The 69,362-nt window shown below is 44.2% G+C and overlaps 2 protein-coding genes across 7 annotated transcripts; one reads left to right on the top strand and one right to left on the bottom strand.

The window, feature by feature from the left end:
* Positions 1-9,778: 9,778 nt before the first annotated feature.
* Positions 9,779-12,713, top strand: LOC146672576 (uncharacterized). The gene is made up of 2 exons (XM_085400883.1): positions 9,779-10,806; positions 12,173-12,713. Exons 1-2 carry the CDS (start codon positions 9,992-9,994, stop codon positions 12,711-12,713), a joined length of 1,356 nt encoding a protein of 451 aa, XP_085257009.1. The 5' UTR covers positions 9,779-9,991.
* Positions 12,714-22,834: 10,121 nt separating this feature from the next.
* LOC146672575 (uncharacterized) lies at positions 22,835-57,197 on the bottom strand. Of its 6 annotated transcripts, none has more exons than XM_085401281.1 (5): positions 56,345-57,098; positions 42,264-42,369; positions 24,863-26,215; positions 24,267-24,537; positions 22,835-22,971 (listed from the first exon to the last, which is right to left on the bottom strand). In XM_085401281.1, the coding sequence occupies exons 2-5, from the start codon at positions 42,279-42,281 to the stop codon at positions 22,916-22,918; spliced, it is 1,698 nt and encodes a 565-aa protein (XP_085257407.1). In that variant the 5' UTR covers positions 42,282-42,369; positions 56,345-57,098; the 3' UTR covers positions 22,835-22,915. The 6 variants fall into 6 exon arrangements, with proteins under 6 accessions (XP_085257407.1, XP_085257404.1, XP_085257403.1 ...); XM_085401278.1 differs by lacking the exon at positions 22,835-22,971 and adding an exon at positions 38,218-38,281 and having other exon boundaries at positions 23,284-24,537; positions 56,345-57,092; XM_085401277.1 differs by lacking the exons at positions 22,835-22,971; positions 56,345-57,098 and adding an exon at positions 57,114-57,197 and having other exon boundaries at positions 23,284-24,537.
* Between the last annotated feature and the right edge of the window lie 12,165 nt (positions 57,198-69,362).

Raw genomic sequence — 69,362 nt, 5'->3', positions numbered from 1 at the left:
CATCATTGTTGTTCAGCTTCAGAGGTTTGCAGGAATGAACTGATGACCAGAAACAGCTGCAAAGTCCAAGAAAATACCAGCTGGAGTTCAGCTGCATTTGAAGAAGTCAAAGAAAAGTAAGGATGGCAAAGGGCGACGTTTTCTTCCAAAGAGCTGCAAACATGGTCGACGCCTCATTAGAAGAATCATCTGGACATTTGTGAGGAACTCTAACCAAGAAAGCAACGTCACACAGATCCAACAGACAGTTTCCATGACTGCAAGTGTTGAGTGGAAAAATGCTACATTGCATTATTGCATCCTCTCACCACAGGAGGCGCTGTTGGCACCACTGATTGCTGATCAGCTGTTCTCTGATGATCTGATTGATACTGTGAATAACGGGACTCACTGAACTCTGTGACACAGTGAAGATTACAGAGTTTAACTTCACCCTTTAAGACTGACCACAGAACCAAGTCCGCCAGAGCTTTTGTTATATTTTTACATGCTGTGGAGCCATTTGTGGGAGCATTTCAAGTTGCTATACATCAATACAACTGTTATAGCCCTAATTTTAATAATATGTATGCATTAAGTCCATAGTAACTACATAAACTGCAAAAAAAACCTCTGCTCATCCATCTCTGTGTGTATCAGGATACATTTGGTTCATAATACACAGAAAAATCAGAGTTATTACCTGTAATAAATGTGAAAGATTCCTGCAGTGATAACCAGGCAGGACTGAAACACATCCAAGCTGTCACCACGGTAACAGCACCGCCCATCCACAGGTGAGGGGAGGAGCAAAAAGAGGGACTTTGACCATTTTATACTAAAAACACTCAACTAATGTTTCTAATATGAAACAAATAAGCCCACATTAATGTGAGCGTTTATTAAATAATAATAATGATGATTTCCTCCTGATCTCATTTCCACAGCAGAGAAAACTGTGGTGTATATTGAGGTGGAGGGTGTGGTCTGTGGCTCAGGTGTAGAGTGAGGGTGGGGTGCACCACAGCAGCATGCTGGGACTGCTGAGGGTGGAGGAGGGAGTGATGATGACATCAGAGCTGCAGCACAGAGACCAGTGAACACACAGTCTGTTCATCTTTGCATAGATACAATATACAGCACAATATTGAATGACAGACACGCTGTGGGAGCTTCCACAGATACACTGACGTCAGCATCCAGAGTCCTCCTGCTGCTCCCCCCTCAGAGCCCCGTGATCAGCACCAACACATTCAGTTAGATGACAGAGTCCAGCTGCAGCTAGAATCAGCTCCCCTCTGTGAACAACAGCACAGCGTCAGTGTTTCACACTCAGTGAAAGGAGGAAACAGCAGAAGAACACCATGTGTGCTACGTTTCCCAGGACACACTACAAACTGCACAAATACAGAGCAGCACGTGGAAGGACCTGGAGCTGCATTTACAGAGCTGCAGACAGCGTGATGTCCTGTATGGACAGGTGGAAGGAACCAAGTCCTCAGCTGGAACACTCGTGTTTGTCCACAGACAGGAAACACAGCAGGAAACTTCCTCACAGAAGTGCAGCTCATGGATAACACACTTCCTGTCAGTCAGAATGAGGCTGCAGCCAAACACAGAAAGGTGTTTTTGTCCAGATGAGCCCAGAGAAGAAACACGAGTGTTCACAGACATCAGAAGCTCAGAGAGGTGAAACATGAGGTTGGAGTCCTCGTCAGCATCCAGAAGAGCTGCTGTGAAACCCTGAGTACTCATGACAGACTCTGATGGCACAAACACATCATGATTCAAACAGAAAGACAAACATGGAGCTTGTGGACAAAAGATATTTTGTTTTGTATGCTTAGGGTGACAGTTTATAATCAGAACTAGTATTGATCAATCATTCAGCATTGTCGAATCTGTTGACAGAATAACCTTTTAATTAGATCTATGTTAATCTGAGTAAAATATTAATGTACACATACTCTCATCACTTTAATCAGTCTCTGTATCATTCTTTTTATCTGCTTAAGCTGTTGCACTACATCAGTGTGTTCACTCCACTCGATTAGGTGGGTCCTGTTGGACCTTGGCCTTCTACATTCAGTTTTGCACGTAGTTAGGCCTACACCAACATGCACGGAGAGTCATGTAACACACGCACGTTCACAAACACACTTATTAACACAGGGAGGTCGTCTTAGGACATCCTCTCTATAAGGACACACAATCTCACAAAATGCACATCATATCACACACTTGTTTTTCTCTAAAATATCATCTGATGTCTATATAAGGGGAACTTTTGGAATTGTGGGGAACTTGTTATCATTTTCAGTAAAGTCTAACTGTGTGACGTCATCATGGTAATATAATAGGATGAAGAGCCTCCGCCCGGCGGAGATTGTTGTTGCAAGTTGTCTTCCCACACTTCTGCGCAAAGTGTGTAATAAAGATCACTATTTTTGACACCATACCTGGACTCAGCCTTGCTTTTCTTCTCTTACCCAAATCGAACGAACCTTAACAATTTTTGGTGCCGAAAACGCAGTTGGGGAGGAGAGGAGCTTGCGGCTGCTTCTTGGAGGTGACAAAGCGACGAAGGCCAGCAGCTTATCTGAGTGACGCCAGGCGAAGTAAAAAGGTGAGTAGTGCCACCTGTTTATCCAAAGGCGCTAAAATTGGAAGTAAAGCTAAAAATAATATTCACTCAGTATGGGCTTCTGGTGTTTGTCCATAGTGATTTTTTGGGATAATTAGTGTTAAAACTTTGGGGAATATTGGACTGAGTAAATGTATTGGTGTTTATTTTGGGAGTGAACTTTTGAGTTAAGAGGTTATGTGTTTAAGTCAATACGGTTTAAAGGGTTTAAAGTAATGTTGAGTTGATTGGGTGCCAGCCAATCAACCGGTAGTGTAGGGTATTTGGTTTTATTGATCAGCAGAAACGCGGTTTCGGGCGTCAGGTAATTAATAGTTGAGGGTGGAGGCCTCACTTTGATGCTTATAATACCTTGAGTAAACTTTCTTAGGATGGGGGCGTGGCCCCTAAGGGCGCAGTTTCTCAGCACGTGGCGGTGACTCCTGATTGTGGACGCATAATCAGGCTTAAAGCCAGGGTGGTCCCCTGGGGATTTCGGGCACCCCTTAACCCTTTACAGCCGATCGGAGCGGGCACGCTCTGTTTTGCGTAACTATTTTTAAATCCCGGTAGCTCTGCAACCACGTGAGCTAGCGCAATAATTTTTTTTGCATATGAAACCGGAGGAGTTGTACTTACATCTGATGCCATCAGCTTGTCCTAGGTCACGGTTTCCTTCCACATAAAGCTTTGCAAAAACTGCATAAAAAGCGCTTGCAGGAACAAAAACATAATATTCCAGAAACACGCTGTGCCGATCCAATCAGCTGTTCATAACACTTCCTATGTTGGAATAGACGTCAGCGCGAACTTTTGCATTTCCGCCATTACCTGCCCGAAACCGGAAGTGACGTCATTTTCGCGGAAATGTAGTCTTTTTTATGATCAGGGCCTCAGTGCATATACTGGTCTTTTTAAAAGTTATCTTTGACTTTATGACTTTCTGTGTCGTTTCTGGGATGCTTAGGACTCATATTGCACTGCTGGAAATAGTTTATTTTGATGCATATGCTGCTTTTTTGCAAATTTGCAGTATAATATTTATTTTCGTTTTTCCTGCAGTGTATAAAAATTGGTGTATTTCAAAAATAAAACTATGAAGACACTCAAAATAAATTTCCTGTGGTGGGAAACTATTTTGTGCAACTTTTTTGTATTTACAGTTTTGAGGGATAAGCCTCTTAAATTTCTCTAACTACAAATATATGTTAAAAAAGCAAAAACGATTTTCAATTTTTTTGTAGTTTATTGACCGTTTTTGCAATTTATGTAATTACTATGCACTTAATGAATACATATTATTAAAATCTGGGCTATAATGGTTGTATTGATGTATAGCAACTTGAAATGCTCCCAAAAATGGCTCCACAGCAGGTAAAAATATAATATAAGCTCTGGCGGACTTGGTTCTATGGTAGGTCTTAAAGGGTTAAAAACCAAAGTGAACAAGGGGTTCACTTTCCTTACTGCGCTATTTTGATTGACAGGGTCAGGGACCCGGCTGTAACCTTAACGTTGGGGACTTGTGAACTTTAAGTAAAGCCAAAAGTGTGACCTGGGATAGTTCACACGGCTGGTGGAGATCCTTGTTTTTGCCTGACGGGAAGCAGTTTTAAATTAATTAGGACTTAGGAATCTGACCGTTTTCAAGGCGGCGTCCTTGAAACGTTAATTGATCAGCAAGGGCGCGGCTCTGGGCTGAAAGATGCTTTTAAATCAGTCTAAAGTTTAGGAACACCAGCAGAGAAATAGAGAAGATAAGTTGTTCTGGCATATGGTGTTTTTCTTATGTCTATACGGGCCCGTGTGTAAATAGAATATAAATTACCTGTGCGTGTGAATATAAGTGTAATTACTTATATAGACTGCATTAACTGTCTGTGTGCTTCCAGAGTGAGAACAGGAAAAACTCCTTTCTTTTCTCTCTAGCAGAGGAGCAGTGTGGTTATATTTTTAAAAAAAAGAGAAGTCGCGGGCACGCGCTCCTCTGTGGAGAGAAAAAAAGGTGGGGGCCGAGCCGAGCGCTCAGGCTGTGTGTGTGTGTATTTCTTCTTAGGAGAAGGAGGGGCGGTGTGTGTGTGGCAGCTGGCTGTGTTTCGTCTCCCTATTTCTCCATTTCTATGTTTCTTAGTTTGGTTTGGGTTAGGTGAAGGTGTGTTTCAGAAGTGTGGTTAAAAGATTTTAGTATCTTAAAGAAATTAAACCTTGTAATCTTGTGAGTGTGTGTTCCCTAAAGTGAGTATGATTGGATAGGATTTAATGTGTAATGATCTCTCGTGAAAAACTCCTGTAAAATAGGAGGACAGCTAAGGATATTGACGAAAATTGAGTATTTTGTGTGATTGCTGGGAGATTTTCTGGTTGGGTTATATTTCCTCCTCGGCCTGGAACCCAGAGATCTGTGCTTTATTTTGATGTTGCCTATATAAAGTCCTATAAAGAGCGGTTGATTCTCTCTCTATAAGGAGAGAAACGGCGTGCATGGTAGATTGAGTGGATTAGTTTTGTGTGTAAAAACTTTGTAGTGGTTAAGGAGTGAATGTGAGATTGAATTTTCGCTGGCTTTGCGTGCTTAAAACTGTTGCAGTAGAGGTTTGTGAAGTTTCTCTTGTAAAGGAGGATTAGAGTGTGTGTGTGTGTTTGTGGGCGGTTTCTTTCTCTCTCTCTCTCTCTCAGGCTGGAGCCTAGCGGAAGTTAGGTTTGACCAGCTTGTGGGATTCTGACTGCTGAAAGGGGAAGTACAGTGAGGCAACCCCAAAAGGAGGAGCCTAGGAGCGGCCATTTTGGTAAGGTAAGTGAGGTCTAAAAGCAAAATGGCTGAAGAGGAAAAGGCGACCCCTGGTGGGGGAAAGAGATACAAGCCACTGAAGGAGCAAATACAGCAATTGAAGAAAGCAATTAAAATTACTGCTGAAGGAACTTCAAAGGAGATTGCCCGCCAGTGTCAAGATCTGGAAAAAGAAGTAAAAGAATTATGTGAAAATCAACAGAAGACGTTGGAGGACAGAACTCCTCTTCATTCTATCTTCCAAGTTGAAGGTGAGAACTGTGAGAAGAGGATTAAAGAGCTTGAAGAGGAACATGTGGGACGTTTGCAGGGGAGAAAATTAAAGGCTGAAAAGAAGCTCATGATTGAAAAACAAAGTAAGTATTGCAAGCTTATGATTGGGGGGGACTGTGGAGAAGGCAAACGAACTCAACAACTTCTTCAACAGGTTTGACCAGCCCACAACCCCCCCACCCTCACCCTCACCTTCACTACAGAGTCCTCTCCCCACTCTCCTGCCTCCCTCGCTTCCCCCCCTTCCTGACACCATGACACCCCCCTCCTCCAATCCCTCTCTCAGCAGCAAGACATCTCCCCCCCTCCCCTCCTCCCAAACATCTCCCAGTGTCACAGTGGATCAGGTCAGGAGGCAACTGAGGAAGCTTCGCCCCAGAAAGGCAGCAGGCCCAGACAAGGTGTGTCCTAGGATGCTAAAGGCGTGTGCTGCTGAACTTGGGGAGCCGCTACAACGAGTCTTCAACCTCAGTCTGCGACTGGGGAGAGTGCCCGCCCTATGGAAGACATCCTGCATCGTCCCGGTCCCCAAAAAGAACCGGCCCAATGAGCTGAATGACTTCCGACCGGTGGCACTGACGTCACATCTTATGAAGACTCTAGAGCGGCTCTTCCTCAACCTCCTCCGACCACAGGTACAACATGCCCAGGACCCACTACAGTTTGCATACAAGGCGGGTGTCGGAGTGGAGGATGCCATCCTGTACCTCCTACACAGAGCCCACTCACACCTGGATGGGGGAAAAGGCACGGTCAGGATCCTGTTTCTTGACTTTTCCAGTGCCTTTAATACCATCCGGCCCTGTATGCTTCAGGAAAAACTGAACAGGATGGAGGTGGACCCCTGCCTGGTGGCTTGGATCTCCGACTACCTCACCGACAGACCACAGTACGTCAGGCTGAAGGACATCACGTCTGACACTGTGGTCAGCAGCACAGGAGCACCACAGGGAACTGTGCTGTCCCCTCTTCTCTTCACCCTGTACACCTCTGACTTCTGCTACAACTCTGAATTATGCCATATTCAGAAGTTTGCAGATGACACAGCCATCATGGGGTGTATCTGGGATGATCAGGAAGAGGAGTACAGAAGTCTGGTGAGGAACTTTGTCGCATGGAGTCACACAAACCACCTGCAACTCAACACCTCAAAGACTAAGGAACTGGTTGTGGACTTCGGGAGGTTCAGATAGAGGGGGAGGAGGTGGAGGTGGTCAACAAGTACAAGTACCTCGGGCTGTGGGTGGACAATAAACTGGACTGGTCATGCAACACAGAGCACCTGTATAAAAAAGCCCAAAGCCGACTGTACTTCCTCAGGAGGCTGAGGTCTTTTAACATCTGCAGGAAGCTCCTGAGGATGTTTTACCAGTCGGTGGTTGCTGGAGTACTTTTCTATGCTGTGGTGTGCTGGGGGAGCAGCACAGCAAAGAGGGACTCATGCAGGCTGGAGAAACTGATCAGGAAGGCTAGCTCTGTGGTCGGCATGAAGCTGGACACTCTGGTGACAGTGGCAGAGAAAAGGACATTAAAGAAACTGATGGACATTATGAACAATGCTGGGCATCCTCTGCACACGGCCATAAACAATCAGAAGAGTCTGTTCAGTGACAGGTTGCTTCTCCCCAAGACAAGAACTAACAGACTTAAAAACTCCTTTGTCCCACACGCCATCAAACTGTTTAACTCCTCTCTGGAGGGGAGAGGGAGGGGAAACAGGAGGACAAAGGAGGGGGGAACAACTAAGCTGTAGTGCCTCTTCACCTCACTGTACAATACCTTGTGCAATACTTTTTGTAAATAGTCAACAGTGCAATAGACTCAATACTTGAAATGTGCAATTCACTTGTATTTTTATTTTTTATTCCTATTTATTCTATTTATCCCCTTTGTATATTTTATTTATATTTGTCTCTGTATTTATATATGTGTGTGTGTGTGTGTGTGTGTGTGTGTGTGTGTGTGTGTGTGTGTGTGTGTGTGTGTGTGTATATATATATATATATATATATATATATAACAATTCTGTAACTGTAACTTCGGTCGTTGCTGTGCTTTTTGGAAGTCGAATTTCCCAGAGGAACCCACCTGAGGGATTAATAAAGTTCTATCTTATCTTATCTTATCTTATCTTATCTTATCTTATCTTATCTTATCTTATCTTATCTTATCTTATCTTATCTTATCTGTCTCCCAAGGCGTTTCTCACTGGATGCAAGAGGAAGTGAAGGACATTAAACCAGTCTTAACAAAGGAAGCCGAGGCTAAGGCAACATTATATCCCAGCCTGAAGGAATTCCTGAGTGCCCCACCCCCTCCTTATATCTGTCCAGTGGTGACTTTGGAGGGTGGCACTCTCTGGGGGCCGGGAGGAAAAACAGGAACTGTTAAAGGAGGACTTCTGGACGTACAGGAGAATCCTGTACCATCGACGTCTGCTCGGAGTACAGAGGGGGCAGACACAAGAGTGGGGCAGCCTCAATCAGCGGCAGCTGGATCACAGGTAAGTCAGCCCCACCCAGCTGCTGGGACATCACAAGGAAGCACTACACGGGGGGTGATCTTGATCCCTCCCTCTATTTTCAGCCCAGATGGAGCTACAGAAGAAGCTCAACCGGTGGCTTCCACGAGTACAGGTCAGGTGACACCACAACAGCTCACCCAGGGAAATCCATCCCAGGAGGTCTGGACCTCAGAGGAAGATTCACCTTCACTGCAGTATCAGAAGGCGCCATTAAAGGCGAGCTAAAAAACCAGTCAGAGGTCGACGGTTGACAACCTTGAGAAAGAACAGTGGCAAGGCCATGTTGTTGGGAGAGTATCTGACAACCGAGACGCTGTGATAAAGTTGGAACAGATGTTGAAAAGACTGGAGGAAGAAGGCGTAGCCTCACCACAAAGCGTAGTACAAACGCTTGAGGCATTGGAAAAGGACTTGGCGGCTTCAGTAAATAAATCACGAAAATCTAGAGAAGTGTCGAACCTGGAAAGGGGAGGACTCGCCCCAAACTTTCAGGGTCCCCCAGGAATGACAAAGCTTCGTTCTGGGAGGGTTCTGGATGAAGTAAGAGATAAAAGACCGTCGATCTTTGGAAAGAATCGGAGGCAGAATGTTGCATTGCAAACTGGAGAAGGGCAGTGTGACACAGAGGAGGAATTGGCTCCCAATGTGTCACTCACAATGCCTTTATTGACGGGTTCACAGGGCGAACCAGTCTACCACCCCTATAATATCAGAGATCTTGAGGCTCTGGTGAAGCAGCTGCCCCCGATCACAGAGGGAGGAGCGGCTTGGTTGAGAAGACTAGGCAGTCTTACAGAAGGAGAGGAACTTGCCCTGGGGGATTTTAGGGCTATCGGTGGGAGGACCTTCCGAGGTGGAGGCCTCGCAGATGTGGAAGAGATAGCAAGAACTGCATGCCAACCAAACGATGTCCCCTATGCAAGGGTGCGAAATGCTCTCTCTGATGCAGTGCGTGAGAAGTATCCGACCCATAATATTGGCACTACCCCTAGGATTGTTTGGAGCCCAGAACATTCCCCTAGAGAGTTTATAGAGCACGCAAAAGAACAGTGGATTCTCCAAACTGGAGAACATCCTGGGCAGGATGGGGAACCGCGGGCGTGGTTCCGATGCGCTGTTTTAGCAGGTCTGCCAGAACGAGTGAGAGCAGATCTACAGAAGAACCCAGACTTTGCGGTGGCGAATTCAGCAAAATGGGAGAGGCATATCATACATCGACTTGAGCTGGAAAGAGACGAGGCGAACAAGAAAAAACAGGAGCTGGAGCTGGAGGAGGCGCAAGGGCAGAAATTGGCCGAGGCGAGAGAAAAACTAAACGAAAAGAAAAAGGAAAACAAAGATGGAGCTAAGAAGATGCTGGTGGCCCAGCCACAGGGCGATCCGGGGCCTGCTTGGCCAGATTTGGATCCGGTTCTGTACCCTGATGACCGATGGCCCGCCAATGGAGCAAGGCAAGGAAGACTCGCAGGGAATTGGGGGGCTACTAGGTGGTTGAGGGGGCGTGGTGGATCTCAAAGGGGAGGCGGACCAAGGGGCCGTGGTCTGGGGGTACCTATGCTGGACTTTGATCTGTGTAGAAGGTGTGGAGGACGAGGACATTGGGCTCGTAACTGTCCTACGCCATGGCTACCAGAAACAAGTTATCAACCACCACCCCAGGCACAAAGAGCGCCGCGAGGCAGGACATTCCAGACAAGGGGGCATCAAGCTCCAAACCCAGGCATGGCGCCAGTATCCCCTGGCCTACTGGGGCGGAGAGGAGGAGCTGTACTGACGGGACCCGCAGAGATCCGGCGGCAGGGGAATGGCGGACCCTCTGTTGCCGATGACCGTGGAAGGAACTGAAATGACCTTCCTCGTGGACACTGGAGCGACTTACTCAACACTGAGACAAAAACCAAGCAGTGCCACGCTTTCCAATCACGTGGTCAGTGTTGTGGGGTTTTCTGGGGTACCGGTGACTCTCCCAACAACTAATCCAGCCCTGACGGTGCTGGGAAAACAGACATTGAAGCACAGCTATGTGGTATCTCCCCATGTGCCTGTGAACTTGATGGGCAGGGATCTGCTCGTTAAACTGGGGGCCACCATCATGTGTTCAGCTGATGGACTAACAGTGACACTTCCAGGAGGAAAAGAATTCCTGTGCCTGGGGACGTCTTCAAAGAACCAGTATTTGCTGCAAGACTGTGAACAATCTACAGCGGATATTTACTGGGGTCGGTTGGTGGAAGAAGGCATTCTGAGACAGTATCAGTTGTGGAAACCTTGGATTATGGCCTTGGCGGTCTATTCTCCCCCCCAAGATCCATTCCATGTGACCCTCTTCTATGATAGGAACGATGATGAAATTTATAGGGACCTGTTCCAGTCTGACCTCGAAGGTCAGACCTGGAATGTGTGTTCTCAGAATATCTATGTCGGTCCTGAAGGCGTCGCTGCAGCAGTAAATTTAACCGAAGAACAACGGCCTTGGTTCAGGTCCAAAATGGGACCTGACTCAGTGCCCCACATTACATTGGCGGTCCATGAGGGTCATCAGGCGAAGGAGCTGGGAACAATGGTCAAGAGAGCCCTCGAGGTACCTGACTGGCAAGCTACTCAGATTCCAGACGTTTGGTACTCGAAAAAATGCAAAATTTACCGTATCACTTGTCTATCAGAGGACACAGTGATATTGGAGCATGAACAAATCTCAAGAATCCATGGGAGAGAAAGAATAGACCATGCGGATGCAGTTGCCGCACTTGCGACTCTTCCTGACACCTTATGGTCATCAGGGTCTACGGATGTGGGCCAGGCAACTTGCTCGCCTGTTTGGTTCCAGCTGAAGTCGCATACGCCAATTTGGAAACCACCGTATAGGCAAAAGAGAGAAGCTGAGGAGGGAATTGCAGAAACCATTGAAGGGCTATTGAAAGTAGGGGTGCTTGAGCCCTCTCAATCCTACTGGAACACTCCTATTTTGCCAGTAGAGAAGCACGGGACAGGAAAGTACAGAATGGCACATGACTTAAGAGCCATTAATGCCATTTTACGTACTGACACGATACCTGTCCCAAATCCATACACAGCATTGACGGCATTAACACCAGAACAGAAGTGGTTTACATGTATTGATCTGGCGAATGCATTTTTCTGTCTCCCGTTACATGAGTCTCTGAGGGGACATTTTTTCATTCACATATAGGGGGCAACAGTACAGATACACACGGTTGCCACAAGGGTTTGCACTCTCCCCTGGCATTTTCAACCAGGTGCTTAAAGAAGCTCTATCGCCATGCCACCTACCAGATGGGTGTTCATTGGTGCAATATGTTGATGATTTGCTCATTGCGGCTCCGTCTGCTTCGGCATGTACGGCAGCCTCACTCACCATACTGAAGAGACTCGCGGAGTGCGGGTTTAAAGTCAGTAAAGAAAAGTTGCAGCTGGTCCAACCAGAGGTAACATTTCTGGGCCGAGTCATTGCTCACAAATCAGTGGGTTTGCTAAACACCCATCGCGATCAGATTTTGACACATCCAAAACCGTGTACGGTTAAGGAGTTGCTCTCATTCTTAGGGTTAACAGGATACAGCCGTCACTTTATTCCAAATTATGCAGGAAAAACAGCCCTTTTGAGGGATTTGGTAAAAACGGTGGGTGTCCGAAACTTGAAGGCTGAGCTGCCATGGACATCGGCCACTGAGTCGGCGTTTATCGCATTGAAACAGGACTTGTCAAGATCGGCTGATCTTGCTATCCCTAATTATGAACAACCCTTCTATCTTGATGTTTCAGAAACACACGGGATAGTTAATGGGGTGTTGTTTCAGAAAAAAGGAGGAGGGAGAGATGTACTTATGTACGTCAGCGTCAGATTGAATCCATTAGAGACAAGGCACCCGGGATGCACACAGCATGCCATTGGGGTGTCAAAGATTATACAAAAGACAGCACATGTAGTGAGGGACCATCCGTTGAAGGTGCTGACCACCCACAGTGTGGTGGCATATGTTAACTCACAAGCCTTCACCATGACACCACTCACACAACAGAGAGTGAGTAAAGTTTTAGACGCTCCCAACTTGACCTTCACACATGAAGGAATTAACATGGCAGATTTAATGGGAGCAGGAGAACCCCACGATTGCACAAAGAGAGCTGAAGTTGATGAGAAGATAAGAGAAGACTTGAAAGCAGAACCTCTGACAGGAGCTGAAGATTGGTTCACGGATGGATGCTGCTACAGAGATGAGGAAGGATTGAAAGCAGGCTACGCGGTAGTTTGCAGAAAAGGGGCTGAATTTGAAGTCAAGGAGGCTGGAAGACTTGAAGGACAGCAGTCAGCCCAAAGAGCAGAAGTAATTGCTCTAAGTCGAGCCCTAAGACTTGCAAAAGGAAAAAGAGTTAACATTTACACGGACTCAGCTTATGCCTTTGGAGCAGCTCACGTGGAGCTGGCCCAATGGAGAAGAGCAGGATTCAGGACAGCTGAGAATGCACCAATCTACCACAAAAAGGAAATGGAGGAACTTGAGTAGGCCCTGGGAGATCCAGAGGAGGTGAGTATCATAAAGTGTAAAGGTCACTCCTCGGGGACTGGCATGGTGGCCAGAGGAAATCAGGAAGCCGATCGAGCTGCGAAAGAGGCAGCAGGCTATAAAGCATCACGGCAAATGGTGCAAATAGCTGTGGAGGAAGAACAAGGAGTCAACATGCTAGAGGAGGCCAGGAAAGCCCAAGAGGCGGCGGCCCCGGAAGAAAAGGGGGTCTGGAAGAGTCGAGGAGCCTGGGAAGAAGGAGGTCTCTGGCGAGGACCTGACGGACGACCAGTGTTGACCGCCAACCTGGCAAAACAGAAGATTGCCGAAGCGCATGGGCTTGGTCCTGTAGGTGTGGCCCACATGGGGAGACATCTGTGCCATTGGTGGCATCCCTTTTTGAAGGATATGATTAAGGAAAAAGCCAGGACGTGTCTGATCTGTGGGAGACACAATCCAAAGCCAGTGATTAAACCGGAGGCAGGTAAGTTTCCCATCCCAGAGAGACCAGGTGAAGAGATTGTGATTGACTTCACTGACATGATTGATTCAGGGCCAGGAGGAGTTCGATATCTACTGGTAAGTGTAGATGCTCTGACGGGATGGCCCGAAGCGTGGCCAACAAAAAGGGAGGATGCAAAAAGTGTGATTAAGTGTTTAATCAATCATTACATCCCCCGGCATGGTTTTCCTAAGAGAATTAGGTCAGACAATGGGACTCATTTCAAAAACAAAGATTTGGCAGAGGTAGAACAGAAGCTGGGGTTGCAACATAGATTTGGCACTGTATATCACCCCCAGTCGCAGGGGAAGGTAGAAAGAATGAATCTAAACTTGAAGGATAAAATCGCTAAAATTTCTGCTCAGACGGGGCTAAATTGGGTGGCAGCCCTGCCCATTGCATTAATGATAATAAGATGTTGTGTTAATCAATCCACAGGGTTCACACCATATGAGCTGTTGACAGGACGACAGTTTCCAGGTCCCTGGACAACAGTCCCGGCGGAAGAAAGTATAAAGAGTAACAGAAAACATATTGAATGTTGGAAAGAATTAAAAGCTCTTGTGTCTAGTTTCACACAACAGGTTGGAGAGGGGGTGAAAGCGGAGGACAGGTCCGTCCCCGATGCCAAGGCGGTGTGGTTGAAGGTCATCAAGCGAAAGTGGAGAGATCCAAGGTGGACCGGACCATTCGAAGTAACTGCCCGAACCACCAGTGCGGTCCGTCTGAAGGGGAAAGGGGAGACCTGGTATCATTGGTCTCAGTGTGCAGTCGCGGACGAGAGCTTGCTGGAGCTAAGCTCCACCTCAACCAACACAGGGGGGAACATAGAGGCAGAATAATCCTCTCCCCCTGTGCACCGGGCCTCCCCAGTAGTCCACCTGGTGGAGGCGAAGAAAGAAGAGGAGCGTCACACGCCAAGAGTTAATTCATTCCGGGTTTTTAATAGGCTAGGGCTCTAATCTAAAAGTATTTGATAGTTTAAAGGAATCGTAATAGTTTGTATGTTAATCGCATATTTTTATACTCATCATCTTATATTCTTATCACAAAGGTTAAAGGAAAAGTAAAAGAGCCCGGGTACTGTGGGAAAATTGGAAACTAACGGGGATATTGGGGTTGATAAGTGTTATAATATGTTTGTTTGTTTTTTGGCAGACAGGTGAATTGCCCAGACGCAGAGGTCTATCCATGCGATTTAAGCGGGAGGTTGGCTCAGGTGGGAACGATGCGTGTCTCAAAGCCAGTGGCGGTGTCGAATTTGGGTATGTTAACGGGTCCGCGACAGCGTTCACATTTGATGTGTGTGAGGTAATTGGATGCCCAGGAGACAGTAGCAGCTGGAGAACCTATGATGTGTGGGTTTGTTATCATCCGATGATATGCTACCCTCAGTCAGTGTGGGGCCCGTCAACCGAGGGAGACGTTTTCACTTATATAACAGATCAGTGGTGTTCTTGGCAGGATGTGGTTGCTTGGACAGGATTAGGATGGCAGCCAACGGTGCCAGAGGCCCTTGAAGGGATAGCCATTCAAAGAGATTTTTCTGTTACCAATAACCCTGTCACTCTTTCCCTAGGACCATGGAGCGAACTCCCTGAACCAGGGTATGAGGGAGGTGCGTTTTATCTAGTCATAGGGATAGACAAAGCAGGGACAGATCCATTTGGGGTAATTCGGGTGAATTTATTCAATCCGGGAGCTAAACTAATAGTAAACGACCCTGCAATGAATCTCACGGAACCAATGGATCCCTTAGAGACAGTTACTTACAAGGACTCGGAGGAGAAATGGTTTGTTGCCACTGACTATACCAGATTAAAACCTCAGGAGTTAATAGAGCGGGCCACAGGTTTTGGTGATAGGAATCTTTGGTTAGATTGGGTGGCTCAAAATGCTAAAGAGCAGGAAGTGGTTGATTGTGTTGCTTGTGCTACAGCTAGACCTCGTTTGTTTACTGAACCCGCTCCTCTGTATCCAGAGGATAAGTGGGGTTATGATTGTATGCTGAGGTTAACTAGAGAGGCGGCGAACACAGGTAACTGCATTACTTTGTCAGGTTTATATCCGCCAATTGATAAACGTACACAACCAGGTTCATTCACACCTAAACGAAATAATTATACCTGTTTTGAGTTCTCTACAGACAGAGTGAGATATACGGTAGGAAGGATTGATCCAAGCTGGTGTCAGAGGACGATTCCAGGCAGGACTACCAATAATGTAAGTGACCCAAACACAATTATAGGCACCTGGGCCAGGGGTGGGCTATATTATTATTGTGGGCATTACACCCTTTTGGCGCAGGTTCCCCTGGGGAGTGTGGGGACCTGTGCTTTGGTGCGCTTAGGTGCACCGTTGATGCTTATGGGGAGTAGACTAGGAACACTTCCACAGCAGGGTACGAATGCGTCGACAGCCAGACGAAGGAGAAGCACAAGGGGTATGCACAGGTATGATCCAAGATGGGACTCGCCTACCTGGATTGACTCAATAGGAGTTCCCAGGGGAGTTCCAGATGAGTATAAGTTAGTTAATCAGATAGCGGCTGGCTTTGAAAGTGTGTTTTTATGGATAACTCCAAATAAAAATGTTGATCGCATTAACTATGTCCATTATAATGTGCTAAGGCTCTCTAATCTCACTAGGGACGCAGTGGAAGGCCTTGCGGAACAATTAGGTCCGACATCGCTAATGGGAGTTCAAAATCGAATGGCGCTGGACATGTTGTTGGCTGAGAAAGGTGGGGTATGCGCAATGTTTGGAGACATGTGTTGCACCTTTATTCCCAACAATACTGCTCCGGACGGAACGGTCACTAGGGCGCTTGAAAGTCTGAAAATGTTATCTAAAACCATGCATGAGCAATCAGGCGTGAACACGGGGCTGGGAGACTGGATCACGTCTGTCTTTGGGCAATGGAAGGGTGTGTTTATGTCTGCCATGTTTTCTCTTATAGTTTTTCTAGGTATATTGATGAGCGGATGTTGTCTCATTCCTTTGGTAAGGCGGATTTTGGTAAAACTGGTAAGCAGGGCACTAGACTCTGGTTCAGCTGGTTCAGCTGGTCCAGGGCATATGATGCCATTGCGAGAGGCCGCCTGGACGGAGGAGTGAAACAAAATTTGGGTAAAAGTTGGCCGATGGCCAAAGAGGAGGAGTGTGGACAAAAGATATTTTGTTTTGTATGCTTAGGGTGACAGTTTATAATCAGAACTAGTATTGATCAATCATTCAGCATTGTCGAATCTGTTGACAGAATAACCTTTTAATTAGATCTATGTTAATCTGAGTAAAATATTAATGTACACATACTCTCATCACTTTAATCAGTCTCTGTATTATTCTTTTTATCTGCTTAAGCTGTTGCACTACATCAGTGTGTTCACTCCACTCGATTAGGTGGGTCCTGTTGGACCTTGGCCTTCTACATTCAGTTTTGCACGTAGTTAGGCCTACACCAACATGCACGGAGAGTCATGTAACACACGCACGTTCACAAACACACTTATTAACACAGGGAGGTCGTCTTAGGACATCCTCTCTATAAGGACACACAATCTCACAAAATGCACATCATATCACACACTTGTTTTTCTCTAAAATATCATCTGATGTCTATATAAGGGGAACTTTTGGAATTGTGGGGAACTTGTTATCATTTCCAGTAAAGTCTAACTGTGTGACGTCATCATGGTAACATAATAGGATGAAGAGCCTCCGCCCGGCGGAGATTGTTGTTGCAAGTTGTCTTCCCACACTTCTGCGCAAAGTGTGTAATAAAGATCACTATTTTTGACACCATACCTGGACTCAGCCTTGCTTTTCTTCTCTTACCCAAATCGAACGAACCTTAACAAGCTCCTCATCCTCCTGCATGAGAACAAGCTGACATGAGAGCTGTGTCTGAGAGTGTCTCCCTGTCACAGTGACAATAACACAGCTGCTGCTCACAGTCATTAAACTGACCTGAGGTCAGCTGTGCTCCTTACATATGAACCATGTGACCTCACATCAGTGCTGTGGATGACTGTAGTCATAGAAGAGTAGAGCTGTAGCAGGTGGTGTGAGGAGGAGGAGGTGTATTCTAGTTAACGCAGTACTGAAACACTCCAGCAGAGGGCGCTGTTAAGTCCTTATTGTAACACAGTTACTGTGTGCAGTTAGACTTCATACATAATCTGCACTTATTTCCATCAGACATGCTGTCAGTAAATGATTGGTTTCTATACATTTCTAAACACAAAACCTCTTCACACTTCTAACATGCACATTCACACAACTAAATGGCAGTATTAATGAAAAGAAACACATTCAACAAATCCATTTAAACCTTAAAACAAACAAAAGGAAGCATCTCTATGGACAAACAAACCCCTCCACTTGGTTTGACCTGCTGATGTCATGTTTGACATCAGCAGGACTTTAAAATGAGGAAATGCCGGGCGGGCGTTTCCCCACACCTGACCCTCATGAAGACTGAAAAGACAAACAAAGTAAGAACAAATGACTTAATCTGTAACATAATAAAATGTAAAGAAACATGTAACTGAGTATTCAGCTTCATTTGCAGAATGTTTGATTTGCCAGCAACTGAATGCTTCCACACATAAACTCGGCATAGTGAGTGAAGCAATGTTACTTAACAAATAGCAAATCATAGCAAATACATAGAAACCGAATAATGTGTTTAATATGCAAAAGAAGAAGAAGAAGTAAACACATATGGGACAAATGGAGACCATTGCAGCTCATCCACCAGTGGGGTAAAAAGAGCAACCAAGAAAGTGGCAGCCTGCACGGCCACAGATGTGCTGGAGGAGCTAGAAGCTCTACCCATGGAGAAACTCCTGGAGAACCTTGCTAAGCCTAACAGGGGACAGGTACTTCTGCCCAACCTGGCAGCCACAAAGTGAACTCATTTAGGTAAAGATAACCACATGCACCTAACCAGCCTGCACCAGCCTGACATTTCTTCCTCCTAAGTAAAAACCAATGGATGGATTGAACTTAGAGTCTCAGCTCAGTTTTCTATTTTGACCACCTACACCCCAAGATACTCTTTTAAAAAGTGTTGTTTTCAGATCCCTTTGAAGTTCATAAAGGGCCTGTTCATTTTCATTCAAATGTTTTATTACATAAATGTTACTGTTTTCTTTTGATTTATGCTCCCACTACACTGCACCTCTACAAACAACAATGCCACGGACTGTCAGCTGCTTTTACATGCTGTGAACATGAGTAGTATTCTGGCTCCTTAAGAGTCACCGCTCACGTTATGTAGTGTTATACAAGTTCATGCAATCTTTATTCGTTTCTGGCACACTGTTCATTTTATTTTGACATTCTACCGGAAGTGCTACTTATCATTACTTCCTGTCTAACGGGAGAAGGACAGTTTGCTACTCCTGTACCTGCCTATACTGCCTCTTAAGCCAGCACAGTCTGTAAGTTGGCAGTAATGTTGTGTTTTACCGGTGAATGTTTAGCACTAACTGCCGTGTGTTGTTTGTGATATTTTGAGACAGTAAATTGACTCAATGATGTGCTTTATTAGTCATTATTAGTCAAAGTAGTGATGGCCAAATGAAGCTTTCCGAAGCACTGAAGCTTGTATTGAAAAACGGTTCATTACTCGGAGCTTTTCAACACAGTCCTCTCCGGTGACATCTGGTGGCGAATATTTTGAAGAGCAGCTTGAATCTGCAAAATAAAACGGACTGCTCAATTATCACTGCTCACTCAAGAGTGGAGTTTTCTCCGATATTGGGCCACCGTTCCGTTGCTTTGAACATGTAATTGGTTTTGTTTCACGATTGGGGGGCTGAAAAAAATGTAATGCGTATTTGCGTAATACATTTTGATCAATAAACTTTCCCTATTTATACATGCACTATGGTGTGGCCTTTCTTTGCTCATAACTCCTTGATGTTGGTAAATACAATAAGTGAGCAATATATATAATATACATATGATAACGCACAGCACATTATGGAGTATGCCCCTGCTGTGGAGTCCTGCCTCCATCTACTTGTCGTTTAATCACAGCTGGACAGGTTCATACAAAATATTAGATGAGGCCAATTGTCCTATACATATTTTTGACCTAGGGGTGGGATTGATTGTGAACTGGAAAGGGAAAATGCTTAAGGGGCTGAGTACGGCTGCATCGTTACTGATTTGTAGAATCATTTTGATTCGATACAGGATCCGATTCAATTTGATTGGAATCTGGAAAGTTTTGCCTCAGTCAGAAATATTACAATTCTGGTCATGTATCGGTATATATCCATAATTTCGTATCTAAGAAAGCTGACACATGTGAGACTTAATTAGAGATGTAAACAGAGAGTTATGAAACCTGCAGCTGCAGAAGCCAGCGAAGAAAAAAGAGGCAAACACAGCGCGGACCCGACGACACACCAAAATCTGATTCTGACGCGTCGGGTCCACGCTCTGTGTTCACGTTTGTATGCAGAATCCGTAAACCTGCTCCCAGTTACTGTTTTAGCTGCATGGTGTTTGACGACATGTTGTGAGGTTTAACCTGAGATGCTGGCGTTTCAGGCATAATAACGTTAATTTACAAATCGACACGGGATTGTAATGAATCAATATCACTTTATTCAATTTAGTATGGATTGTAATCAGAAAGGCGATAATCAAAACCCACTCCTAATCAAGAACTTGCAAAGTAAAAACATGATCTATGTCAGGTAGCCCTTTTGTTATTTACATTTAAAAAGAGGATTAGTGTTACTGTGCGCTGGCTGAGTCTGTTTCTTTTCTTAGAAATAGTTTCTCCTGCCCTGAAGAAAATCCACTTGCATGGAACAGAAGAGGCTGTGGAGTGCAGGAACCACACTGCAAGTTGGTAGATAAGCAGGTATTCCTGGGTCCGGCAGACTATCACCTAACAACAATAAACAAAATGATTTTCTAAACTGTGTAGCAATGTAATGTACGTATAATGTCAAATACATTTTTGTAGTCTTCATCAGCTTTAATTCACATGGAAGTGTTCCTGAAGTCATATGCTGTAATGATATTTACATTATGAAAACATGATTTTGGACATTTCAGGTTTTTCACTTCGGCAGATAAAATGAATTGAGCAAAATCAACTCAAAATATTCCCACACGCCAGAACGTCCTCTCTTCCTCGCTGGCTCCATATCTGTCAGTGGAATGATCACCTCGTCGCTCTCTGTCACCATCAACACACTCCACGAATCCCGTGGATGATTCACTTCCTTATATCCGTTTGAATCAGGTACCGAAGCAGTTACGTGCGTAATGAAGCTTCGGACGTCACTGGTCACGTGACTTTTGCCAAACGAAGCAAGCCTCGACACAGTGCTTCTGAACCAGTGTGTTGTTTTTTTCGACACACGCTCCGGAGCGTCAGCTTCAAGCGGGCCATCACTAGTCATTAGCCTAAACGCTAATTAGCGCTAGCTAACCGCTAACGTTAGCTTGTTAGCTTGTTTCGTTCTGCTTTGCTTTGCATAGTAACAGGTCATAGCATCTTCTAATTGTAAGAATGTTTGCTTATATTAGCTCACATGGGATATTTTGTGTTTGTTTACAGTTTTACCATTCATCCATTCATGTATTTCTACAAAGCCATGCTATGCATCCAATCAAATAAATCCACCAGAAAGGAACAACGGTGTGGTTTTTCTACATGGGATGATGGTTGTCTGTCAAGTGCGAGGGCAGAACAAGTAGGTTTGATCAGTTTCAATTATCAAAGAAAAGACAAACTGAGCAAAAAGAAGGAAAAAAAGACCAACTTCTTCCCAACTGACAAGAAAAATACTCGTCATGTTTTCATAATAAAGGATCAGGCTCCCCATTTATGACATCTTGGACCAATAATGTATGTTACACTGATGCTACTGTAGAGACAGGGTCAACATCTCTATTTAAATATAATTAATATACAAAACACAATAAAAGTTATACATGAATTATTCATTATTTTTACTATTGATAAAATTCATGTATACTAATCAAAGTTATACATCAAATCAAATCACTTTTATTGTCACATCACATGGGCAGGCACACTGGCACAGCACATGCGAGTGAAATTCTTGTGTGCGAGCCCCACAAGCAACAGAGATGTGCAAACACAACAACACAAACGAGCAAAATACAAGAATGGCTAATCTGAAACTAATAAATATATGTACAATATATAATAGTGTATGCATTTCTGGATGTGTATACTAAATATTTTCCTACGTGTGTGTGTGTGTGTATACACATTTTTACAAATTAAATAGTAAAAAAAAAAAATAAAATATATAAAATATACAGAGTTGAATATGTGCAAAACAAGTGGCATTTATATACAGTGTGTAGTGCATAATGTTGAAGTTCCAGTAGTGAAGCTGAGGTGTCTATGAAATGTTCAGCAGTCTGATGGCCTGATGGAAGAAGCTGTCTCTCAGTCTGCTGGTACGGGACCGGATGCTGCAGAACCTCCTTCCTGATGGAAGCAGTCTGAACAGTTTATGGCTGGGGTGACTGGAGTCCTTGATGATCCTCCCCGCTTTCCTCAGGCAGCGCTTCCTGTAGATGTCTTGGAGGGAGGGAAGCTCACCTCCAATTATCCGTTCAGAGCACCGCACTACTCGCTGGAGAGCTTTGCAGTTGTAGGCGGTGCTGTTTTGTTTATGTGTACTGACCACGTAAGATCCTCAGCCAGATGTACTCCAAGGAACCGGAAGCTGCTCACTCTCTCCACAGCAGCGCCGTTGATGGTGATGGGGGTGTGTACTTCTCTGCACCTCCGGAAGTCCACTATCAACTCCTTTGTCTTTGCGACGTTGAGGGTGAGATGGTTGTCTTGACACCAGTGGGTCAGGGCGCTGACCTCCTCCCTGTAAGCCGTCTCATCACCGTTGGTGATAAGACCCACCACTGTAGTGTCATCCGCAAACTTCACAATGATGTTGGAGTTGTTAGTGGCTGTGCAGTCGTAGGTGTAGAGTGAGTACAGGAGAGGGGCTCAGTACACACCCCTGTGGAGCACCAGTGTTCAGTGTGATGGGGGATGAGGTGATGCTGCCCAGTCTGACCACCTGGCGTCTGTCAGACAGGAAGCTAAGGATCCAGCTGCAGAGGGAGCTGCTCAGTCCTAGATCCTGCAGTTTCCTGTCCAGCTTCGAGGGAACGATGGTATTGAATGCTGAGCTGTAATCTACAAACAGCATTCTCACATACGTGTCTCTCTTCTCCAGGTGTGACAGGGCAGTATGTAGTGTCAGGGCTATGGCATCATCAGTGGACCTGTTGTGGCGGTATGCGAACTGTAGAGAGTCTGGTAGTGCAGAGCAGATGAAGTCCCTGGCCAGCTTCTCGAAGCATTTGCTCACGATGGGGGTCAGGGCTACAGGTCGCCAGTCGTTCAATGAGGAGATGGTGGAGGATTTGGGTACAGGGACGATGGTGGCCATTTTGAAGCAGGCTGGGACTACAGACAGAGAGAGGGAAAGGTTGAAGATGTGTGTGAACACTCCAGCCAGCTGAGCCGCGCATGACTTGAGGACGCGGCCGGGAATCCCGTCCGGACCAGTAGCTTTGCGCGCGTTCACCTTCCTGAAGCACTTCCGCACATCCTCCTCAGACACAGTGCGCACACTGTCCGGTCTCATGGTGTTCGCTGTGTCGAATCTAGCGTAGAATACGTTTAGATCCTCACACAGAGAGGCCGTGGTCTGCGGTGTGCTGGTTTTCCCTCTATATCTACATGAGTAACGACATTATTAATAATGATTAATAATAATAATTCTAATGCCAACATGATGACTGTTCATAGCTCCTGCTTTGAAATACTGAACTTAAACATTGACCTGATGAAAGATCACAATTCACAGTGGCCCACTGTCAGAATCATTCTGAATATAAACTCATCGAGTTAATCTGAACCTTTCTCAAATGTGCTGTGAATAAATGCTGCTGCAAGCCACTGTGGGAAAGCTGTGTTATTATCATGGAAACATCTGTGACACATTCACAGAGGACGAGGACACAAAGGGACGACACGCAGAGGCTGTGTTAAAGTCAAAAATCCAAATCTTTAGTCCTAAACAGGCAGTGGTTACAAACAGGAAGACGAGCAGTCCATTAAACAGTCTACAGGGTCAAACATACAGAGAATTCAAACAGCTATTAAAAACAAATAACTGGACACTGAAAAACTTTAGTGATGTGTGAGGCACCAAAGGGAAGCAGCTGAGTATATTCAATGAATTCTCTTCAAATACAAAGACAGAAACTCCTACAGGCAGCATGCAAACTGAGCAGGATACACAAAGATCAGAGATTACAAAATAAATCAGAAAAGGATTTCAAACTTACTGAGAGCAAGGCCTCTGTTACAAATCTGTCTAATAGAAAAACATGCTGTACAGATACAATACGCTCAGTGTTCATGGTCATTTAAAAACTGGTCAAACTGATCAAAACTGATCAAAATACATTAAAACAAGAACTTTATAATAGGAAACAGTTTTCAACCAACTGATGAAAAGAAAGCTAACCACTTGACATGAACACTACAGTAGGACAGTTTTGAAAGCTTAAAATGGAACTAGGGGAAGAGTTTGATTCACAGCTGCCTCATCAGATTTTTACAGGAGATTCTATCTGAACTCTATGGAGCCTGATCTCAAGCTTTTTGAGTCTGACACAGAAACCAGAGGATCTTTCTGTGTCTTCAGATTCACTGTGATCCAGTGATGGGAGTGATTTCAGCCCTGAGTGATCGCGCTGATGTTTGCACAGAGCAGACAATGAGGTGAATGTTTGGGCACATTGGTAACAGTGAAACAGTTTATTAGTAACGTGGGATCGTTTGTGTGCAGAGTATGAACTGAGATTCCTGAAGCTCTTGTCACACTGGTCACAGCTGTAGTTTCCTTCCATGTGTGCACGTTCATGAAGGTTACGATTACCTGACCGTGAGAAGCTTCTCTCACAGTGTCTGCACTTGTGTGGTTTCTCTCCTGTGTGGACTTGTTTGTGTGATTTAAGCTGACCTGCAGTGGTGAAGGATGACCCACACTGATCACAGAGGTGCTTTTTAACCCCACTGTGAATCAGTTCATGTTGTTTTAAGTGATGTGATGTGGTGAAGCTTCTCCCACATTCTTTGCAGTATTTCAGTTTGTCTCCAGTGTGTCTACGTTGATGTATTTTTAGGGTCTTTTGCCGACTGAAAGTTTTTCCACAGAGGTCACAAAGAAAGTCTTTCCCACCACCACAGTGATGACAGGGTTGAGAACTGGATCCATCTGTGTCGCTCTGCTTCTAAACAAAGACACAAAGACAGTGTAAGTCAGTCCTTCAACATTTGTATCCTGAACGTCGCCTGAAATAAAGAGCATCTCTGCAGACGTCCAACTACATTTGACTGTTTCAGTTAACACACTCAGTTTACTGGGCTGCAATAACTACAATACTACCACCATAATACTACAGTAATACTAAAATCATAACTGAAAGGAAAATCTGAATAATCACTCAGAGCTGCTTTTCCATGCAGTAGAATTGCTAACATGCTAACACAGTTTAATGAGCAGAGTTGTTCCAAACAGTCAGGCTAAAATGACAAGATAACAATATAAATACATACCTCACAGTAGCTGCACTTGTAGAGTCTCTTTCTGGTGTGGATCTGTTGGTGTTCTCTCAGGTGCTGTGGAGTTTTAAAAGTCTTCTCACATAGGTCACATTGATAAGGTCTCTCCTCAGTGTGGGTAAACATGTGTTGTTGTAAGTGTGCGTCTGTTGTAAACTCTTTGCCACACTGTTCACAGCAGTACACATCATGTCTGGTGTGAATGCGTAGGTGTGTATTTCGGTTCCCTCTCTGGCTGAAAGTTTTTCCACAGATGTCACAGCTGTATGCCTTAATTCCAGAGTGGGTAACTAGATGCCTCTGTAAGCTGCTACTGTGAGTAAAAGCTCTGCCACACTGATCACAGCTGTACGCTTTAACTCCACTGTGGATGAGTTGGTGTTTTTTTAGGTAATTCTTCAAGGAAAAAGACTTTCCACACAAGTCACAGCTGAACGGTCTCTCTCCAGTGTGGATGACCTGATGCTGTTTTAGTGATGCCTTCAGAGTAAACTCCATCCCACACTCGTCACAGCTGTATGCCTTAATTCCAGAGTGGGTAACTAGATGACTCTGTAAGCTGCTACTGCGAGTAAAAGCTCTGCCACACTGATCACAGCTGTACGCTTTAACTCCACTGTGGATGAGTTGGTGTTGTTTTAGGTAATCCTTCAAGGAAAAAGACTTTCCACACAAGTCACAGCTGAACGGTCTCTCTCCAGTGTGGATGACCTGATGCTGTTTTAGTGATGCCTTCAGAGTAAACTCCATCCCACACTCGTCACAGCTGTATGCCTTAATTCCAGAGTGGGTAACTAGATGCCTCTGTAAGCTGCTACTGCGAGTAAAAGCTCTGCCACACTGATCACAGCTGTACGCTTTAACTCCACTGTGGATGAGTTGGTGTTTTTTTAGGGAACGCTTCCTGGAAAAAGACTTTCCACACAAGTCACAGCTGAACGGTCTCTCTCCAGTGTGGATGACCTGATGCTGTTTTAGTGAAGCCCTCACAGTAAAACCCTTCCCACACTCATCACAGCTGTATGCCTTAATTCCAGAGTGGGTAACTAGATGCCTCTGTAAGTGGCTACTGCGAGTAAAAGCTCTGCCACACTGATCACAGCTGTACGCTTTAACTCCACTGTGGATGAGCTGGTGTTGTTTTAGGGAACCCTTCCTGGAAAAAGACTTTCCACACTCGTCACAGCTGAACGGTCTCTCTCCAGTGTGGATGACCTGATGCTGTTTTAGTTTAGCCCTCACAGTAAAACCCTTCCCACACTCGTCACAGTTGTGTTTTTTCTCTCCCTTTCTTCTGTGAGGTTTGTCGGCCTCCTGAGAGCGCTGACTTCTGGCTCCATGTTGGTCCTGCAGTGACAGAGATACAAACAGAGGCAGTGAGTGAAATGCAGTCGTGGAACAAACTCAACCTTCAAACTCCATTAACACTAGTTTTAAACCTGAAGGTGGAGCGTGGCACCAAACACCTTAAAGGTCTCTTATCCCCACCTGCTGGTAGTTCTAACACATTACATCCAACCTGCTGTTAAAGATAATTCATGACTGTTCAAACACTAAAATCATGCACACACACACACACACACACACACACACACATTATTTTATAATTTAGATTATTTTGTTGTTTCCTATTACATATTTCTATAATTTGTATAGATTTATACAGAATTATTCAGTGATAATAAATCCTATGTTTGTTTATTCTAAAGGAACCCCGTTAGCTTCCACAACAGATGTTGCTCGTCTTCCGTCAAATACTCACATAAAATATTACACAATAAAGTGGATTCAAGATATTGTTAGATTATAATATTATTTTATGCCATGCTATACCCCTAATTAAAGATGGTGAATTATTATGTAGTTTTAGTTTGCATTATTCTCCTGAATTAGAAGAAGTTGATAACTATTGCATTAGTTAAACTGATGTGCATTATATTAAACTGTTGATTGATTGTGAATGAATGATATTGTTTTATGATGTATTATACTGCTGAGTTATAAGAAATACTGTTTGCAGAAAGTCATCGCCTTATTTGTCTGATTAGAAGAGAACAGAACATACTGGAGTTTTCTGCCCCATCTCAGCAGGAGCAGATAAACAGGGAACCAAGGTCGTAGCTCAGGCGCTGTGTGAGAGAGAGCATGTGAATGTTTAGGCTTTGTATGATAACCAGGGGCTATAAGAGTTTGAGCAATGCTCCACCATTTTGAGATTTTGAGGCTGTCTGCATCAGTGTCCATCTCCCACGCGTGTGTTCATTAAATCATCGTTTGACTCAACCCGACCGGACCAGTGTTGTTATTGTGGTTTTTCTCTTGTCTCCATCCCCGATATTTTTGAACCTTAACATTTTGGGGGCTCGTCCTGTGGTATTGGGGTGGAATTTAAAAGTTTGGACGGTCCGAGGTTGTCGAACGGACAGGCACGAGCCAGTGGTCTGATGTGAGTGGTCATAAGCCGGCTTATCTAAAGGTAAGGCACTACCTGTTGAATTATTTCCAAAGTGTGCCAAATTGGATATGACTAAATTAAAGTCTACTCACTGAAATTACTGGTAGAGTGTCTGTTTTGATTTTGATGAGGATCCGCGTGTGTTATGCAGTTAAAGTCGGCTAAGAGTTTTAAATGAAGTGAAAAAGCATGAAAGAAATGCTGGGTTCGAGTCCCAAGCAATTGTGATAAAGGCTCAAGTTTGGTAGGGAAATTAGGACAGAAACTGTTCTGGAGGAAACAGAGACTGGTTAATTGGTCGTAAAAAAGTTATCTTTCTTCGGTGAGACCCGTTATGGTAAAATTTCTCAAAATTGGTTAGGTGAAAATTGTTATAGGACGGCACTGGAAGATGCTAAGAAGCACATAGCCCGGGGGTTACGCCCCCTCCTGGTCGTGGACGCGCGGCTTTGACCTGTCGGCGAACAGGGATAGTTCAGTTTGGCTTAGCTGTGGGGTACAGGGCATCTCGAGAATAAGCTAGGAGTTACCGAGTCTCCTCATCGTTTAAAACGGTGTCATGTGCTTTTTTGGATACTGTTAAATTGAGTTAGGGAATTTAGAAATCAGGCCATAGGCTGTTCTGGAGGAAACAGATACTGGTTAATTGATTACAAAAAAGTGAGACTTTCTTCGGTAAGACCCGTTATTATAAATTTGTCGAAATTGTTTAGGTTCTTTAGAAATCAGGCCATAGGCTGTTCTGGAGGAAACAGATACTGGTTAATTGATTACAAAAAAGTGAGACTTTCTTCGGTGAGACCCGTTATTTTAAATTTGTCGAAATTTGTTAGGCGCTGAACCTGTCAGGCCTGTCAGTGATTGTAAATATAAGACGTCTTTGTAATATAAAATAAAAGAGTTTTGTCTGAGCTTTGTGTGACCCTGTGTGTGACGTGCAGCTGCAGTGCTGCAAGCTATTTTTAGACGGTGTGTGAACATGCAAATGAGCGGTGACGCGCACAGAGGACTTTTGTTGCTGTTTAGCGTGTTTTTGAGCTTTATAATTATGAGTTGCAAACAATGATACATGCCTGTAATTAAAACGCTGATTTTGCTGATTATAATATTACAAATAAGGTTTTGAATGACTACGGTGAATGTTTGATGTTTGGCTGGGTTTTGATTTAGAAAAGTTCCAACGTATACAACGAATTTTCTTGAAGTTGTGTGTTTGTAGGGATAAATATTACTGGTTTTATACATTCATTATTAATGGTGGATTGTGGCGGAGAGTGTGGAGAGAGGACGTGAAGACGGCTTTGCAGCTGCTGGAGTGAGTAGCTGTGTGTGTGACAGGAACTCGGCATGCCCATAGAAGGCAACTGCCTGACTGTGTGAAGTATGCACCGAGAGAAAGAGAGTAAAATCTAGGCAGATGAAGTGAATGGATGTTTTCAGAAAAGAAATAGTAAGTGAATGTCTTAGTGTGTTGTTACAGGTGGCTACGGGCCTGGACCAACTGCCCCCACAAGCACAGCGGCCGAAGCAAAATTATAGTAATGGAAACCAAACTCAGCAAGAATCAGCAGCTGTGAAAAAGACAGCAGCTAGCAGAGAATTAAAGGAGAAATTAAGAGAAGTTTTAACACATAAAATTGGGGCCAACAGACTTGTGCAGGTTGGGAAGGCGTCCGGAGCATCACAACAAAAAGGTGAAACAAAAACACACACAAGCAGAGAAATAAGAGAGAGAGGCACGTGCTAGAGAAATGCCTCGTTTGAGAAAAAAAAAAAACAACGTTAAATTAGCTCATCTATAAACGCACATACACGCAATGAAGAAACAGCTTACACCCATGAACACGTGAAGATTTTCAAGCAAGTAAAGCAGTGAAACTTAACATATACCCGCCGTTAAATAATAAAGTTTATCCACTACTAACAAATAAACTCCTTGGGTTGCAGGACAACAACTTGATTTCAAAAACAAAAAAAAAAGACACGACAAATTTAGTGGTTAATAAAAGTCAAATTGTGACATGTTTTCTGCTGATTGATTAATACAAGTGATTACTAAATGAAAGAAAATTCCAATTTTTGTGCTTTTAAACATGATCTTAAGAATTTTAACATGTACTTGTGTTGTCCTGTCAGCTTGGCGGGTCATGAGTGGATTATATGGAGAGAAAAAACAAAAAAAGGGGGAGAGAAGGCTGACACAGGGCCTGGTCCCGTTGTTTCTCCCCTCTCTGAATAATGCAGCCAAAATAACATCATTTTCCTGTTCGTTTGTTTTTGTTTTGTGTTTGTTTTGTTTTTTCTCTTTATGCTTGATTACAGGCTGCTTTGTCGGCCCGGGAAGCCGAGGCGGACCCTGGACTCCTGCTCTCCCCCCCCTACCATCTTTGCTCTCTCCTTTACCATCTTTGATGTGACCCTGACCAAATGCTACAGCAGCTGGACCCACAACAACAACTTGAAAATGTCAACAGTGCTGCAGGAAAACGATCTCATGCAGCAGAGACGGAGAGTGTTTAATCCAAGGCCCGTTTCACTACACGGGGAGATTTCCGTCAGCGTCTTTTCTTTCTGAGAAGACTGAGAAAGGCCCGGCTTCCACCACCGATTCTGACCACCTTCTATAGAGGAACTATCGAGAGCATACTGAGCAGCTGTATCACTGTCTGGTTCGGGAACAGCACCATGCCGGACAGACAAGCTCTACAGAGGGTTGTGAAATCAGCTGAGCGCACCATCCGCTCCAAGCGCACCATCCGCTCCGAGCACCCTGACCTGCATTCAATCTACAGCAGGCGGTGCTGGACCAAGACCAGGAAGATCGTGAAGGCCTCAGCCATCCCAAACACAGACTGTTCTCTCTGTTGCTGTGTACGTGACAAATAAACATCTAGATTTGGAAAACGAGGCACTCGCAAAGCCACCAGCGTTGTGCCTGATCGGACACACCCCTCTCACACACTCTTTACATTCTTGCCATATGGAAAAAGACAGCTTCAGCTGACAGAGCTGTGACGAGACGCCCATTAAGCCAAGATGAAAAGTGAGGCCGAGCAAAACCATGCTGACCTTAACCACTCTGCATTAAAACTGAGCAGGACAGTGACAGACCAACAATGACCATCGGACAGCAAAAAGGGCGTGCCAGAAACAGGAGGAGTAACTGAGGTCAGGAGGCACCTCAGAATGGACAAAACACCAGGAGAAAATAAGCTGAAGGCACAGGTGTCGGGGCTCGGCCAGGAGCTGACCTCTGAGAAGAGCCGAACAGCAAAGCCGCAAAAGGCCGTGGAGCAAAGCAAGGAAAACATCGATGGACTTCAATCTGAAGTGGACGGAAAAGATTGTGAGGTTTCTGCCCTCAGTAAGAGCTCAAGGCATCAGAGCAGATAACTGAGCGTGGCTCAGGAGGAGCTGGCTGATTGTCGAACCCATCAGACTTGGAGTCCCAGACACATGACTTGAAATCAGGCTCAGGACCTCAGCAAGGAGATGAGAACAAAGCAGAACGAGCAGCAGTGACAGCAGCTGAACTTTGACCTGAACAAAATCTTGAATTGGCTGGGAGAAACAGAGGAAGAGCTGGAGCAGCAGCGCAGACTGGAGCTTGACACTGACATCCAGATGATTGAGCTGCGTATCAAAACCCTGAAGGACCTACAGAAGCAAAAGGGTCAAGCTAAGGAGGAGTGGAATAAGGAGAAGATGCAGGATACTGGAGAAAAGAACTGCCTCAATTGGGGCCAGAACCAGTATGGACAGAACTTTGAGCAGCAGCACCAACGGATGCAAACGGACTGAAAAGGAGGAGGGCAGGACCCCAGGGCATGCTTCAGGCCGTGGTTTACCCAGAACACCAGAACAGGAAAGTGATGAACACAAACACCCACACAAACACACACATCTACATGCATTGACTCAGAATGAAGAGAAACACACATATGCACATATACACTCGTTGATTGAGTGAGAAATGACACACACACGTGCAAAAGAAAAAAAATAAAAATAAAAATAAAAAATCGAAATGCTGATTCAATTCACTGAAGAGTGATACACACACACACACACACACGCTGATGCAATGAAGAATGCTTTACTAACAAATGCTGCACACGAACATCCAAATATGGAGTCGGTTACAACTATAAGAACTCATTGATTGTTTATTGGTTAAATGCATTTCATGCCACACAGAGGGCATCTGTGTAGATTTAGGGGACAAGGTTTAAAGTAGTTTGGTTGTGAAAACAATGTCTGTGCGTGATGTCTGTTTATGGCTTAAGGCCTCCACTGAATTGTGTACTGTGCTTCACACAGCCTGATAAGGAGCAGTGGTACAGAGTGAAAATCATGAGTGAATGGTGAGTTTTATTTCGGAGAGAGTATGAAAAGGTTGTGTTGATTTGATTCAGTTGTTTAAGTTTCTGCCAAAGCAAAACATTTGTGTGTAACCAGTGTCCACTATTGAATCAAGTTAATCCAACATGTTTTTGTCAGTGAAAAAAAAAAAAAAGGAGTTACGGTGCCTGTATGCCTACACAATATAGTGTGTGAAGTCTTGGTTGATATTTGGGTTTTGTTTGACACTAGGTTGATTCTATCAGTGAGGTTTGGATTGTTCTCTTTCTCTAAGAGAGAGAAAGATGGTTTGAACTTTGGACATGTTTCCAATGGGCCCCAGTATCTGTTATTATATGAGTGTTTTATTGTTTACGTTTGTTTTTTCTTTTGTTACAGTGCACTGAGATAAGAACATCAGAGGTATGATCCACCGGTGGTGATATTTTGGTATTTTGTGAGTTCCTGATTTAACAAATCAGCTCTTTAATCCAGGCCTAAGAGATTGAACTTTAAAGCGCTATAAAATATTCTTATTGAAAACAGTCGCAAAGTATTTTTTCTCCATGATTATAATGAGCTTGGGAGAAAATTCACTTATATGGGACACTGATCCTGAAGCCTAAAAGGATTGCAGCGAGTCAATCCAGTCCAAAGAAGGGAAAACAAACAAGGAACTGTTTCCTTTAAAATGATGACGTCATCTTGCTGGTGATGGAGCCTCGAATAGGTTGCGCGTGAGACTCTATTATCAGCAATATCTGGTATGAATGTGTGTGGAGGTATGCATGACTGGACTGTGATGGACTGACGACTAAAAGTTTAACTGACTTGATACTGAGACAAAAACGGTGCCGACTTTAGGATTATTGAACGTCCACAGACAATTCACCCAGCCTGTAAAAGAAGGGTGGATGTTTTGTCTTGCTTTGTTTTGTTTTTGCAAGAACAGAAGGAGGTCAGAGATTAAAGAGCTGTAGCTTCACAGCAGTGTGAAATGAAGACTTAACCCTTTAGTTGCTAATTTTGAGTTACTGATGTTTGCATTAAGAAAATTGTGTTTTAGTAGCTGTGTTTTAATTAATGTATCATATTATATGGTTGGGAATGTTAAATGCTAAAGTGAAAAAAAGGTTTTGATTCCACTCATGACTGAACATGTTATTATTAACCATAGTGGGTCACTGTAAAAGTCAATTAATTTTTTAGAGGTAAAAAACAAACAAAAAAACAAACAAACAAAGAAACAAAAAACCCTCCACCGAGGTCTATGAATAACAGGGGAATGATAGACAGCCACACTCAAAATGGAGATATGTAATGATAAACACTGGTCCCCGTCTTTTGGGCGCTTTCTTGAAGTAGTCAACAATTTAAAAGTAAGATAAAATAACAGGGGCATGTGCTGAGGGGTGGTGCTGCACAAGAACAAGAGTAAAATAAAGAAAATATTGTTTTTAGTTTTGAGAAGTGCAAATTAAAATGTACCATTACACTCAGAGGATCAATATGAAGTTTAATATATGTTAATTTTGAATGAAGTACATGACTGGTGACTGTTCTGTCCTGAGCTTTTGTTTTTACAGCACCCGCTTGATCACACCAACAGTTTCTTGACACCGAAGAGGGGTACTTGCAAAGAATAAAGAATGAGGAGGAATATCATCAAAACTGGAAAAAGGTAATCCCCAAAGGGGGTGATAACGCCATAACTTTCACTTATGGTCAAATTCTCAAAATTTGACCCTGAACTTAAAAATTCTTCAAACATTTAGAGACAGAGTGGAGATTTAGATCAATACATGTCACAAACCACATAAGGCTGGAGCATTTGAATTAAAAAAAAGTGAATTGATACACAGCAAAATGTTGATCATGTTGATTATGTTTATTCAAGGGTGTAGAGAAGATTATTATTATTATTAAAAGATAACAAATGAAATAACGAAAACTAGAAGTGGAAAAAATTTTGCATTAACGGTAATAAAATCAAAACAAAAAGGAAAACTAACTAATACTGTAATGAATGTTCACAAAATTAACTAAAATTAACTGGATTTATAGCAAAATCTGTTTAGTTGCATTGATAAGTATTCTCATTTTTTCTTTTTCTTTTTTCTTTTTTCTTTTTCAGATAAATCAAGTGTTGGGACGGTAAAATAAACACATTACAAAAACAAAATTGTTTTTAACTAATTTTATTTAAATTTTATAACATGTGCACTACAGTGCACAAGGGGAGTTCATTGATCACGAATGTGAAACTAACAACAGTCAAGAGCTATTTAAGAAGATTACATGTTCCATTGAAATTTTTGTAAGCAGGATATTAAAACTGATTTATATAACAATATCATAAAACTGTAGATCAGGGATCAAATTAGAAGTCACTGACACTTCACTAGCTGTAAGCCACTGGTTCAGGAACAAGTGATTGCACTGGGCTTTCTATTTCACAAAAGTCAATTTATTTATGATATCTGAGGAAGTACTGTGATTTTTATTTTTATTTGGAGATACAAAGGAACATTTGGCACTTCCCACATCTCACATATGTTTTACTGTTGCAACCATTCTACAACTGAAATGCCTTGGACTGTTAACCATTTCAGCCAAGAGGAGCCTGAACTCCAGATACTGTGAGTTCTTTTCGCACATTGAGATCACTGATAATTTTTAGCAACGACGTGATCTTGTAGAAACAATTAGGGGTTATGGATTCAGTTATAATTGCGACTCTTATTTTTTACTTTACTGGAAAAGATTTCTGCATTTTACCCATATTTTCTTTTTAACTCAAAATCAAAAAATTCCAGATTCTCCTACATGTTGGTTTTGCACCACATAGGATGACAGATTTTAGGTGGCCCTGTGTTTTTCTCTATTACATTTGCCACTGCATCTCGATAATCTTTGTGTGGCTCTTAGTGGGTTCGCGCCCTCTCATATCTGGCTCTCATGACTCTTATCTTTTGAAAAATCTAGGTTTGAATCTCCCTCAATAATTCTGTTAAGAATTCTCTCCGCCTTTGTCAAAAGTTGTCTAGTAGGAAAAAGTGAATTAAAAAATATAAGTACAAAGTCCCAATGTGTAGAGCACACATTAATAAATTAGTCATGTTCTCTGTGAAACTAAATAAGCCTAATTCTTAAAGACCCCTCAAATTATTTACTAGATGTTTATTTTTTGAATAAAATAAAAATCTGAGTTTAACAAAACATTTTAAATGTAAATATCAAGCTTACCTTTCCTTCTTCCATAAAATGTGCTGGTGGGCACGCCAGCCATTTTGAAAAGGTGGGAAAAACAATTGGCAAGGCCACACCCCCACACATGTGATATAATTTTAAAGGTACTGTTGTCCTCTCTAAGAAACATCAGGACTTAGAGGAGTGGCAAGTAGAGTATGAGAGCTACAAGCAAAAACTAAATGTGTACTACAGTGTGCAAAATTGAAATACTGGGCCATCAGGGGGTTATGAGGGACATTTATGACACGAGAAATCCCACAAACCTTAAAGTGCACTTGAAAAGCTCACACAAGAAGGTTAACCTAGCTTACCTAGAAGACCTCATCAGGGGGAGCACACTCCCCCTCTTTGAAGAGCTCACCCACTTAACTCGCATCCCAAGAAAACAGCTAACCCCAGATGAGGCAGCGTGATGCATCCCGAGATAACAGGACTGGGACATCTAAATAAAGGTGTGAAACAATCGCCTTCAAAAGGTTATCAATTCACTTCAACCAAAATTAGGAACACTCGGTGCGGCAAGTTAATAGTGATTAGTCTCAACACCCAAGGATAACCGGAGGAGCATGATTGATAAGATGGAAATGAGATTTTGTTACACTTAATTTTTGCAAAACACAACTAAAACTGAACTGAAACTAAGGATTTTCAGAAAATAAAAACTAGACTAAACTAGCAAAGAATTGGTAAAAACTAATTACAACTGGAAAAATTGAAAATCTGGAGTCGAAACTAAATAAAAAAGATAACAACTAATGAAAATGGCGGAATGTTTAAAACCCTGGTGCAGAGATTGGCAAATCTGACCAGGAAACGTTATAAGATGGATTGTCAGGACAGTCAGCGTAAAGCCACTTTTGACAGTCCATACTAGGATGGCATTGGACATCTTCGGGGCGGGAGAGGGTTGGTGTGACCGAGGTGTGGCTTGGCTTGTTGCGTGTACATTTTGAGATCATGTGGCTCTGGATGGACCAGTTACCAGGGCATGGAAGGAGGACAGACTCATTAAAGGAGGAGAAGGAATTTCCTGGGATTGGAGATCCTCTGGGTGAGTGGTTGATTAAAAGCATGCATAAAATAGAAGTTATTTGTTGTTATTGATTGGTAATAGATTGATAATTGGCCACATTTACAGCTGTATTGACTTGTTGTGGACGTAGTCGACTTCAGGTTTAAACACTCTAATTAACCGGTTGAAAAATAGTGACATTAAAGGAAGAGTATGCAGCGCCACCCTGTCAGACGCCAGTGATGGTGGAGCTCACTGATGAATCAGGTGAGCTGGATTCATGGCTGATTCAAAACTAAGATCCCCCTGCTGTGGTTAGTAAGGGGAGAGCAGGGGGAAATAAAATTAAGAGTAAAAGAGGCATTTATAAACGTTTATGGGTCAAGTGAAACGGAAAAAGAAAAAAGGTGTTTTACTGTTATTTTAATATCAGCATTATTATTGTATGAGAATCATGCAACAAACATTGCATAGATTGATGATTTATTGAAGCTTTTGAACTTATACTAACATCTGTGTTCCTGTGATTGTTATAACTTCTGATGAATCTTCTATTTACAGGTGTTAGGATAATGATATAATTTTTCATTGCAGGTGTAACCATGATCATTTTTATACATATTGCAACTTGTTGCTCATTGTAGAGTTGTGCTCAAGTTAATAAGGGTTAAAAGCTACAGCCAGCGCGATGTCTGACTGATCTATTGAGGGAAAAGGCTTCGAGCATAGAAGGCCGCACGCGCTTACAAAACACTGATATCATGTTATTCTTTGTGATCTTTTCTTCAATTAGGTCTTTAAGTTTAGTTTAAGTAGTGGCAGTTAATTAAACGACATTTATTAAAATATTAAATACCTGAGTCAGAACATTACACGCAAGATCACCTTAAGAGTCTGGGAAACTTTGTAGCTGCCTAACTTTTTTTTTCGAATGTTCTAGCTCTGTTGATTTGACACATTGGAATGTGTCAAAAAAGGGGGAGAGGGGAAGTTGAGCTTTAACATCAAACAAGGATTATTTGAACATTTTATAACTTCATTTGTGTTTTTAATACCTTAGGTATGCTAAAGCTTAAGCTAATAGCGGTCTGAGAAGTTTCTGGACCTTTTAGAGAATCAGTGAAAAAGCATAAACCATCACTTTCATGTTTAATCATTAATCATTGAAATGAACTGAATAGCGTTTAGAAGATTTGTTAATTTCTTTGTCTTTGTTAAAAAGAGAGGGTTTCAATAATTTTCAGACACACTTTGCAAATGTGCTTATAACGAGTTGGCACTCGGTCTTTTGAAGGTCAGAAGACCAATTCTGAATCACTAGAAGGTCAATAGATAACAACATTAGATTATTAGGGTTAGGAAGAGAGGTGTTTTGGTTTTCTGTCTCTTACAGAGAAAGGAACAGACACCAGACGAGGTCACAGATATGCGAGGATCCTCCGCAGCAGAGACAGACACGGTGACTGCCGAGACATCAACTGGGTCCAAGGGTCATGGCGTTTGGGCTCCAGCTAGTCACCATAAAAGGATGGATCCCATAAACACAGCAATAACCATGAAGGGTTTGGCAGAAATCCGGGAACACCAGACCAACGAAGTTCGAGAGGCTTTTGGGCAAAAAGGGGAACACCTTCCTGTTCCTTTTTCTGGAGGATACACAGATCGTTGTTTGAAATCGGGGCAGAATAATCCCCTGATCTGTGCCACGACTGAAGGGTTGTCTAACCCCTAAGGTTGAAGAATGAAGAGCAGAGGATCACCCAACTGGACGACACTGGTAGCTGCAGCAATAAAATAAAGGCTAAAAGCTGTGGGAGACCTGGGGAGTGTCATCTGTACCCGCTATTGTTGGAATAATAGTTTTTCTTGCATCTGAACTGCGCAAACACAGAGGTCATCCCACATATGGTTCGCCCATCAGGGGGACAAAGAACCTCAGGAGCGAGAAGAGATGAACCTGGCCACACTGAATTGAAGGGTGTTGGTGAGGTCATTATTCTAATGACCTCATCAGGGGGAATTGTTAGATTATAATATTATTTTATGCCATGCTATACCCCTAATTAAAGATGGTGAATTATTATGTAGTTTTAGTTTGCATTATTCTCCTGAATTGGAAGAAGCTGATAACTATTGCATTAGTTAAACTGATGTGCATTATATTAAACTGTTGATTGATTGTGAATGAATGATATTGTTTTATGATGCATTATACTGCTGAGTTATAAGAAATACTGTTTGCAGAAAGTCATCGCCTTATTTGTCTGATTAGAAGAGAACAGAACATACTGGAGTTTTCTGCCCCATCTCAGCAGGAGCAGATAAACGGGGAGCCAAGGTCGTAGCTCAGGCGCTGTGTGAGAGAGAGCATGTGAATGTTTAGGCTTTGTATGATAACCAGGGGCTATAAGAGTTTGAGCAATGCTCCACCATTTTGAGATTTTGAGGCTGTCTGCATCAGTGTCTATCTCCCACGCGTGTGTTCATTAAATCATCGTTTGACTCAACCCGACCGGACCAGTGTTGTTATTGTGGTTTTTCTCTTGTCTCCATCCCTGATATTTTTGAACCTTAACAATATCCACATAATTTCACTCTTACATCCACAGTGAGGTTTCACAATTGTTCAAATATAAGCAATCAATAATAATAATAATAATAGTATCAATAACATTGAGGCACATTAGACAAATTTCAAAAACAAATCATGTCTTACAATATTTACAACAACTAAAAGCTCTGTAAATCGGCTTTTAAGTGTTCATTGAAATTTTGAACAATTCTCTAATTTTTTAAGGCAACTTATTCCACTTAAAAGTTGCTCTAAATGTAACAGTTTTACAAAACATTACTTTTAACTCGAGCATTTACTAAATTGCAGTTTGTCTGTCTGTCCTGCACTCACTCTCTGTTTCTTTCTCTCTGATTGTGGAATAAAAGTATGAACATGTGTTTATAAGTTACACTTGTGTTTGAATCCTGCAGCTTATCACACATTTGATTTCCATGTGTGACGACTGCAAGTGTCCAGAGTGAGGACAGACTGAGGGAGCCACTGCTGCACATCATCTGTGAGGCTTTGCAGCCCTGATGATCCACCAGGACAAACTCAGCAGTGTGTGAGGAAGAGGAGGAGGAAGAGCCAGCAGCAGCTGACAGATGGAGAGAATAGACAGACTGTTCCCTGTTTGTGAAGGACTGCTAGGAAAGTTTAACATAACTGTCTGTGCTGAATCAGTCTTATTAGGTAATGTTCAAATAATGTGATCATCCCAGTGTTTTCAGTGTGGGAGAAAGTACTCAGGGCCTTCAAGTTACACACTATGAAAGGCAGCAACAAGTTTAATGTTCAGAAACCTAAAGTCTGTATCAGCAGCAGGATGGAGCTAAAAATAAATGTTGGTTTCAGTTCTATGAAGCTTTGAGTATTTTGGATCAGTAGCTGCTGTGTTTGTTGCATCATATTGCTGTAACTGTTTATATGCTTTATATATTCTGAGCTAAGTTGATCTATAGTGTTACATCATATTCTATAAGGATGTTATGTGTTTGTAGACTTTCTGCCCAGTTTGACCCATTTAGCAGAAGTCAGCCTGTTTAAGGCTCTGATATCTATTCTGTGTGACTTAAAGCAGTTATGACATGGTCTGATTTTCTCACCCAATAAAGGAATATTTCATATATCAGTCAACTCTTCATTCTATCAGACACAGTTATCACAGCTCCTACATTTGCTTTTTACACATATATGTAAGCATTGAGCCAAATTTAGTACCAACATATTAAACGAACAATATTTGTCTGTTATATATGATACACCTGTATACACACTGTCACAGATACTTGTCTGTGAGTGAAGATTTAAGGTGACAGGAAATATAAATAACTGCAACTTCAGTGTTTGACCCACAGTTCAAGCTCACTGCTGTAATATATATATATATCATAATAATCTGACAATACTATAATATTGTCCATATTATATATACACTGAACAAAAATATAAACGCAACACCTTTTTTACTGCTCCCATACCCCATGGGATGGACGTAGAGACCTAAAATTCATTCCAGATACACAATATAACCATCCCTCCCAAACAGTGGTCACAAATCAGTCCAAATGTGTGGTAGTGGGCACATCTGCTATATTGAGATAATCCATCCCACCTCACAGGTGTGCCACATCAGGATGCTGATCTGACATCATGAGTAGTGCACAGGTGTACCTCAGACTGCCCACAACAAAAGGCCACCCTGGAATGTGCAGTTTTTTGCGCTATTGGGGGTCTGGGGACCCAGAACCGGTCAGTATCTGGTATGACCACCATTTGCCTCGTGCAGTGCAACACATCGTCGCATGGAGTCTATCAGATTGTCAATTGTGGCCTGTGGAATGTTGGTCCACTCCACTTCAATGGCTGTGCGAGGTTGTTGGATATTCGTGGGAACTGGTACACGCTGTCGTATACGCCGGTCAAGCACATCCCGAACATGCTCAATGGGTGACATGTCCGGTGAGTATGCTGGCCATGCAAGAACTGGGACATTCTCAGCTGCCATCTGCCCTGATCAATGTGAACCATGATTCATCCGTGAAGCGCACACCTCTCCAACGTGCCAGACGCCATCGAATGTGAGCATTTGCCCACACAAGTCTGTTACGGCGACGAGCTGGAGTCAGGTCAAGACCCCGATGAGGACGACGGGCATGCAGTTGAGCATCCCTGAGACGGTTTCTGACAGTTTGTGCAGAAATTGTTTGGTTGTGCGAACCAATTGTTCCAGCAGCTGTCTGGGTGGCTGGTCTCAGACGATCTTGGAGGTGAACCTGCTGGATGTGGAGGTCCTGGGCTGGTGTGGTTACACGAGGTCTGCGGTTGTGAGGCCGGTTGGATGTGCTGCCATATTCTCTGAAACGCCTGTGGAGACGGCTTATGGTTGAGAAATGAACATTCAATGCACGGGCGACAGATCTGGTTGACATTCCTGCTGTCAGCATGCCAATTGCACGCTCCCTCATTGCTTGTGGCATCTGTGGCATTTTGCTGTGAGACAAAACTGCACATTCCAGGGTGGCCTTTTGTTGTGGGCAGTCTGAGGTACACCTGTGCACTACTCATGATGTCAGATCAGCATCCTGATGTGGCACACCTGTGAGGTGGGATGGATTATCTCAATATAGCAGATGTGCCCACTACCACACATTTGGACTGATTTGTGACCACTGTTTGGGAGGGATGGTTATATTGTGTATCTGGAATGAATTTTAGGTCTCTACGTCCATCCCATGGGGTATGGGAGCAGTAAAAAAGGTGTTGCGTTTATATTTTTGTTCAGTGTATATTACCACAGTGAGATGACTTTAGTCTCATGAACAACATCAGCTAATTGTTATTTACAGCTAATCTTAAATGACTGTTCAGCACAGAAATGAAGCCCAACAATCATGTTTCACAGTCCTGTGGTCTCAGCCTCAGATACTCATCAAATCACACAGAGCTCATGTAGAAACAAATGAACTAAATATGTTCTCCTTCATTTCTGTCAAACAAAGCTGTATGAAACGTTTCCAGCTGTTAGTATCATGGTTGCTAGGCAACCTGGGCAGGGCGACGGAGGCTAGACGTCCCATTTCACGAGCCTACGAGCCTCGCACTTCGGCCTTAGCGGTCTTTGAGTACGCGGCCCTTGAGGACTTTAAAGCTGCAGATCCTGAATCAGGATACAGCCATGATGATCTCCAGCCTCGTGCTCGCCAACATTCTCACCTGAGTTAAGAAGACGATCACTGAAATGGTCTCAGCAGGTCCTTTGATGACAGCAATGAAATGCAGTGGTAAGGCTTTTTGGGGATTAAGTTCGTTTTCATGGCAAAGAAGGACGATGCAGTTCATCTGATCACTCCTCATAACATTCTGGAGTGCAGGCAAAATGCTATTATAAAAACTTAAGCAGCAACTTCTCCAGGTTCCAATATTTATGCAATTCTCAAACCTTTTGGCCACGACTGTATAACCTCTTCTGAAGTTTAGTGGATATTATACATGGTTATGCTCAGGATGTGTCGGCCAGTTTCCACTGGAAACGCCTTTTGGTTAAACTGTCAGCGAGGAATTTGCATTTGCACTGTTACATTTTTATATAACTTTAATGCACATAAACAACAGCTGCTTGTTTCAGTGAAAATACATTGATGGGTTTTTAATAAAGTTGTGCAGCTGTAAAGTATTTTGTCTGGTGTCAATTCTATCGTCAGCTACATCGTTATGGCAAATGTTCAAATGTATATGGTGATAAATATCTTTGGTCATATGGTCCTGCTCTGTCTGTCACCTTCTGTGTTGAGCTCATTGTTTCCTCTGTAGTGGCTGAGCTGAGTCCAAGTAGCTGAAAATGTTCCTCTGCTGCTCCGTCAGACTCTCCTCCTCCTGCTGATCAGCTGGGACACAAAACAGATCTTTGTTAGGCTCCACACTGCACTGAAGAGTCAAAGTGTCTCATATGTTCATCTGACAAGTAAAAGAACACATTTTTGTTTCCCGAGGTGGGCAACTTGTTGGAAACAAACACAAAAGGTTTGAGCACTGATACCTGCCATTGCTGGCATTGAAAGATGCAACGCCAGCAATGTGGATTGTCAAGACTCAAACCAATCATCAAGCAAAGACAACAGGGATCATTTGTTTCTGTTTATTTAGCATTCACAGCATTTGTAGTTGCCTTCTGTGCAGGGGAAGTCCACGCACACTGTGTGGTACCGCCATCCGCAGAAGGTGCATTCAACCTCTGTAAGAGAAACGAGATTGTCTGAGACTGAAATGATATTCACTAAAGAAGTGGTGATTTGTAAAACTTCACATTTTGATCCGGGACGTACTCTGCATGAAAACAAGCGCTCACTCTTCCTGCTCAACAAATGACACGGGCGGAGCCTTATACCACGTGATACAGAAGCTGTGCCGTGTGATGCTAAAATTAGCAGGGAAAAAACAACGGAGAGCACGTCAGGGATGACGAGAAAGTGACAGGAGAAAATCCGTCCCGGTCAACCACCCAAACATCAATAACGGGAACCTTATACAGCGCTTCCCTATACACGTCGCACTCCCGCAGGCACAAAGACATTACGGAGGCTATCACTTATCACCTCACCAAAGATATGGCTCCATCAACACTGTGCAAAACGAGGGATTTAGGAAAACGATCAACACCCTAGACAAACGCTACACAGTGCCGTCCCGCAACTATTTTTCTATTGTTGCACTACCTGCTCTGTACACGCAGCGTCGAGCAACGGTGGAGACGGAATTTCAAGCAGGACAACATTTTGCTGCAACAACAAAACGTGAGACATTTGTTGTTTTATGTTTATTGTTATGAGAGAATCATGATCACAATTCTAAGCCAAAAAATCGTGATTCTCATTTTATGCAAAATCGTGCAGCCCTAACATTAACACAAAACTATTGTTTCACCAGAGAAACACACATGAAGAGAGAGAGAGAGACAATAACAGCTACCAAACAGTCGTCATAATTCGTCACACAATGAGAAAAGGACAAATCAACAAGTAACAATGACTAATTAATATTAAAATCTGTAACATAATGTATTGTTTGGAGTTTAGTCTGATTGGTTCAGGATGAGCTGCCATTATCCAATCACACGTCTGCTTACCTGCATCTTTTCTCTTTTTTCTAACCTGAGCACCTGATGGCTTTGAACTTTTGTTGTCCATCTTCCATTGGTTTGAATTTTGCGCTCCAGTACAAACACAAATCCCCCAACCCGAGGATCAGCACAATTAACCTAACAGACCTACACCTTAGTTCACAGATTCACTTTGTCTAAGGTTGATTTCTGGGATTTCACACAACCCAGGATTCAGATCGTGAATCCATGATGGGCTTGGATTTACATCATTATAAATGAAATGTGCTCTACTTGGAAGCAGCCGGCCCCGCCCCTTTTGACGGGTTGTGTGAGACTTTAAATCATCAAACTGTAAATTATAAATTAAATTTTTATTGATCCTTTACCCCGAGTCCTAAAGTGTAGATTTATTTTCTTACTCTTCTTATATTTATTGTTTGTTTACTTGCACCGCTGTAACTGCAGCCTCGTCGTCTCGTCTCTCTATATGCTGGACTGTCTGTAGCGGAGATGACAATAAAGTTTACTTTGACTTCAGCAGTGCGCAGGCGCACCGAGGGCTCTCGCGCTCACTTTATAGAATTTAGAAAAAACATCGGTGCAGATTATAAGTCTGTATCATAATATCTGTTTGTTTCAGTGTATTTCAGACCCAGCAACACACTCAGACAGAAACTGGTTCACCCGAAAGACAAAACGCCAAAACACAAACTTAACAACGTGGTGTATGCTGTACAGTGCAGCGAGGAATGCCCAGACCAAACAGCCACTTCACAAGCGCATGGCACAACACAGAAGAGCCACCTCCACAGGACAAGACTCAGCAGTCCATCTGCATCTTAAGGATAAAGGACACTCTTTCGAGGATGCCAATGATCACATTTTGGACAGAGAAGATAGATGGTTTGAAAGAGGAGTGAAAGAAGCCATCTATGTCCACTGTGAGCGACCATCTTTGAACAGAGGCGGGGGTTTACGACACCAACTCTCTGCCATCTATAATCCAGTTTTGAGTTCCCTTCCCAGACGCCTTAACGCCCACTCACATCCTGGGCCATCTGATCTCAGGAATTCGCACGACAAGGTGGGGCCAGGTTTCACAATGAACACACCCGAAACTCTGGCTGATTGGGTCCCACACCCAATTTCACACCTTGGCTCAGGTGATTAGAGGATCATCAGGGGGTCCTTTTGTCCCTCTGTGGGGGGAAACTCCCACTAGATTTATATCTGGGACTCTCCACCATTTGACCTTAGAACTGAAGAAGCTTCTCGGATGAGAGGTGAAAAGTCTTCAAGCAACTTAAAGAAGTCCAGACGCTTTTCTTTGCAAGCTCCTTTGACAATATCTGTTTGTTGTTTTTATTTTGTTTTGCGAGTTGGTTATTAGATGCCGCTCCAGCCAGCCAGAGACTCCCCGCCGCCCCGCCCTCTCCTCCCTGTGCCGCCAGCAGCAGGCGCACCTCGCAAACGGAGGGCGCCCTTACTCCCAGCAAATGGCTCATAGAAAACCGATCGGTGCCTACGAATTTCCCAATATGCGCTGGCATGACGTCGGGGAAGCATGGGTACGACCGATTATTTTATTTTTTTCTTGCCAATGCCCGTGATACCCCCCCACCACGATGCATTCTATTGGTTTGCACACTCACACACACCCAGCTGTGGTTTCCTGTTTTGCTGGACTCTGTAGAGCCCCGCCTTTAACGCTCTTCTCTCACAGAGAGCAACAGAAAACTTGGAAAAACTCCAGATTGACTGAACTCAGTTCAAAGTTACCTTGACACCTTTAGATGTGAGACGGAGCGATGGTCCGCTTGAAGCTGACGCTCCGGTGCGTGTGTCAGAAAGATCAACGCGCTGCTTCAGAAGCACCGTGTCGAGGCTTGATTCGTTTGGCCAGAGTCACGTGATCAGTGACGTCTGAAGCTTCGTTTAGAACGTACCTTTTTTTTAAATCGAACTTTATTGAAACACAATGAGTATACAACATACAAACAGATGAAGTTTACAAAGGAACAGAACATGAACATACAGAACCAGGAGTAAAAAAATGATGATATGAGTAGGCGAAAAAAATCAACATATAAATATTGTTCTGAGAGGCTTTTTGTTGGTTGAGTCTGAAATTGATTGTATGTACAATTCATATCCTTATAAAACGGCAGAAATATGGTGTTTTATTAATAAACTTACATTTATGGATATAAAATAGCTAAAAGTATTAACAAATATTTTATAAAAAAAACATTTATCATTCTTCCTGGGGAACTTAAAGAAAAAGAATAAAACATTTTCCCATCGTAAAGAAAACTCCCTTAAAATATGGACAATAACAAAACTGCTCAATTCTTCCAGAATCTCTGTGTAGAGGAACCAAAAGAGATGTGCCACAGTTTCTGGATGATCCCCACAGAAAGTTCAATTAGTATTTATGTCTCTTTTAAATGTTACCATATAGTGACTGGCTGGGTAACATTTATGAAGAATTTTATATGAGATTTCCTTCACCTTGTTCACAATTAGATATTTATGGGATCATCCAGACTGTCTTCCAGGTGATATCTGGAACATGTCGGTTCCAGTAAGATATTCTATATATGGGAGAGACATGATATCTTCTTGGAATAAACTACGTATTCTCTTATTGCTGTTACCAAGTTCCTGTGAAAAGCAGATTTTTCCCACTGCTGACTCAGCTGGATCAGGGAGAGTGACTGAGGCAGATATTGAGCTGTCAGTGTTTTTATATAACATTAAAGTCCCTGAGGGTATGGCACCAAGCACCATTGAGAATTCCCCAACACTGTTTGACAAGTTTGACGAGCATCTTGACTTTTGGTCTTTGGATATTAACAGTCCTGGATATGTGACTTCTTGTTTAACAGAAATGTTACAGAGAGCATTTGCAGTGCAGCCTTTAATTGCTAGTAATTCACATTTTTTTAGATTTCGACATAAAGCAGATGCCTCAGAGAAATCACTAATAACACTAAGGGCTGGACGGATTTGATTTGCATTCTTCAAGAAGAGTGTGGTGTCATCAGCTAGCTGGCTGATGATGAGCTCCTTATCAGCTGTGCTGATTCCTTGTATAACAGGTCAAATCTCGGGGTGGAGTCTTAATCGTTTTAATTGAGCTATTGCCATTCGTGTACAAGATTTTGATAGCTTTACAGAAAAATGCCAAATTTTTCCAAAGAGTGGAAAATAAATTGATGTTCAATTGTATCAAAAGCCTTTTAAAAATCCAGGAAGAGAATGAAGCTATAGTCAGATACCAAATCAGAGTAATCAAGTAGATCTAAAACCAGTCTCATGTTCTTAGAAAGGTGTCTGTTTCTCATAAAGCCTGATTGTGTCTCATCGATAATTGTGTCCAAGAACTCTTTCATTCTGTTAGCAAGTACTAAAGCCATAATCTCATAGTCATCATTGAGCAGACAGATGGGTCTCCAATTATCAATAAGAAGTAAGTCTTTGTTTGGCTTTGGAATTAGTGTTATGAGACCCTGAGTAAGAGTAGGAGGGAGGATGTTATTCTCTACACTTCCTATGAAAAGCTGCAGTAAGAACGGAGCCAGGAGATTAGAAAATGATTCATAAAACTCTGCAGTTAAACCATCTGTGCCGGGAGATTTGTTGGCCTTAAGTGCAGAAATAGGATTACAAACGTCCTCCACAGTCAGAGGGCTGTCACAGTGACTTCTATCTTCCACAACAATAGTTTTTAGGTTTTTAATATTATTGAGAAACAGCGTTGAGACATATATATATATATATATATATATATATATATATATATATATATATATATATATATATATATATATTCTACTTTTCTAAATGATTGACTATTTCAATGGAGAACCTAAATGACACGGACCCGTGTTTGTTATTACATATCTTTATTTTGAATGTGACAAGTCTATCATTACCTGTTATTCATAGGTATTAACAGAGTTTTTGGCCTTTTTTCCCTCTATAACAGTTAATTGACTCTTTACAGTGGCCTGCTATGGTTAATAATAACATGTTCAGTCATGAGTGAAATCAAAGCTTTTCTTCACTTTAGCATTTAACATTCCCAACAATATAATGTGATACATTAATTAAAACACAGCTAATAAAACACAATTTTCTTAATGCAAACATCAGTGACTCAACATTAGCAACCAAAGGGTTCAGTCTGCAGCTCACACTCATGTGAAGCTACAGCCTCCCCCTTTAGTCTCTGTCATCCTTCTGCTCCTGCAACAACAAAGCAAGACAAAACCTCCACCCTTCTTCTACAGGCTGAGTGAATTGTTGTGGACATTCACTAATCCTAAAGTCGGCACCGTTTTTGTCTCAGTATCAAGTCAGTTAAACTTTTAGTCGTCAGTCCGTCACAGTCCAGTCACATGCATACATCCACACACATTCATACCAGATATTGCTGATAATGGAGTCTCACGCGCAGCCTATTCGAGCCTCCATCACCAGCAAGATGACGTCATCATTTTAAAGGAAAACAGCTCATTGTTTTTGGACTGGATTGACTCGCTGCAATCCTTTTAGGCTCAGGACTTCTCATGTGATCAATGTCACATATAAGTGAATTTCTCCCAAGCCCATTATAATCATGGAGAAAAACACTTTGCCACTGTTTCCAGTAAGAATATTTTATAGCGCTTTAAAGTTCAACCTCTCAGGTCTGGATTAAAGAGCTGATTTGTTAAATCGGGAACTCACAAAATACCAAAATATCACCACCGGTGGATCACACCTCTCAGATGTTCTTATCTCAGTGCACTGTAACAAAAGCACAAACAAACGCAACCAATAAAATACTAATAAAGTAACAAATACTGGGGCCCATTGCAAACATGTCCAAGCATAAAACCATCTTTCTCTCTCTTAGAGAAAGAAAACAATCCAAACCTCACTGATAAAATCAACCTAGTGTCAAGCAAAACCCAAAAATCAACCAAAACTTCACCAGAAAGTTTTCCTCCCTCCCGGGACAATATTGTGCAGGAATACAGGCACCGTAACTCCTTTTGCACTGACAAAAACATGTTGGATTTACTTGATTCAATAGTGGACACTGGTTGCACACAAAGGTTTTGCTTTGGCAGAAACTTAAACAACTGAGTCAAATCAACACAACCTTTTCATATTCAGTAAACCTGCATGTTGTGTTCATAAAACACGATTGAAACATGTTCAGATGGAGTAAGTTGAGCTCCTGGAACATTTTAATCCTTCAATTGAAATTGAATGGGTCTACAACAACTAGAGATGGCACGATACCACTTTTTTATGTCCGATACCGATACCGATATCATAAATTTGGATATCTGCCGATACCGATATGAATCCGATATAGTGTTTTTTAATCAACAAAACTGTTTTTTAAAATATCTTGCTGCATTTTGCAAGTCTGCAAGTTCATACTCAAGTTTAAAACAACAACTACACTAAAGCTATTCTGTTATACCTGTATGCAAAAAAAATATTTCATAGTTCAGCAATACTGATCAATCTAATAAACTTAGACCTACACCATCCTCCCTATTCTGGTATTTTAAAGAGTACTTAGCGTAAATATTAAGCAACCTAACTAATAGGGTTCCAACTCCCAGCAACAACAAAAATAAATAAATAAAAAATAAGGAACCACCCCTCACGCTCCACCTCATGATGCTTAATCGACGTAATCAACCTTAATTTGATGCAGTGTGAAAAAAATGCACAGAAATCAATTATTTTTCAAGAAATATTAAATAGATTCAACATCTTTCTTCAACAAAATTGCAGACTGCACAGATGGTACCTTCCCAAAGTAAAAAGTACTATAGCTTACTAGGATATATATTAGACTTAATAGTCACTATATACAGTAATTGACTTCTATTCATTTTACATCAAATTAAAACTTTGGGTGTCAGATAATTATTTATTAAAAGCTCGACATTTTAAATGAGAATAAGAAAGAAAATAAATAAATTCTAACAACAGCTGATCAAGCTTAAACGTTCTGCTGTTGTTCAGCCGCTGGTTTCCTCTTTCTGGTGCAAAGTGGGCCAAAAACAAACAAGAGAGACGGACTCGCGACAGAAAAGCCGATCAGCTGATCATTTAAGCAGTTTCACGATTGAAGTAGCAGCCGGAGAGCGAGAGGCAGTCGCTTGTTAAGCTTAACGTGGGAATGCTTTACAAACATTCAGAGATGGACTTACACACTTGCTTTACTTCTCTCGGGGATAACTTTGTCGGAGATGAAATGCCAGGTTGCTAGCGAAGCTCCACATGCTATCCAGACCACCGACAGGTCCCGCATGCCACAGCTGCTCTATCACGTGATGCATACGTTCTGAGGTGAGTTACGGCGTGTTGCAAGTTTTGCGAGGTGCTTTCGTGATATTTAATGGATCGGATTACATTTTTTATTTTTCTCCGATATCCGATCCAGTAATTTAGGTCAGTATCGGACCGATACCGATATGTAATATCGGATCGGTCCATCTCTAACAACAACTACCATCCTCCTATCTCTATCCTGGTTGCAGCAGGGCTGGGAAATAACCCTGAAGTGATAGGTTACCAGGCAGGGTACACCCTGGACAGCTCACCAGTCTATCAGATAGAAACACACAGCCGTTTACATTCATGGATAATTTAGCCCAGGACCTTCTTACTGTGGAGCAACAGCACTAACCAGCATGCCAACAATGGAGGAAATACAGGAAAGCTATGATTTCCTGTATTTGTCTGAAAGCTATGATTTCCTGTATTTGAGGCAGAATTCTTTTGTTCTTGCCCTTGACAGGTTAATCCACAATAAATAGCAACAGCATGCATGTGGTGTGTGTGTCGTTGTCTGCCTCTTATAACTCCAGTGATTTTCCTGTAGTTTGAAATCTTATGCGGTGTTGACACAATAATTTGTTGTAAACCAGGAAATTCCCAACTGTGGTAGAGAGCACAGCTTAGCCTTAGCAAATGTTCAAAGAAAAGTCGTCACGTCCTGATTTCTGCTTCACTGATAAATATTGTCACACTGGGGTTTTTACAAATGATATCAGTGAGCACTGTGTGGCAGCTGGAGTCAGACAACTGAAGCTCCCACAATCAAGACCACAAACAGCTTTCAAAGGAGATTTGAAGCTTTTCTGGCAGCAAGCTTCATGATTTATGGGACTGGAACTGGAACAGAAACTACCTGATCACCAATGGTGAGCTGGCATGGAATTATTTTTATGACATTGTGGCGGAGGCGTGGCCCCGGGCGCAGCTGCAGGGGAGGAGTGGAGCAGAAGGCTCAACGGGGCGGCGCTGCGAGGCCGGTAAGAACAGCTGATATTGTTTATGGACTGATGATGGTCTGCTCCGCTGTGTTTATAGTGAGACGAGGAGGAGCGGCCAAGGGAGATCAGCTGGGCTCGAGCTGTCAGACGGTGCGACTGAGTCAGCTGTCAAAATACAAATATATCAATAAATGTGGAAGTTGGCTATACCTGCCTGTGTGTGCATGTGTCTGTGCTTGGTGTACTCCACAAGTGGTGCCGAAACCCAGGAGAGTGCCGGTGGGGAAATGTCCGACCCACAGGCCACGCCACCCGCCCAGCCTCTGCAATTCTTGGCGCAGATGCTGGCGGAGATGGCGACAATGAGCCGGGATCAGGCGGCCGACCAGCGTGCCCACCTGGCCGCGCTGCGGGAGCAGACGGACCGACAGACGCAAGTTCTGGAACGGCTGGTCGGGGCCGCTGCCACGCCGAAGCCCTCGCCGCTGTCGGTGTCGGTGCCCCGGATGGGGGACGGGGACGACCCACAAGTTTTTTTGGAGACCTTCCGTGCCACGGCGGAGGCTTGCCAATGGCCGCGGGAGGAGTGGGCTCCGCGGCTGCTCCCCCTGCTGTCTGGGGAGGCACAAACAGCGGCCCTGAGTCTGCCTCCGGCGTCGAGGAGCAGCTTCCCGGACGTGAGCCGGGCGGTGGTGGACAGGCTGGGGCTCACCGCCGAAGACCATCGCCGGCGGTTCCGGGCCTGTCGGCTGGCTACAACGGACCGACCATTCGCCTGAGCCCGGCAGCTGCGCGACGCGGCGGTGCGCTGGCTGCAACCGGGAGCATTGGAGGGCGAGACGAAGCTGGTGGACAAGGTGGTGCTGGAGCAGTTCACGGAGGGATTGCCAGCGGAGACGGCGAGATGGGTCCGGTGCCACCGGCCTGCAAGCCTGGAGGTAGCGGTGACGCTAGCGGAAGACCACCTTGCCGCTGGAGCAGGGGAACCCGGGGACGCCGGACGGAGGCCGAACAAACAGGCCCCAGTGCCGGCCCCGAGACGCCGTGTGCCGGCACCAGGGCAGGCAGAGCGGCTGCCGGCGCTGAGCCCCACTAACCCTTTCGCGGCGTTGGTGCCGTCCAGGGTAGCCGAGCCAAGTGGAGCCGCCCCCGAGCCACGGAGGGCCGCACAGACGCCGGGGCCGGAGTGTTGGAAGTGCGGGCAGCCGGGGCACCTGAGGAGGGATTGTCCGCTTATGGAAGTGGGGCAGGTGTTTCGCGTTGCTGGCGCCCCAGCACCCTCCCCCGGTCCAGGAGGGACATACAGTATTCCGGTAAGGACTCGAGGGGGTATACGCCAGGCATTGGTGGACACGGGCTGCACGCAGACCCTCGTACACCAAAGCTTGGTTCGCCCCGGGGCATTGCTGGAGGCAGAATGGGTGGAGGTGAGGTGTGTGCATGGTGATGTTCACAGGTATCCCATTGTGCCGCTGCTGTTAAAATATAAGGGCAAAACACAGAGTAACGGCGGCGGTTAGCCCGCGCCTGTCGCACCCCCTGATTCTGGGTACCAATTGGCCGGGGTTTCATCAGCTACTGGGGCAGTACGCGGGGGTGCGATCACGACCGGAAGCGGGGTGTAGCGTGTGCGCGGCATTCAGCGGTGACGCGGGGTCGTCCGACACCGACTCCGGGGGGGAGGAGCTGGCGGGTCCCTCACGGGACGTCCCGCCGGCCCCGGAAGTGTCCCCCATGGGTGATTTCCCACTGGAGCAGTCTCGTGACGACACCCTACGCTCAGCCTTTGACCAAGTGATGGCTATTGATGGTCACGTGGTGCGCCCTGAGGCCGCGCAGACCTACCCGCGTTTCGTCTTATTAAACGACCGATTATATCGAGTGAGTCGTGACACTCAGACAGAGGAAACACACACCCAGTTGTTGGTGCCGCAGGGCCGCCGGGAAACGCTTTTCCAGGCGGCCCACTATAACCCCATGGCAGGGCATATGGGCTATGAGAAAACTCTGGAGCGAATAACGGCCCAATTTTATTGGCCGGGCATCCGAGCGGATGTGCGCCGCTGGTGCGCGTCCTGCCCGGACTGCCAACTTGTTAACCAGCCGGCCATACCGAAGGCGCCGCTGCGCCCTCTCCCCCTCATTGAGGTCCCGTTTGAGCGCATCGGCATGGACCTCATCGGGCCGTTTCACCGGAGTGCACGCGGCTACCGCTTTGTGTTAGTCCTGGTGGATTACACAACGCGGTACCCGGAAGCAGTTCCGCTGCGCACCATCTCTGCAAAGAGTGTGGCGCAGGCACTGTTTCAGGTCATCTCCCGAGTCGGAATCCCGAAAGAGATACTGACTGACCAGGGCACGTCGTTTATGTCTCGTACACTGCGGGAACTGTACGAATTACTGGGCATTAAATCTATTCGGACCAGCGTCTACCACCCTCAGACTGACGGGCTGGTGGAGCGGCTGAATAAGACTTTAAAGTCCATGATTCGGAAGTTCATTAACGAGGATGAACGCAATTGGGATCACTGGCTAGACCCTCTGTTATTCGCAGTGCGGGAGGTGCCCCAGGCCTCCACGGGATTTTCTCCCTTTGAACTGCTGTTCGGCAGGAGGCCACGTGGGGTGCTCGACCTGATTAAAGAAAGCTGGGAGGACGGTCCGAGCCCCGCCAAAAATGAGATTCAGTACGTGTTGGACCTGAGAGCAAAACTCCACACTTTGGGGAGGTTGTCACGGGAGAATTTGCTCCAGGCTCAGCAGCGTCAGCAACGCCTGTATGACAGAGGGGCTAGGCTCAGGCAATTTTCACCGGGAGATAAAGTGCTTGTGTTACTCCCTACTTCCAGCTCGAAGTTGCTCGCCAAGTGGCAAGGACCCTTTGTGGTCACACGGCGAGTCGGGGACGTGGACTATGAGGTCGCTCGGTCGGACAGGGGAGGGGCCACGCAGATTTATCACCTCAATCTCCTCAAACTGTGGCGAGAGGTTGAAACCGCTTCTCTGGTGAGCTTGGTGAAGGAGAGAGATGAGTTGGGGCCTGAGGTGCCAAATTCCATCATCCCCGCCTCCCTCCCTTGTGATGACCATCTCACACAGGCCCAGAGAGCGGATGTTGTCGCGTTGCAACAGCGTTTTGCGGACGTGTTCTCCCCCCTGCCCGGCCGGACGTCCCTCATCGAGCACCATTTCGTGACGCAGCCTGGCGTGACGGTGCGTTCACGGCCCTACAGGCTCCCGGAGCACAAGCGAAAAATCGTGCAGAGGGAATTGGCGGAAATGCTGAGGATGGGAGTAATAGAAGAGTCGCACAGCGCCTGGTGTAGCCCCATCGTTCTGGTGGCGAAGAAGGATGGGTCTATACGGTTCTGTGTCGACTATCGCAGGGTGAACGAAGTGTCACGCTTTGATGCCTACCCCATGCCTCGGGTCGACGAGCTCCTGGACCGGTTAGGCACGGCCCGCTTTTTCACGACACTGGACTTAACCAAGGGCTATTGGCAGATTCCCTTGTCTGCCGAGGCCAGGGAGAAAACGGCCTTCTCCACTCCGTACGGTTTGTACCAGTTCGTGACACTTCCGTTTGGCCTGTTCGGGGCCCCGGCCACTTTCCAGCGTCTCATGGACCGGGTACTGCGTCCGCACGCAGCGTATGCTGCCGCCTACCTGGATGACGTGATCATCCACAGCGACACCTGGGCGGAGCATGTGCTGCGGGTGGCCGCGGTCCTGGAGTCCCTGAGGGGGGCGGGGCTCACGGCCAATCCGAAGAAGTGCGCGGTTGGACGGAGGGAGGTGCAGTATCTGGGGTACCACCTGGGGGGCGGGCAGGTGCGTCCACAGGTGGAGAAGATGGCGGCTATCGCATCCTGCCCGCGCCCCAGGACGAAAAAGGAGGTGAGACGGTTCTTGGGGTTGGCGGGTTACTATCGTCGCTTTGTGCCGGGGTTTGCGCAGCTAACCAGCCCCCTGACCGATCTCACTCGAAAGGGTGCCCCGGATCTGGTCCAGTGGACGGGGCCGTGCCAGGCGGCGTTTGTGCAGGTGAAAAAGGCTCTCTGTGGGGAGCCGCTGCTTCACACTCCTAACTTTTCCCTCCCTTTTGTTCTGCAGACTGACGCCTCGGACAGAGGGCTGGGAGCCGTTTTGTCCCAGCAGGTGAGGGGGGCCGACCGCCCTGTCCTGTTCATCAGCCGGAAGCTGGCGGAGCGCGAGCGCCGGTACAGCACTGTGGAGAAGGAGTGCCTGGCCATCCGGTGGGCGGTCGGCTCCCTGCGCTATTACCTCCTGGGACGCTCATTCACCCTCTGTTCGGACCACGCCCCGCTGCAGTGGCTCCACCGCATGAAGGATGCCAACGCCCGGATCACCCGCTGGTATCTGGCGTTGCAGCCCTTTAAGTTCAAGGTGATCCATAGGCCGGGGGCGCTGATGGCAGTGGCCGATTTCCTCTCTCGCTCGCGGGGGGGGGGGGAGTTGGCTCGGCCGGACGGCTCCCCGGCCTCGAACGGGCGGTGGGGGTGTGTGGCGGAGGTGTGGCCCCGGGCGCAGCTGCAGGGGAGGAGTGGAGCAGAAGGCTCAACGGGGCGGTGCTGCGAGGCCGGTAAGAACAGCTGATATTGTTTATGGACTGATGATGGTCTGCTCCGCTGTGTTTATAGTGAGACGAGGAGGAGCGGCCAAGGGAGATCAGCTGGGCTCGAGCTGTCAGACGGTGCGACTGAGTCAGCTGTCAAAATACAAATATATCAATAAATGTGGAAGTTGGCTATACCTGCCTGTGTGTGCATGTGTCTGTGCTTGGTGTACTCCACAGACATTTTATCAAAGTTATAAATAAGCATGCCCATTAACACATAGTGAGTGAGCATGTTGTCTTCCCACGCAGTGAACAGCGGATGCTAATGTTTTTGTCACTTTTTACAGAGTCAAACTCAAAGTAAGGTCAGTGCTTCCACGCTTTAAACGCTGCACGCTCACACTCTCTCCACACTCGATAGATTATCCATTGTTCATCTGCACACAGCTGCGGTTTTAGTAACGCAGTAACGCAGCGTGCTTACGGGAAAGTAACAGTAATCTAATTACCTTTTTTGCAATAGTAATCCCTCACTTTACTCGTTTCTTGAAAAAAGTAATCGGATTACTGCCCATCTCTGGTTGGAGCTGTGCACTTGTGGGTTCCACCTTGTGTACACGTTTATCTTTGCTGTGTGTACTTGTACCTCTGAGTGGAAGCTGAACTCTTGAGTTCGAGTATCGAAGCATCAGCTGTGACGTTAAAGTCCAAACAGCTCGTTCATTTGACGTGCAAATGAACGAAGGTAACGCCGTTTTCATGTGGATGTGTCACTGAGACACTTTCCACATCCACAGCTCACAAAATGGGAAAACTATAGAAGTATAACAATGAAGAAGTTACTATGTTACGGGTCCCAAGGATGAAGACCTCGATGACAAATATGTTACCTGTAAAAGCAGGTGAAGAGCAGAGTAAGGAAGACACGATGCGTCTCTGCTTTCCTCCACAACGTGTCTGAGTCTGATTTATTTCACACAAATAAATGCTATAAAACACTAAACATGAGCTTTCAATATACTGTTCAGCTGGTTCCTCATTCACATCAATTACATTTACTTATTTCACAACATCAGTGAAATATACTCTTTTTAACTGGTTCAGTTTCTCAAGTTCACACTTCTTTCCATAACAGCTACATCCTTTTATCATATCAATAAACACATCACATTGTCTTCTGCAGTGTCTTACTGGCTAAACAGTTCTATTCAATAACAGCATTGGTAAATACATTACATTTGTTCCCTCCAGTAATTTACTGGCAAAATCACTATTTAGTGCATCATGAAACACAGCTTGTTGAATCAACCCATGAATGCCTCTGTTAGCTACACAGAGTTGCTCAGAGTGCTTGTGTTACACTAGCTAATCTACTCAGTCACTTTAACAGAACTATTAACATTCACATCTCACAGAACTGATTTGATTGGAGCATTACAACACGTTTGCACAGAGCATAGGAGCGCACTGACTCTGCTTCACGAGCGCTCCACCTAACGAGCGGGCTCGCGGTGCGGTCGCGCGGGACACTCCTCTGGTTTTCTCCCGTGTTTACATATAAATAACTTTGGCGGACCGCCTTAACTCTCCCATTCACATTAACGTGGGTAACCATGGTGACAATAAACAACATTTTCGGTGCGAGCACCGTGTACCGACCTGTAAAAGCAGGTGAAGAGCAGAGTAAGGAAGACACGATGCGTCTCTGCTTTCCTCCAGAACGTGTCTGAGGAAGCAGCGGAAGGTGGGCTCCACTTACTGCTCCCCGAAACCCCGGAGCAAGCACCAAAGTTCCGCCCTCACTGCTTTCTAACATAAAATGAATCCCTGTTACATGGATTTTCTATCCTCTTAAAGAAACTGAAAATAAATACATATAGCAATGAAAAATGTCCCGTTACATGAGTGTTTTACACAAAATAATATTCATGTGGTCATTCCCTCACAGGGGTGCCACAACTACACTGCTGTTTTGACAGAGACACAGTGTGTTTATCTAACTTGGCTGAAGCCAAAGTTCTCCAGACAAATTCAGTCTGTTTCTGCCAAGTGTGAACTCACTGGATGAGCGCCAGATACACAGAATCAAAAAGGGATAAATTACTTTTCTTATGTCATGTTCCCGTCACAAACTGGCTCAAGGAGAGGGGAAGCAGGAGTCCACAGATGAAATGTTCCTATAAATAAAGTGGAATTTATTCAAACTTTACCAAAACTTCAACACATCAAATACAAGCAGTTCAGCAGGGAGTGGATGTGTGTTGCATGTGCCAGGTGGATGCAGAGAGAGGCCAGGGCCACGTTCAAACCTGAACACGCTGCACAGTGTTTTCTTCCATTTGTTAGGGATGAATGAAATGCTTCCTTGAAAGGATGTGTGCAGTCACCAGTGGGCGTGGAAGCATGTGCGCCCTCATTTGGTGGGTGTGCAAGAAAAGTCCTCCTGTCACACAGCAATGCCTACATAAATCACACCACTCTGCTTAAAATAATAATGTTTAGTGAAGCAGGTGAAGCAAAGGGCTGCTTTTAATAGGCTGGGAGACCCAGGTGTGCTGCTTTAGCTGCTGAGCCTCTTATGACAGAACAGCGGAGAGTGGTAAGAAGGGAGGAGGGGGTCTGGCTGTGTTTGTGAACGATAGATGGTGTAACTCTGGGCATTTCTCTATCAAAGAGACGCTATGCTGTAAGGACATTGAGCTGCTAGCGGTTAGCATGAGACCGTACTATCTACCACGAGAGTTTACACACGTGATTATGATAGCTGTGTATGTCCCGCCCTCTGCTAACGCTGCAGCAGCCTGTGAGGTCCTGCACACTGTAACCAGCAGACTCCAAACACAGCACCCTCAGGCCCTTTTCCTGATCTCTGGGGACTTTAAAGATGATGTAACCATTTAATTATGGTTACAAAATTAATTATGTAATTAATTATGCAAAATGCAAAACGCTCAGCTGTGTCTCCAATCAAAGCTCTGTAACTTCAGAGGTGATGTTCATATGTTGACTAATGGTTTTCTTTCATTTTTGATGTACTGCAGAATATTTGTATAAAATCCAGGCCAGGAAAATCTCCTTCATGTGTTTCTGTGTTTTGTCTTCAGCTACGTTGACACAAAGGCCTCTGCTGTGACGCTCACACCTTTGATAAAGTCTGGAGAGTGTCAGCTTCCTGTTTATAGATACAAAAATATGTAATGTTGTGAACTCTGGCCACAGCGGCGCAAGAAAAAGGAGAATTACGGGAAGCACTCACAACAGGTAAAATCAAAATAACAAAGTAAAGTAGGATAAAATAAAAACCAACAAAAGAACAACACAATATACTTCCCCGTACTGTTACTGCTAACCTCTGTTAACCTAGTAACTCTTACCTTCTAACTGACAGCTGGTCAATAAACGAGCTCCATAAACGCTCCATATTCACCTTTACATGGAATATAAAGGGAAAAGAAGAAACACAGTGCTGTGTCAGCGTTAGACATATAGATATATCCTTGCTTTTAATACATTTGAAGGTGGGTGGGAGAGGTGCTTCTCCGCGTAGTCTACGGTCTCTTTGGGATGGGTAAAGCTTTTCCTCACATCACCATGGGTCACTAACAGCTTTGCAGGGTATAGCAGTCTGTACCTGACGCCGGTCATCCCACGTAGTCTTCCTCTCATATTTGCAAATGATGCTCTGCGTTTCCAACAGAGGGAGGGAAATCTGGGAGGATGTTTATTTTAAAAACCCTTATACATCAGGTTCTTGTTCTCTGCAGCTTTCAGCAGAATTTCCTCACCAATGTGGTAGTAGTGCAATCTCAAGATGATGGGCCGAGGAAGATGACTTTGTTTGGGACGCTGGCGATTCACTCTATGTGCTCGATCGATGAGTGGCTTCTCCTCGAGAGATAGCGCCTCCGCCAACAGGTGTGAACCAACTCAGTCATCTTGGGTCCCTCTGTGCCTTCTGGTATTCCTGCAGTTCTTAAATTATTCCTCCTGGAGTGCCTCAAGAGCTCCACATCTCTCATCTAACTTCTTTACCTCCGCAGACAAACGCTCCACAGTGGCCTGGAGAGTGGCGATGGTGTCAGAGTGGTTCGAGGCACAGTCCTGCAGTTCAGTCAAAGTGTTATCATGCCTGGCCACGTCGCTTTTTATGTCCGAAATTGAGGGCTGGATGCTCTGGTTCAAGGATGATATCTCGCCTCCTATGGTGGTAGAAATCTCTAATATGCAAGTGTCCAGTGCTAGTTAGTTAGTTCTAGTTCTAGTGGTTAGTGGGGCTTTATTTGATGATTCTAGTGTGTGTTACATTGTTGTCATATTGTTGAGTCGCAGAGCTGCACAGTGTTACAGTTTCTGTAGAGTCTGGTATAAGGAACTCAGATCCCTCTGTGAATAATGTTCACTGAAACTGATCTGTAGTTAATGAACTAGTCAGGATTTACACTAGAGAATGTTTCTGCCATTACATGGCCTGTATTTGTAGAGCGCTTTACTCGTCCCTAAGGACCCCAAAGTGCTTTTTTGCCCAAGGACACAACAACCGAGACGGTCCAAGCCGGGGCTCGAACCGGCAACCTTCCGATTACAAGACGAGCTGCCAACTCTTGAGCCACGATCGGCCCACATATTGTTGTCTTTTGTTGCAGACACCAAGTGTTGAGATCCTGTCTCAACCTCCTACATTCTTCCAGCAGGTTACACATTATTTTTTGTATTTGGAATCAAATATATGTGTCAGTTGGGTCTAGTGCAGGGGTCAGCAACCTTTAACACCCAAAGAGCCTTTTGGACCCGGTTTCCACGCAAAGGGTCAGGGTTCGGGAAAACACTGGGAGCCGCAAATACTTTGTGACATCTAAAATGAAGATAACACTGTGTATATTGTTTTTACCTTTATGCTTTGTGTGAACAACTACAGTGTGTTGCTTATGAAATCCATGAAGTGCTACAGAGAAAATTACATTTGATTTATGTAATGAACACATTTTGAGCTCTTAAAGAAATATAACAAAGGAAAGCTGAACTACAATGATCCATGTAGCAAACACAAACTGTTATATCGCCTTTGGGCTTTTGGAGCCTTGACCTGACTTTTAAAAAAAGCGCGTTCATGCAAACATCGTCGGGTCTGCCGTGATATGTTTACAACGGGACTTCTGCTCCTGAACCTCTGCGCACAGCGTCTGCAGGTCGGGGCTGTACGAAGTCACTTTATCTCTACAGACTGTAAGCTGTCGTCTGTGAGGCGTGAGCGTGTTTGTTTGAACACAGTTCACGGTGGAGAACAGCTGCTGACATAATGTGGATCCAAGATCCATAACTGGCCTACCTGGGGCTGAAAGTCTCCATAAATGCAGGCGTTTCGGCGGCTACACCGACTTCCACAAGTGTGACGCTTAATTTGAGAAAATAATAGAATATAAATGTATTTTTATATTTCAATATCACAATAATCTTCCAATGTAGAACTACAAGTTAAAAAAGAACTAAGATAAATCAAATCCACTTCAGCTAAATACTTCTCATTTATTTCCATCTTACATGCTGTGACTGCAGCCATTCCCACATCTCTGTGAATGGGACTCATGGACATGGATCAGTGGTTGTTGATCAATGGTCCTGAGAATCTGCATAATTAAGATGAAGGAACGGAGCTCCCAGCCCATCGTTCCTGCAGCTGCTTTCAGTCTTTATGCAAATGTCCTGTTTGTAAGACTGAAACCTGCAGCTGAGACTGAAGACGTCACCTGATGATGACGACACGTTTCTCCCACAAAACGCTGCGTCCAGATGAACAGAAGCAACAGACTCACTTTCCTGGATGATTGAGATGCATCAAGACTTCATTGTGTGTTACTTCTCATTCAGCACAGACACATTATTCCTGTTAGGTCATGTCAGCTGTCACTCAGTACAAGCACAACTGTGAACAACACAAACTTCTCTTCAATGTGTCACAGAAACACTAAGTGTGAGAGCCTGTATGACACACAGGACAGACTGTAAGCTCTGCTGGCTGCACAGCACTTTGTAGCAGTTTTCCAACATGTCCTCCACCCGTGATGTCAGTGGTGGGACCCCAGTCACAGCACTCAGCACCACCTCCTTTAAATGGATTTTATAGCAGTTCCTCCCGTTACTCGGTGCAACGCTTCTTAAATGTGTTTTTGCAGGATAAAACACAGCAGGTGGTGTAGAGAGGACGTCAGCTGACGGAGAAGAGGGAGGCAGACTGTGGATAAATGACAGAGTGAGAGGAGAGCAACCATGACAGAAGCACAGGTGTGGCAGATAGAAGTGGCTTTATAGACACTTATTGTCAGTCCTCGTGCATGCTGTGGAAATAAGTGTCTGTGTCATGAGGTGACATGTGAGCTTATCTTTGGTCAATAAAGCTGAACGACCAGTTTTCACTTTGCTTGTTACGCTTGTTTAGTGACGTCTGGGTTTCTGTGGAGCCCGAATTTTGATGAGTTCTGGTGAAATCATCTGAGATCATCTGAGCATCGGTGAAGAGTCAGCAGAGAAAGTGTGGGACAGAAGTTTGCTTTGGACACATGGACTGAAATCAAAAAGTAACAAACAGGATTTCCAATGGACAGTATGGAGAAGTGAAAGTACACAAAGGCTGTGCTGGAACACGTGTGTTACACTTTTTGACAGCTGAGAACAAAACACAATATTTTGCATCATCTCTGCAGTGTCTCTTCTTTCCTCTGCTGTTGTGCTTTTAGCTCCAAACTGTTTCAAATGGTTTGTCAGCAAGCTGACCTCTGACCTCTGCAGTACTAACTCCTGACCCGTACAAAGAGCGGGCGTTTCTGACCTTTGACCTGCAGCTGTATGTCTCTCAGTCTCAGTTCTTCTCTCCGTCACTGATGGAGCAGGTGTAGTTGCTGCTGCTGACAGTCAGTCGTTTGTTTTCTCAGAGTGAGGCTGAAGTCTGAACTGTTCAGAGCATCAGGTCTCATCAACGTGCGCTGCTGTAACGCCGCTTTGTCCTCTGAGATCACCAGGTATGAAACCTGAGTGCTGACAGAGCAGCATGTTCCCCCTCATTCACCTCCACCACCACAGCCAAGGCATGCTGGGAAACTGAGGACACACAGACGGAGAACTGAAGTGTCTGCTGTGTGTTCATCTCAGAGTCCTCACAGGTGACACATTAGCTCCAGAACACCAAGCCAGGTGTTTGAAGCCTGACAGGGATTCTTCCCATCCAGAGGGAGGATTTAGCTGCACAACAATGAACATTAGTGTGTAGTTTAGAAACACAGACTGTGCCTGCACTGCATCTAGTGAAGAAAAGTGTTACTGCCAGAGAACCAGGCTCCTTTAAAGCAGCTGATATTAAGGTTGAAAAATCAACAATAAGCTGATGTAATCAACGTTTCACAAAATGGTCAGCAGCTAAAATCTGGAGCCGTTCTTTGGTGGTAATTAACAGTTTGTTCTTGTTAGCTAATTATGTCATTAAAGGTAGCAGCAGAAGCCTTGTGTTGAAAGCCCATTCACTCACACATTCACACAGTATGTGTGTGTCTGTGTTACACTGTGGACATCCCTTCTGTTGGAGCGCCATCTTGTGGCAGGTTTAAGAAATGTTCTTCTTGTAAATCCAAACTGATGCACCTCCATAGCAGACTGTGGAGGCTTTCAGTGACATGAAGACTTGATTTATACTGTCATATTCTCCTGTTACACAAAGCACAGCACGCTGAACATGGATGAACTGAAACTCCCAGCATCTGACTGAGGAAAAGCACAAATCATTCTCACACTGACTCCTGCTTGATTTTAGATTTGCTTTCAAATCCTCACACTTTCATATGAAGCACTAAATGGGCTCCAGACTGTTTATCTCAGCTTCCTGTCAAACACACTGCTGCTCACACCGAGGCTCAGTTTACTCCTCCAGCCTGGCTTAACCTGCTGTCTGTTAAAAACAGTCCCACACTCCTCTGTTTAATCCTTCTGATCAGACTCTTTGATTTTGTATTGTTTTTACCTGAAGTTGTGTTTTTGACATGGTTCTGTCTGTGAAATAAAGCTCACACACACACTGCTACAGTCCTTCATACACTTAGAAACGAAGCTGCTCCTTTCCTCAGTGCTGACACATAAAGAAGAGTTGGTTTTATATCCAACACGTCTCTGTTCCAGAAAACAGCTTCAGCAGCCTCTGAGTCTGAACTTGGAGTTGGTTATAAGCCACAGGCCTGTGTGCACAGCAATGAGGAAATATAATGCAGTAAGTGAAACATGGATGTGTGGAACAGATTATCCCAAAGGTTGATTCTGTTCATCTGGACGTTCTCAGTGAAACATTTGGTCTCTCGGTCAGGTGACTCCTTTAGTCTCAGCTGACTGCAGGTTTCCAAACCTTTGTCACTGGATCACTCACTTCATCTCCAACGTGTCCCTGACACAGACAGCTGGAGCCGTTACAGCAAAATCATTGATCATCGTTTTTAGAACATTAGCTGGTGTTGGTGGGCAGGCTAGCAGTGCTAATTGTTAGCACTAGTTCTGCTGCTCTCCCTTTGTCTCTGTTATTGTTGGTCTTTAGTGAACAATAGAAAGTGTCTTCATGAGACTGTTGCCTAATGTTCAAATGTAGATAACACCACCTGCACCAACCTGTTACACAGCACAACCCTCTGGTGTAGCTTTGGCTGGAGCACATATTGGCAGCTCCAGTGACATCACCACTCCATGGTGACATCATCTCTACAGACTGTGGCTGTTACATATCCTCACCTGGTAATAATAAGACTGTCCTCAGCTGCACACAGCTCCAAGATGAACAAACTGAAGTAAATACAAATTAGAGTTACGATAGATTGAAATCTTGTAATCAGAGCTAATTCTTAGTGAAACTCTCACAACATCATATCATGATCCTGGGTTAGTGTCTCGGTCTCAGATCACAACATCAGCACAGGCTTGGCTTGGGTGAGGTATTGAGTGGTTCTTGTCCATGACAGCTGCAGGTACAGTGCCATCAGCCATGCTGCACCACATGTCTGCCCAGGAACATTAGTGTGGCTGAGTCTCATGTAAACATTGTGCTAAAGTGGTGGGAAAGTGGCTGCAAGCTGGCTGCACTGTGTCCAATACTCTCAGTATGATATCCACAAACCTCTGAGTGTCACAGAGTGGGCCTGTGCTCAGCTCACTGTGCCCCATTCAATTCTACTTGCATAGTTTTACAAGTAAAATTAAAAGTTGCTCAATGATAAGTTATTGTAGTAACAACTAAGTCCATGGTTATTATTTGTTAATAGTAGCTTAAAGCTTCTGCACCAATCATGGAGCAGCAGGTTTAGAGCATGTGGATCTACAAAAGTAAGTCCCAGTAAGATGGGCTGAGCCTTACATACTAGAAGAAACATGTCATTCCCAGCAGATGAAGCGCCCTTTAAAGCAGGATCTCACTTTAAACCTAAAGAACTTGCTATGAGCATGCAGTGCATTCATGCTTATTATTCATACGATTGTGGGGAGCTAATAAAGTGCAACTATCACATTACATTTTATTATTAAATTGTTGTTAACAATCCCTTCACTTCTGCTTATCTAATTCATGGTTGCAGGATGGCTGACAGCTTCCATTAGGCAGGAGGTAATGTCCATTCTGGCCACAGTGCAACCCACAATGTGTAACTGACACTATTATATTGCATTATGTCACATTGTTACATCTTTTTAATAAATGATGACAGTCAGCTGAATTTGCTGCCCCCTTGGTGGAGGACATCAGGATCAGCAGCTGCTGCTCCATCACAAACACCACAGAAGAAGAACAACACTGGATCAGATTATCTGGACGTGTTTGACAGGGACAGTGTTCATGTTCATGGACATCAGGACAAAAACAGACGATGGAAACCTGCCAGATTTGAGCTAAACTGCTCGTTTCCATGTGTAGTCCCTGGGAGGTCACATGACCAACAAAGACACACAAGCTGTGTCCCAAAACGTCGGCCGCATCCTCCGGAGGCCGCATTTGAAGGCCGATGACGTCACAGCCAGGCGACGAAGGCTGTCCCGATTCCTCGACTCCTTCAAATGCGTCCTTCATTCCCCCGAGTTTGAAGGATGGGTCGGGTGTGTCCTTCGTGGCCCACCATATCCCAGAATTCATAGCGCGGCCCAGCCAAATTTCAGCTGCCAACAATGGCGGCCGCTACTAAGTTTTAAAATTTAACGAGGGAGTACTACTTACTTACAATGAATTCCTTACACTATATAATTTTCCCGTCAGTGTTGGGGAATTCTCAATGGTGCTTGGTGCCATACCCTCAGGGACTTTAATGTTATATAAAAACACTGACAGCTCAATATCTGCCTCAGTCACTCTCCCTGATCCAGCTGAGTCAGCAGTGGGAAAAATCTGCTTTTCACAGGAACTTGGTAACAGCAATAAGAGAATACGTAGTTTATTCCAAGAAGATATCATGTCTCTCCCATATATAGAATATCTTACTGGAACCGACATGTTCCAGATATCACCTGGAAGACAGTCTGGATGATCCCATAAATATCTAATTGTGAACAAGGTGAAGGAAATCTCATATAAAATTCTTCATAAATGTGACCCAGCCAGTCACTATATGGTAACATTTAAAAGAGACATAAATACTAATTGAACTTTCTGTGGGGATCATCCAGAAACTGTGGCACATCTCTTTTGGTTCCTCTACACAGAGATTCTGGAAGAATTTAGCAGTTTTGTTATTGTCCATATTTTAAGGGAGTTTTCTTTACGATGGGAAAATGTTTTATTCTGTTTCTTTAAGTTCCCCAGGAAGAATGATAAATGTTTTTTTTATAAAATATTTGTTAATACTTTTAGCTATTTTATATCCATGAATGTAAGTTTATTAATAAAACACCATATTTCTTCCTTTTTATAAGGATATGAATTGTACATACAATCAATTTCAGACTCAACCAACAAAAAGCCTCTCAGAACAATATTTATATGTTGATTTTTTTCGCCTACTCATATCATCATTTTTTTACTCCTGGTTCTGTATGTTCATGTTCTGGGCCCTGTTTCAGGAAGCCGGTTTAGTGGAAAAACTGAGTAAGTATACCCTGAGTTAACGAAAACTCCGGGTTTTCGGTTTCACAAAGCGAGTTCAGATGAAGCCTCAGTGAGTCACTATGACGACACACTCCGTGAAGCTAACCTGCCCCCTAGCAGGTTTACTACAACTAACCCTGACTGTCTCCGCCCCTTTGTCGGAAACCTGACAGTAGGAAGTGTCAGACATGGCGTGCCACTTCCTTGAAGAGCCAGTAGATCGTGAAGCACAAATTCTCCGCAGAGCTCTCCGCCGGGAGAGAGTGATCAGAGCGCGTTTGGACATTTTATCATTTCCTGATGATTTTCTGTGCGAACGTTACCGTTTCTCAGCACAATCTCTAAGTTATTTGGATAACATCCTCAGGCCATATATTACGCATGTGACACATCGCGGACATGCTCTCAGTTCATTACATATTATTTGTATTGCACTTCGGTTTTTTGCAAACGGGAGCTTTCTGTATAATATTGGTGACGCTGAGCACGTTTCCAAGGCTACCGTCTGTCGGGCAGTCAGGAATGTTACAGTTGCACTGAAACGTCTCCTGCACTCGTTTGTGGTGTTCCCCGGTCATAGACCCACAAGATTTATCAAAGAGGGATGCCACAAAATTGCAGGTATCAGGATGACCAAAACTTAATGTATGATGTGGTGATACTTGGACTACTACTTAAATTTCACATTTATTTTCAGGGTTCCCAGGCGTGATTGGCTGTATAGATGGCACTCACATTCCAATCATTGCTCCTCCAGTAAATGAAGGAGACTATGTGAACAGGAAGTCTTTCCACAGCATCAATGTACAGGTACATAGTTCCCTGTAGCATTTCAAACTAACAAATTATTTCATTATAGTAATGGATGCTAATTTGTGTTCTCTGCACTGTGAAGATCATATGTGATGCTGCCAACATTATCACAAATGTGGAAGCCAAGTGGCCAGGCTCTGTCCATGACTCACAAATATTCCGTGAATGTACACTGAGCACAAAATTTGGACATGGTGAGTTGAGAATACTGTAAAATATATAAAGACCAATTGCTTCAGGGACATTTGAACTGAAGTGTATCCTTCTGTCTTAGGAGAGTTCACTGGCTACTTGCTTGGTGATAGGGGGTATCCATGTTTACCCTATTTGCTTACCCCTTACCCTGACCCTGAACAGGGCCCACAGCAGCGATATAATCTGGCTAATTGCAGGACAAGAGCCAGAATTGAAATGACTATCGGAATGCTTAAGGCCCGGTTCCAGTGCCTGCAAAGACTCAGGGTCACCCCAGAAAGGGCATGTGACATTATTGTGGCATGTGTGATTCTTCACAACATTGCCACAATTAGAGGAGAACACTGTCCTTCTGAACCAAACATCAGCAGTGATCCAAACCATGAACATCCTGACCCTCCCACGGACATACAAGATGGAAGCGCAGTCAGAGACACCATATGTCACAATCATTTCTTTTGACCCATCACCTCAACATGTTGAAAGACGAATAAACAGATTTTTTGTTCAACTGGCTTTATTGGTCGCCTGTATTTCCTGTACACAAAGTATTAAAAGATGTAAACCTCATAAAGTGTCTCTGTTGCTTCCTCCTCTGTAACAGCTGTCAATGTTTCTTCATTATTTTCCTGTAGTAAAGAAATAGACAACATTGCTGTTCTACTGTAAACTCATATAATCTGTGGAGTATTACTCACAACTGCATGTTGGTCTGGCTCAACAGGAGGCTGCACCAGATGCAGTACACCACCACCATCAACTGATAGAATATGAGGTTTATACAGGTCACTTATAACTTACAAGGGACCAAATGGCAATTAACAAACATACCAATCACCTTACACTTCATTGTCATTATGCTCTCAAAGACAACCAAGACTGAGGGAAGGCAAAATCAGTAGGAAAATAACTTCACTACAAAATAATCCATTATGGTAAAGAGTTTATCAAATGAATGAGTAGCACTGCAAAGGTGACTGTGAAGAAAGGATGTATGCACATCATGTATTATTTTGGATTTACCCCTTATGTAGGCACTTGTGTCTTGCGGGGTTATTGACTCAGAGGATGTCCCCGCAGAGATGCCTTCGGCCACAGGGCGCCCACTGTTTTGGCTGAGGGCAACTGCTCAGCCTCTGTGAGTGGTGGTGGTGGAGGACCCCCACCTGTTTTTCGGGCCTCCGCTTTTTTTCTGTTGGCTATAACGGGTCACATTTGAGCATACAGAGTAAGCAAATATGTACTTGTAATGTGCTCAGATAATTTCAATAAGTGCTTACAGAAAGGAAATTAATGTAGCCTCTAACTGCAATTGATTTACATGGGACAAACAGACCAAGCACTATGGCTCATAATACAATTACACCTTACCTGTTTGGACTATATTTTTATATTTCATTTTTACTTGCTGCCAGGAACGTTTGGGGCCTGTTGGGTTGCACCTGCGCTCACATCACGTCACAAAATAAAATGTATAAAATAACAAATAAAATAACATATGATAAAATAACGTGTTAAATGGGTGGAAATCCCTAGATCAATGCTTAGATTAACACTCACGCATTGACTCTGTCGGCTATGTTTTGCCATGCATGCTCCCTTTCTTTTGCAGCTGTGGCTGTGTTACTTTTTTCCGCGGAATTTGCATGTTATCGGCATATGCTGCCATCAGAATTTCGGCCTCAAGCGCTGTGAAATACATTGACTGCGCCTTCTTTCCCTCCGTCTCCATGGTGACTCGCTTAATCTGTGCTCCGCTTATCAGGGCTTTATGTATCCTCGTCCGCGCGCTTCACTTGGGGTTAAAGCAA

Source organism: Rhamphochromis longiceps, linkage group LG3 (genome assembly GCF_057381845.1).
Source record: "Rhamphochromis longiceps isolate RC_006_pf linkage group LG3, R_longiceps_female_GT1.1, whole genome shotgun sequence".
NCBI lineage: Eukaryota > Metazoa > Chordata > Actinopteri > Cichliformes > Cichlidae > Rhamphochromis > Rhamphochromis longiceps.
This window is presented reverse-complemented; position numbering and strand designations above follow the sequence as displayed.

Coding starts and splice junctions, on each gene's coding strand:
- LOC146672576 (XM_085400883.1), top strand. CDS start 9,992: ATGGCGGACCCTCTGTTGCCGATGACCGTGGAAGGAACTGAAATGACC. Junction 10,807..12,172: donor ACTCAGATTCCAGACGTTTG/GTACTCGAAAAA, acceptor GACCACCCACAG/TGTGGTGGCATATGTTAACT.
- LOC146672575 (XM_085401277.1), bottom strand. Junction 24,538..24,862: donor ACAAGTGCAGCTACTGTGAG/GTATGTATTTAT, acceptor GTCTTTGTTTAG/AAGCAGAGCGACACAGATGG.